Source organism: Malaclemys terrapin, chromosome 1 (genome assembly GCF_027887155.1).
Source record: "Malaclemys terrapin pileata isolate rMalTer1 chromosome 1, rMalTer1.hap1, whole genome shotgun sequence".
In the NCBI taxonomy this organism is placed as follows: Eukaryota; Metazoa; Chordata; order Testudines; family Emydidae; genus Malaclemys; species Malaclemys terrapin.
The window spans coordinates 300,805,307-300,877,395 of NC_071505.1; the positions used below are offsets into that span (position 1 = coordinate 300,805,307).

The following is a 72,089-nucleotide window of genomic DNA, read 5'->3' on the forward strand; positions in this document are numbered from 1 at the left end:
AGGGTCCCTACACTGGAACCTGGAATAGAGGATGGACCTGGGTTTCCCTACCAGACACTGAAGGAGTGCACCATTAGAGTAATGAAGGGAAATGCTATTTTGTATAGGAGGCCTTTGGTACCCTGGAAGGGGAAAACACATAGTGACTTGGCTGGAGGGCTGAGTCACAAAGAGGAAGCTGCAGTTCCTGTAGCAAGAGAGGGGCTACAGTGTGAGAGAGAGAGAGAGAGAGTGCAACCACAGGAAGGGGCATGGGTCTGGCAGAGCTAATTCCCAGAGCAACCAGGAGGAGGCACTCCAGTGTTGAGTGGACTCTGTGACACTGTTGCTTAATACACTATCATAATCATTTCAATGTTACCTTCTGCTCCGCACCCCCACCTGTTCACTGTATCCATCAGATTGAAACAAAGCCCTGATGTTTGTAAATCAAAGACTTTTCAAACATGTTATGTTCATGTAAATGCTTCAGAGTGACACCGAACTTTCAAAAATGAATAAAAACCCACTGGGTTATGTTCTTCCTCAGAGGCAAAAGTACTATATTTTCAATGCTTCCTCCCCTATCCTCAAACATGTTTCACTATGCTTAGTCCCTACTCTCTCTTTTACCTCTCCAGGGCAACATACATTCTCAGAAGTTTGGCGCTTGGAGCTACTAGCAATCTGTAATCCATTCTAGAATAATTCTAAAATGACAGCCATGATTAGATCCAAGCTTCCGTGACTTCTTTTGATCAGCCAGATTCCCAACTGCTCTGGTGAGGGATATTTGCAAGCAACTTTTCTTCCTTCCAGGTGTGCACACCCCCAGTTTGCCTAATTTGTTCTGACATGTCATCCATCATACTACAGGATGTTGCTCTTCAAGATTAAAAAAAGGTAACAATGAATGGCCTGAAAGGGAAAAGCAGTGCTGTGCTACAATACTGGCTCTCAACAGCTTTTTCCTTTCTCTCTCGTTTAGCTTTAGGGGCATATGAAACTGTAAGATGTGATTGGAAAAATTAACACCCATGAGAAAGCTGCTTTTTAAAATAACAAGCTTGTAAACATATGACTTTTTTACCTTGCAGGCAAAAATGTTTTACTGTTAATGTTAATTAATTTGTGGTGATGCCAGAGAATATCATTTCCTTTGTAGCACTCTGTTTCCTCCGTTGGATAACTCTCTGATTTTTTGGTCACATTTCCCATTTCTCTAACAAACTGGAGCTTTTATTTGTACTCTTTGCTGCCCAGGAACAGCAATTTACGCTATTAATTTGGTCCCAGCTTGGAGCCGGTTTGAAGAACTCACCTGCAGTCATACCACATGGAACTGTGATCTTACGCTGAGTAAACACAGCTAGTATTTGCAGTGTGAGTGCTCCAAGTGAAGCCCAGGGTTTTGCAGGAAGATGTGCTGTTGATTCTGTAGGTGGCACACTTTACTATGAGCACAGAACCAAAGATGCTAGAAGGCCCTGTGAGGCTGGAGGTGTACTCTGTCAGAAAAGTATGTGAATCAAAAGTATTGAACTATTGTATCTTATAAAGAACCCGTGGCACTTTAAATGTTCTTAATTCTATTAAGGGAAAAACAGAAACCATAACAATCACAAGGAAATAAAAAAACCTACAAAGGTAAATACAGGATTAAACCATATTCATCACATCAGACAGTAATATATTAAATTTCTTTATTACTTTATGTTGTATGAAAACGCAAAAGCAAAGAGGAGAAAGAAATAGCAATAGAAAACAAGAGAGAGATGACACTCCGAACATAGCAAGTCAAAGAATATTGTCATCTTACAGCTACAGCATCAGCCTATAAATGTCTCCAGCAATGCTTGCTTCACCACACCCATTAGTAGAGTTCTGTAAACATCCCCATTCCATAGTTTTCAGTCAAACTCCAAAAATAAAGACCAAATATCAGTAAACTTGTGGAGTTCTTCCTTTTTTTAATATGCTTCTCTTTGAAGTGCTGCCATGTCACTTAATCCACTGTACGTTTTTTATCCTGGGAGGTGTAGGTGATTTCTGGTGTTGTTGCTTCAGCAGGGGCGGCTCTATGTATTTTGTCGCCCCAAGCACAGCAGGCAGGCGGCTTTTGGCGGCGCGCCTGTGGGCGGTCCGCTGGTCACGCGGATTCGGCGGCATGCCTGCGGGAGGTCCGCCGGTGCTGCGCCATTGGCGTCCCCGCCGCCGAATTGCCGCCGAAGCCGCGGGACCGGCAGACCTCCCCCAGGCATGCCGCCGAAAGCCGCCTGCCTGCCACCCTCACAGGGACCAGCAGGCCGCCCCAGGTACGCACTTGCTGCGCTGGTGCCTGGAGCCGCACCTGTGCTTCAGGCATATTTGCAAAGTGTTAACCTCTGAGTTCTGGCTGAATTCCAGTTTGGGTAATTACATTCTGCTGACCTTAGAACTCCTGCTGTCATTTCAATAATACAAGTTACGTTTTCCTTCCTCTCTTAAAAAACCTCTTATGTAGTGTTACTTGCAGAGAATGACAGCTGCATTCCGCCCTAGTGGTAGGAAAGCTGTAGAGACAAGCTGAGAAGCACATTGGGATCCTTTGTGACAAAAGAGGTTATATAAAAATGCAGATTATTAGTTATTGTTCAAAATGTAATGTGAAGCTTTTATTTTTGTTGCCTGCAGGCATCCTGCCCCGCTATTCAAATATCTTATTATTTTTTGTTCTTTGATAGGGCATCCTCATTTAAAAATAATGTAAACAGAGAGTTCTTTATTCTTTTGGACTGAGTTTAAGCCAGAGGCCTGTTCTAACATATGGGGGTGTTCACTTGTATTTTGGACTCAAAATTGCTCCTGAGACAGGAAAGTAATTTTGTTATTAACATTTTAATTGGATTTTAGGTATGTGTATCTTTATGCAGTCATTTCAAAGAAGAGGGATGTAGTTCCTCAAAAGGACAGAAGTGGCCGTGGGAAAAGAGAAAGGAAGTTGGCAGCAGTACAAGAGAGTAACTGTGGTCTATTTGACTTCCAGTGAATAACTAGCACATGGGGTGGAAGCATGATGCAGAGGCTAACAGCAAGGGGTCATTGATCAGACATGTCAGGGAATAAAGACAGTGGGTGAAATTCTGGCCCTTTTGAAGTAAACGGCAAAACTCTCATTGATTTCAATTGAACTAGTATTTCACCCCCTATATTTTCAAATTGTTCAGTCCTGTTATGACTCTTGCATGCCACCCTTTTCCAAGGCAGCCACATCACAACATTCAAAAGCCTGGTCCTTTATATTCAGAGATGTTGAGTTCTTTTGTCTCTACGGCACTTATTAATCAAGCCTTTGAGGAAGCAGGGAGAAGCAAGTGTTTTGGTAGTTCACAAATTCCAGAGCCATTGGATTAGTATAAGTAGCTGAGCTCTGAGGAGGAAGAGGGAAGTCCTGGAACACTTCTTTAAAAATCCTTTAATCCTGGAGTATTCCCACAGCATATGGAGCAGTGCGCCACCTAGAACACAACAACATGAGCTGTTACCTAGGGTTTTCAAACCCCAAAGCAGCAGTTATTAACTGTTTCTCTCCAGGCCGTGTTGGGAATATATCAATGGGGACACAGCTCTTCTGTTTGATAAATGATTGGTACAAACAAGAGTGCTTTTACCTAAAACTACTTTATTAGCTCTCAACAGACACATGCATATATAATAAAATAATAATAATATTATATGGAGATATACCTATCTCATAGAACTAGAAGGGACCCTGAAAGGTCATTAAGTCCAGCCCCCTGCCTTCACTAGCAGGACCAAGTACTGATTTTGCCCCAAATCCTCAAGTAGTCCCCTCAAGGATTGAACTCACAACCGTGGCTTTAAGAGGCCAATGCTCAAACCACTGAGCTATCCCTCCCTCCCATAGTGTAGCAGTAGGTTCAGAGCATCCCAAACACTTATATTTACCCAAAGTTTGAGATGGTTTTGAGTAATCAACAACCAGACTTCCAGGGGCCCTCCTTCCATCCAGCTGCTGGAGAGTTTAGGTGTTTAGCTCCTTGCCCAAAGAAAAGCTTCCTCGGACTGCTCCAAAGTGTATCCTTTTCCCTAATCTTTTATAGTTAACTTAAACAAAGCACATAACTCATAGTGACAGGTTTCAGAGTAGCAGCCGTGTTAGTCTGTATCCGCAAAAAGAACAGGAGTACTTGTGGCACCTTAGAGACTAACAAATTTATTAGAGCATAAGCTTTCGTGGACTACAGCCCCGTGGACTACATGCATCCGAAGAAGTGGGCTGTAGTCCACAAAAGCTTATGCTCTAATAAATTTGTTAACTCATAGTGACTCCTAGTGGTTCACTATAGTAACCCGATAGGTCACCCATTCGCCTAATTTCAGCAAACTACTCATTATCTTTTATCATCAAAGCATTTTGTATCTCTAGTCATAACAACAACAAAACTTATTTATGAGGGGCCTTAAAACCAGGGTTGACTGTCCAAACATTCCATCTATTCTCATGGTACATTAACATTTTGTCCCATCCTCCCATTCTGATTAGCAGAACTGCAAACATGCAGCTGTTTGGCCTTGCATCTCAGAGTCTAAGATTATGTCTAGCTATGTGGTAATTGGTTTTCAGCTATCTGGACACAAAAAATGGCTAATTGCAGTAACATCAAATTCTGGGGTTACATGCAGTAATGTCAAGTTCTGGGGTTACACAGCAGGCACCATTGTTCTTTATCCCAATTTTGTGCATTCTAGTGAGAAGCCACTTGACACAAAATAGTGGTTTCTGTTGCATAGTCCAGAGAAAGGATCTTAGCCTACGATTGACCATAGTCTATTTAAGCTTTTAAGATGAAGCTGTCGGCTTCAAGAGTTTTACGTGCTCTAGTTTGACCCCTGTGGCATTCATAATGAAGGAATAGAGGGTAGAGGCAGATCTTCCTATCAAACCCATTCCCTCAAGGGAGGCTAACAAAAAAGGGAACGCTGGGGCTTCAAGTGCATCTGAGCCAAAGGCATTTGTAAGTAGATGTCACCATTGCAGGTATTACCAAAATTGTGACTTTTGCAGGCCACACAGTGTAACAAGGTCTGAAAAGGACAAAGGTGAGTTATTGATACACAGCTGGAAAATTGTGAGAATGCCCCTGCTCATCGTCTCCTTCCACACCATGGTCTTTCAACCCACAAGGAGTCCTGGTTGCTGTATAGAACTGCTTCTGCATGTAGCATGGAGTAAATCCAGGGTCAGAGTGGGCAGGGCTCAGAGCCTGAGCAAGTGTCAGCTCTGAGAAGATGTAGGAACCCAATCCAGCAGCAGTGCACTGATGGAATTCAGCAGATTTACCTAAACTCCATGTCTTGGGGATCCTGAGATTGCATTGCCGCGATCTGTTCTCTAGTCCAACTCTTTCTTCTGCAAGGTCATCTTGCTATATCTCAGTTTCTTGTGCTATGGAGGACTGATCCTCCAAAGCTTAAATGAAGGCAGTCGGTCCCTGCAAGGCCAACTGAACTGTGCCCGCACTGGATTCCATTCTAACTTTATCTTTGAATGTAGTTTTAAGCAACAAGTGTATGATCCTAGCTCTCCTACTTTGTCTCCTGGTCATGCGGTTGAGATTCCATTCTCAGCAGGGGAACCACTACGTGAATATCTCTGCTACATAAATAAACCACCTTTTGGGTTTAGTGTACAAATATTGTTCTGTTGTTTTATTAAATCTTAGATCCATGGCCAACTTTACATGCAGCTGCTATTTTAAAGTACATTTAAAGTAGCAAATGACAGCCCTAGACCCTGAACTGCCCTTGCAGCAGTGCACATTTCCTCACCCTGCCCCATCAATGTGCCTCATCCATGAAATAGAGAAGACATCTCTACGGGTGAATAAGCACTTCATTTTTCTCATTCAGCCCTGGCCTATGCTTAGATGGCCAGCAAGGTGAAAACTGGTGCGAGTTTCTGTAATTCTATACATCCTTGGAAATGGAGTGAGCAAATCAATTAATTTTTCATAGTGCGCCAACGTTTAGTCACTGTTGACACTGGCTAGATTCAAATTAACGTGACCTTGTGTTAACAAGACCCTAATACCAATTCTCTGAGCTATTCTATCTTCAGTAGCTATTGTTTTAAAACATTTTTAAAACCCGGGGTGGGGGGTGGGACTTGCTAGTTTCCTATTGCCATTACAGCCTCTGCTGAGTAGGTTTCATTCTAGTCTTTGGTCAGATATTGCATGTAATTTGGCTTTCCTTAATGATTTCTTGATATAGCATGTCAAAAAGGAAACAAGGAGAGTTTCCACAGCTAAAGTGAAAGGGATTATACCAAAATAATTGCTGTTGATAAATAAAGTAACTGTCAGAGAACCTAAGGGATGCAATAGCCTTAGTAAATATGGAAGCAACAGCATTTGGAATTGGTCAGACTGGTGACCACCCGGGTCCAAAATGACTACTGAAACTGCTAATGTATGCAAGCATAACCATCTCTACTGATGCCATGCCATCTACCAATACCCCATCCCACTTTGTCTGTTTATCCACTTGTTACGTCTTATCAGAACACTAGATTATGAGCTTTCTGAGGCAGAGACTTCCCTTGTTTTAGTCGTTCATCTAGGGTTTAGCACAATGGGGTCCTGATCTCCAATGTGCAAACATATAATAAAATAATAATAATAATAAATATAATATTGAGAGTCAGAAAACCTGGCAAACTCAGACATGTCATTTAAGGCTAGATTCACAAAGGGACTTAGGCAGCTAAATCCAACATTTATGTACCACTGACATTCAGAAAACCACCACTCAGTTGCCACTTAACCCTGTAAGCACCTAAATCTGCATAGACACCTATGTTTCCACTGGTCAGCATGCACAAAGCCGCCAAGTCATTATGATGCTCAGCTGCTTAGCACCTAACTCGCACCTAAGCCCTGGCAGGATTCTCAGACAAGATGTTCCTTGTCTATGTCATCTGTGGGGCCCAATCTGGTAGATATTTTCAAAGGAAAGCCTAAATCCCTTTTGTGAATTTAGTCTCTTAAGTCTCAAGCATTTGCAGTTCCCATTGACTTCAGATGAAGTGTGGATGCTCAGAACATCTAAAAATCGTGACCTTAACTTCTCTGTTGCTCAGTCTCCTCATCTCTAAAGATCTACTAATAATTTTTGAAAGGAGATTTGAAATAACTAGATAAACATGCAAAAATTATAATTAATAATACTTATAAAATACATTAGACAGTAAGATCTATATTCTGCACCTATACAAATACAGTTTCTGATGTCTTTAGGGTAAATTATGCAAAGGATACTGTGACAGGGTGTACCCTGGCCTCTGTGACTCCCTACACTAGGTCCCACAGTCGTACTACATCCTGCCCCAGGAAGCAGCTAAGTGACAGGAAAAGAGCAGCAAAGGTGGGTCCTCCAGGCCTGCCTAGAGATGACTCACAGAAGCAGCCAATCTGATCCCAACAGGCTCAGATAAAAGGAGCTGCAGGGGCTGAGTAGCTTAGTTCCAGGCTGGGACCAGAGGAGGAAGGAAGGATGCTCTGTTCTGGCCACAAGAGCTCAAGAGGGAACTGGAATTTTTCTGGCTGGGTTTGCAGAGAGGAAGAGGCCTAGGGAAAAAATGCAGTGAACTGAAATTGAGCAGTGCATAGCTGATGTTTATAGGGTTCCTGGACTAGAACATGGAATAATGGATGGGCCTGGTTTTCCCCCACTGACCACAGTGTCATAAACCCCAGGAAGGGGACAGAGCTTATTTGAGAGTCTGGACAAAGGGCTGCATTTAAAGGGCCCAGAGCTGGGTCTGAAGACCCTAGGGAGGGCAATGGGACTATTCATTTATTGGACTCTTTACTACCCCAGAAGGGGTTCATTTGGACTTTGTGACTTGGTCAGAGGACCAACCCACTAAGGTTGGCCAGCAGCTTGCAGGAAGTGTCAGGGGTGAGAAAAAGACTATGGTACCACCCCCAGCCACTAGGAGGCAGTTGAAGTGAATGCCCCCATTACAGGTCCATTTAACTTGTTAACTAATGTGCACAAGTTCTGGCACCAGGAAAATGGTTTATAAATCAAGATCAATGGGGGCTGTCTTGGGGGATGACTGATCTAAAACTTGCAGATTTTATTTTATTTTATTTTTGGAAAAGGGATTGAAGTGGTAATTCTTAGTTCAGTCCAGAAGGCAAAGAATAAAACATGTAAAATGATAACTAATACATTTTTATTTGGTAATAAAATAATTGTGACGAGGGCTTGAGTGAAAAATTGGAAGGATATGTCCTCTTCTCTCCTCCAGCAGGAAGTTTTAGAGTGGAGCTGTTGGTAGGCATATGTGGGCCCAACAAATGGATTTTTTGTATCACTGCTATGTTCTTGAAACCATAATTTACTCAGTTAGGAGACATTCCAGGTAGAGACTCAGTTATTAAATACTAGTGTGTGGAATGCTTTTGTTGTCTGTATTTTGATCAGCTGTCTCTTGCACTACAATTTCATATGTTGCTAAAACTTGTAAAAAAAAATAAATAAGAAAGAGAGAGAGAGAGAGAGAGACCAGAAATTACTGTGTGTGGGAATAATACAGGGTGTGACTGTCTTGCTAGGATATCTGAGCGCTGAGAAATTTTAGTGTTGGAATGGGAACAGGAAATGGAATGTTATGTCATTCCAATGAAATCTTATATCTGTAATCTTGTCAAAGATGCTAGCTGTCAGGGGCAGGAGTGTACACAAGGGAGAGCAAGCAGGGGCACAGGCCCCGTAATAATCTTTGGGGGCACAGAACTCCTCTGGCTCCAGGGCCATAGTGGACGGGGGGAGAGCAAGCTCCTCCTGGCCACGGGGGGGGGGGGGGGGGGGGGCGGAGGGAGAGTGAAGAGCGAGTTCATGCTGGAAGCAGAGGGAGAGCAGGCTCCTCCCAGGGTCAGGAGGGTACAGAACATGCCTCCCCCCCCCCCCCCCCGCCCCACACACAAAAGGGGTCAAAGTTAAATGTCCGTGCATGCCCCTGCTCAGGGGTCTCCTTCCTAGACTGTAAAAGTCCTTTGGGGGCAGGAACTATCTTGCTATGTTTGTACGGTCTATCACACTGGGACTCAGACCTCTTGGTGCTTGTGACAGGGCACTATTAGTAGCACCCTGGTAATTGAGGTTGCTGCAGCACTGGGAAGAATGCAGGTTTAACTGAAGCCAATTAACCAGTTTCTGCTGGGAGTTACTGACACTTGGGTGGCAATTGATGAGCTAATAAGGCAATTGGCAGGGGGGAAGCTCAGAGGGTGAAACTGGGCTGTGAGGAGGCAAAATTGCATGAAAGTTTCCTCCTGCTGTAATAGTTACACTTTGTAAGTTATGAATAAATACACGTGGTGAAAAGGGTAACAACCTAGTGTGGGTCTGTCATTAAGAGATCAAAAAACAGGCCAGGGAGTGTGGCACACTGGGTAATGTCAGAGGCACCCCATAACAGTGCTACTGCAATAAAAACCTTTTGTTACTATATCTCTGTGCAAATTCAGTCTCATTTTTTTATTCCAGTTGTAATGATGTAAATAACAGAATTTTCTCACTGACAAGTTTTAGGGACAGAACACTCTCCTCAAAATTTACTGTTACAATGAAACATGTGTATGGTCAAGAACATCCTTTATGGACAAAAAAAATTTCAGGGACAGTCAAGCTAGTTTAGGCCCAAGGTTTAGTTCAGGAATCGGCAAAACTTTGGCAGATGGCTCATCAGGGAAATCCGCTGGCGGGGCAGGACGGTTTGTTTACCTGCAGCATCCACAGGCTTGGCCGATCGCAGCTCCCACTGGCCACGGCTCACTGTTCCAGGCCAATGGGGGCTGCGGGAAGCTGCACGGGTCCAGGGATGTGCTGGCCGCCGCTTCCCACAGCCCCCATTGGCCTGGAACGGTGAACCATGGCCTGTGGGAGCTGCGATCAGCCGTACCTGCAGATGCTGCAGGTAAACAAACCGTCTCGGCCCACCAGCAGATTTCCCTGATGGGCCGCATGCCAAAGGTTGCTGATCCCTGGTTTAGTTTAAGAAAAAAAAAGTTTGTGACAGATCAACTGCAATATTTTCATGAAATTAACAAAAATGATGTTATTGTTTCAGTGTAAACATCCGAATTAGCACATGCATAACCCAACTGTAGAAACATCACATAATGAAAACCAGAAAGATGGACTATAAGGTAGATAGAAAGCTGGCTAGATCATAGGGCTCAACGGGAAGTGATCAATAGCTCCATGTCTAATTGGCAGCCGGTATCAAGCAGAGTGCCCCAAGGGTTGGTCCTGGGGCTTGTTTTGTTCAATATCTTCATTAATGATCTGGAGGATGGCATGGATTGCACCCTTAGCAAGTTTGTAGATGACACTAAACTGGGAGGAGTGGTAGATATGCTGGAAGTTAGGAATAGGATACAGAGGGACCTAGACAAATTAGAGGATTGGGCCAAAAGAAATCTGATGAGGTTCAACAAGGACAAGTGCAGAGTCCTGCACCTAGGACGGAAGAATCCCAGGCACTGCTACAGACTAGGGACTGAATGGGTAGGCAGTAGTTCTACAGAAAAGGACCTACTGGTTACAGTGGTTGAGAAGCTGGATATGAGTCAACAGTGTGTCCTTGTTGCCAGGGCCGGCTCCAGGCACCAGCTTAACAAGGAGGTGCTTGGGGCGGCCAAGGGAGAGGGGCGGCATCTGCGGCAATTTGGGGGCGGCAGGTCCCTCACTCCCTCTAGGAGCAAAGGACCTGCCGCTGAACTGCCGCCGCCGATCGCGGCTCCCCCCCCCCCCCATTGCCACCGATCGCAGGGTTTTTTTGTTTTGTTTTTTTTTGCTTGGGGTGGCAGAAATGCTGGAGCTGGCCCTGCTTGTTGCCAAGAAGGCTAACGGCATTTTGGGCTGTATAAGTAGGGGCATTGCCAGCAGATCGAGGGACGTGATCATTCCCCTCTATTCAACATTGGTGAGGCCTCATCTGGAATACTGTGTCCAGTTTTGGGCCCCACACTACAAGAAGGATGTGGAAAAATTGGAAAGAGTCCAGTGGAGGGCAACAAAAATGATTAGGGGGCTGAAGCACATGACTTCTGAGGAAAGGCTGAGGGAACTGGGCTTATTTAGTCTGCAGAAGAGAAGAATGAGGGAGGATTTGATAGCTGCTTTCAACTACCTGAAAGGGAGTTCCAAAGAGGAGGGATCTAGACTGTTCTCAGTGGTGGCAGTTGACAGAACAAGGAGTAATGGTCTCAAGTTGAGGTGGAGGAGGTTTAGGTTGGATATTAGGAAAAACTTTTTCACTAGAAGGGTGGTGAAGCACTGGAATGGGTTACCTAGGGAGGTGGTGGAATCACCTTCCTTAGAGGTTTTTATGGTCAGGCTTGACAAAGCCCTGGCTGGGATGATTTAGTTGCGAATTGGTCCTGCTTTGAGCAGGGGATTGGACTAGATGACCTCCTGAGCTCCCTTCCAACCCCCCAACCCCGGAGCACTGCTGTACTGCGTTATATTGGGTCGCGTTATATCGGGGTAGAGGTGTATATCTACAACTATATAAATAATGCAAAATAAAAAAACTGTTTCCCATCTAAGGCCTTGTTAACACTACACAGTTTTGTCAGCAAAAGGCAGCTTTTGCCAACAAATTTTGTTGGCAAAACTCTCCTGTTTTGCTGACAAAATAAAACCACTTCAACGAGAGGCCTAAAGCTTTTTAAGTTAAAGGCAAAGTTAAAGCACCAAAGCGTCCGCGTGATGCCATAACTAGCCTCCCCCAGTATCCCACAATGCCCGCCCTGGCCACTCTGCTCACTGTTTTGAACTCTGCTGTCCTGAATTCCAGCTATATAGGCATGCGCTCCTCCCCTTTCAAAGCTCTGTGAAAGTCTGACAGCTGAGCATGCTGCTCAGCTCTGGCAACAAAGAGCAAATTATTTATGTGGAATCCTGCTCTCTCCAGCACTAGGAACACAGCAGCAGGCAGGAGGGGGTGGACACTGATGTCGGGGGTGTCCCCCTGCCCCTGCCCCAGGACTGGTTGCTTCCAGCTGCTGTCTGAACTTAAAGAGACAGCATGCCGACACTCTCTTCCCCAGCATACTCCCCAAATGCGCACACTTCCCCAACAGTGTCTCTGTCTCTCCCCACACACACACTCACTGTCACACACTCTCCATCCTTCCCCCACACACAATTCAGTTGAAAAGCAGTTGGCAATCTAGTAGGATGTCCATGGAACATGGGATTGAGACACCTGCATCATGTGACGCTGTGCCTGCCTCGTGTGGCATTGCAAACTCTTCCCAAAGCACCCTGCAGCCAATTGCACAGTGGGATAGCTACCCATGGTGCACTGTTCTGTGTCGATGCAAGAACTGCTAGTGTGGAAGCGCTCTGCCGACACAAACAGCACAGTGTGGTCATTCAACAGTGGTTTAATTAAAGCGGTTGCTTTATGTTGGCATAACTTTTGTTGACAAAACTCTGTAATTTAGACAAAGCCTCAGGCCTTCCCACTCTGAACTGATGTTCTATTAATTGATTTGAGATAGCAGGTAATGAGAGATGGCACTGAATGGGAATATATTATTTGGGGGAGATTCTTTCTGAACAGTAGTAGCTCAGACAGATCTCTTGGCACACTGGCAATGAGTGAGTTTATAAAACAATTTGATCTCTTAGAAACTTGCTGGAGCAATTATATAAATTACAAAACAGGGTGGGAACTAGCTAGTGTGGTACAAAATAAATTACTCTCCTAAAATGCAAAGCCACGTTGCTCTATGATATGCTAGTTAACACATCAGTTTTCTGTAACATATTACCCTAAGTATAGCACAGCAATGGAAATACAGCATAAATGGCAGCAGCTTAAAACTAAACAGTTCTGATTATCTAGTTCCTATGAAAGTAATAAGTTAAAGCTCATTTTATGGATTTTATTTAGAAAAATATTACTTTTAATCTAGTAGTGTCCAAGGGCTCCATTGTGCTGAGCACTGTGCCATCATATAAAAGAGTTTACAGTCCCTGCCACAAAGAGTTTACAGTCTAAGCCCTACATCATATCCTTTTAGATCCACTCACATAAAAGGGCCCTACATGCATAGATCCCCTTTCTGCAAGGAAAGCGGAGACTTAGGCTATGTCTTCACTGGGGGGGGGGGGAATCGATTTAAGATACGCAAATTCAGCTACGCGTATAGCGTAGCTGAATTCAACGTATCTGAGCCGACTTACCCCGCTGTGAGGACGGCGGCAAACCGACCTCCACGGCTCCCCCATCAACAGTGCTTACTCCTACCTGCGCTGGTGGAGAACAAGCCTCTATTCGGGGATCGATTGTCACGTCCCGACAAGACGCGATAATTCGATCCCCGAGAGATCGATTTCTACCTGCCGATTCAGGCAGGTAGTGAAGACGTAGCCTTAGAATCTTCTGACACCATTCCCACTTTCCCTGGACCCATGGAAGTCTGCCTGTAAGTCTGAGGTTCCTTTAGGGCTGTGATGAAGAGGGAGAGGCAAGGTTTCTTGTACCCTGCCTTCTTTCCCCTCCCCTTCACATAACCAAACAAGGTCCAGGTACAACATGGTCTTATTATATATAGAGTGTTGTAGCTGTGTTGGTCCCAGGATATTAGAGACACAAGGTGGGTAAGAATGTCTTTTATTAGACCAAATTCTGTTCATGAGCGAGATGAGCCTTTGGGCAAAAGCTCTCGAAAGCTCATCTTGCTCACAAACAGAAGTTGGTCCAATAAAAGATATTACCTCACCCACCTCGTGTACCTAATGAACTTGCATTGATGCTTATCAGTGACTATAACTCAGTTCTAGTATAACTGGTTTGGTTCCTCCTTTTGGTAACTTATCAGAAACAATCTGTAACAGGAAATTTCCAAATTTTGTGACTGTTTGGCCCATGATGGCGGGGGGGGGGGGGCAGGGATAGGGAGGGGAGAGAAAATCTGGGCCTTTCCCCTGACAATTCACTAAAGAGATGAAATAGTTTTGCAGATAGATACGTTTGTCTGAGTTGTTTTTTTTTTTTTTTTCTCCTCAGGGCATCGCTACAGGAAAAGAATTACAATTGCTTGGATGCCTTCACTGTGTATTTCCATATTGTAGCAGTGTTCCTACCTGGTGTGGCTCATAGGTTGATCTCCAGCTTCGTTTGGTTGCTGTGATGATTTGGCTGCAGTGACTTGACCCCTCTGACTAAGTCAGAAAGGAAAGTCCATTTCATCCAGGGTACGGAAGTCCCAAAATGTCTTCCGCTCCAGGCTCAAGCTGGGCACAACCCTTCCTTCTTGGGGGTCTCTCTCTTTCAAACTTCAGACACTGTTCAGCCCACCCTCTGAGTTCAGCTCTCAGCCCTCCCAGGCTCTGCTCTATCACTCCCCTCAGCTCCTCCTGGGCTCCTTTGAGTTTCTTCCTGTTCTCTATGGAGTACTGACTCCTCAGGCTTCTTACCTATAGTCTCCCTTCTCCCTCTTTCTAGCTCACAACAGGTTTTCATCTCATCTTTCTCCCCCTCCCCCACTCCCTGCTTGACTCTTTTTAAGCCACATAATCTGTCAAATGACCATTTTCCCCACTTGGGGAGGCAAGTTCAGTATCAACTCCATCTTAATGAAGGTTTAAGTCTGGGGAATTTCTATTACACTGCAGATCTATAATCTCTTTGTATCCTATACTGTACCATCTTCAAAGATTATGGGATAATACCTTTGACATCACCAGTTAAGGTCCTTGGGTGACCAGATGTCCCTTTGTATCAGGACTGTCCAGATATTTGGGGCTTTGTCTTACATAGGACCCTATTAGCCTCCACCCCCCATCCTAATTGTTCACACTTGCTATCTGGTCACCCTATAAGATCCAGAACTAGAATCTCTGCTCTTCCCATCTCCACACATTGAGGGTGAATCATTTTTCAGTGTTGTCTCTGTTAAGATTTGTCTGCCTACTCCTACATGTATCACACTCATTTTGGTTTGTTATCCTCTCTTTCCATAGTGACTTTATACATTACTGAGAAAAAGCGTCTGTTTGTGTTTGCATATACTGTACCAGTATATTTTGTAATCCAAGTAAGAACTTTAATAAAAAAAGTGAAATACTGGAAAATGTTTAGAAAATACAAAGGTGTGGTTCTCTTTTCATGTGCAAATAGTCCCTTTTCCAAAATATTGACATTAAACCTTTAATTTTTTTTCCCCTCACACTAAATTGACAGCTTCTTTTCTTACGACCTGAATAGCAGGGTAGCGTAGCGTTTCCAACAGCACATGCTTTCACTTAGCCACAGTATCAGTGAGGGACACATCATTCTTTGTACCTCTATCAATGCCAAGTTTCACTTGCAGAGGAGGGGGAAAAAGTAAGGTGTGCTCCTTAACCATTTGTATTCAGTTTTCTGTAGATCTAGCCTGGTCACATTAGTTTAGACATAAAGAGTCCAGATAATGTCAATGGCATTATTATAGAGTCACCACTTAGGACACATCAGCAATCATTGTGTCACCGCTTCCATTATAAAACTAGGATTATATGTCTGCCAAAAGAACTTGCTCCAAACTAACACTTGGCAAAGAAAGTAGCAGCCTGAGGTTGTTTTTTTAAACCACTAAATATAAATTTATTCATACAAGTGCCAGATTCTGCCACCCAGTATTGCAGTGGGTAGTACCTTAATATGCACAGTCTCACTGAAGTCCCTGGAGTAAGGTGCTACTCCCTGTGAGAAAAGGTGACAGATTCTGGCCCTAAATTATCTGAATATAATTACAGAGAAACTGTTATTAGGCTATGTTTGTGGATCCAGCTAAAGCAATGAAGTTGGGCAAGTGCATAATACTGTATGGGCTAGTGTCTCTTCATGCCTGGGGGAAGGGGGGAGAAATGTGAAAATAGCCAAGAAGTTGAGGTTTTCAGACTGGTTGCATGATGCAAATAAACTGATTCTAAGGAAATTGGAGAATAATTGTTACCATCGCTTAGACTAGTCTGTCTCCTAAAGTTCTGAATCCATCTGTCATGTCATCTCCTACATATTTATGTTTCTTTCTTTAACACTCATATTGTGCTTTTTTGAAAGCAAAGATAGTAACATAAATCAATGTCAGTAATGTTGTGACAAGTGTTTGCTAGCAAATTCAAAATAAAGGATGACATTCTGCCTCTAGCTCATGTCATTTTACTCTTTCAGTACAGTCTAAAGGCAGGGGCTAAATTCAGCCCTGATGAAACTTAGTGGAATTGCTCCTCTTTATACTGGGGCTGAATTTGATCCTACAAGAATTTCCTTTAACTTGTCAAGTTGTGTCACATCCTCAGGGAAAACTTTAGACATAGATGGGATAGGCAGCTGCCTAAAGCATCACATGGCAGGGCTGAGGGACATGATTCTGGGAGTAGTTTCACTGCAGGAAGAAACCGCTGTCAAAAGAATGATCCCCAGGAAAAGAGCTCATTTCCTCCAGTGCAGATTGTGAAAGGAAGCTGACTAACCAAAGAACAATTTATTTCCTTAAAAGGAGTCAGATTTTCTGTGAGACTGGACTGGCTAGGGCACTAGAATCGGACTTTGGAGCCTTGGATTCCATTCCCAGTTCAGCTCTAGACTTCTGCAGTGACTTTGGGTAAGACACTTAATCTACCCTCTCCCTCAGTTCCCCCAGGGTGAAATAGGGACAATATTTCCCTTCCTCACAGGAATGTTGTTAGGATAAGTACCATAAATATCTGAACATTTCAGTCATAGTCATGCTGAGCACACAGGAGGAAATAAGACGATTGGCTAGAACCAGGGAAGGAAAGATGTAAACAGAAGGGGGCTGGCTTTTTTGTATTCAGCGGAAGCAATCGCTTAAATTTTTGTGTCACGGACATTATTATGCTGTCATAATCTTTGCTTGCTCCATAGATTCATAGAGTTTAAGGCAAGAAAAATCTCTTTAGATCATCTAGACTAACCTCATGTATGTCACAGGCCATTAGAGGAACCCGAGTAAAATTTTTCCCTCCCATTGTTAGTCTGTGAATTAAGAAGAGAGTTTGTCACCACTGGTGTTAATTTTAAGTAGGGATTTCAGGACCCCATTCTGTCACTTGTAGAAACTGCAAAAAGTTTTGTTGGCACATACTGCTTCAGTCAGGTATTCCTCACAAAGCAATAGATCAGAAAGGACACTTACCCTTGTATCCTGAAACACATACTTTGAGTGAGTGAGGGTGGAGGAGAGCAAGCTACAGAGGGAGGGGAGATGGAGTGAGTGGGGACAGGGCCTCAGAGAAGGATCCAGGAAGGGTGTTCAGTTTTCTGCAGTTAAAGTTGGCAATGCTACATGTATACAAAACCTGTCATTAGAGCAGGTCAGAAAAATTGGAGGGGGTTGGAGTGTTCCATGGAAAACTTCCAGATTTGGGGTGAAGGGGGGGAAATCAAAATCTGAAACCTCAGCCAAACACAGAGTATTTGATTCTGAAATGGTGTGTGCCTCATGGGAATTGTAGTTTGGGTGCCTCATAATCCTGTTCTTCTCTATAGGCTGGACCTCCCTATTCAGACTGTCTCTCATAATGCATCATGGTTGGAAAGGGGAGGCAGTGCATCATGGTAATTGCATAGCCATGGTGCATTATGGGAGCTTAAGTCAAGCACCATAAGAATCAAAATATTTGTTTTTTCAAATGAAATACTTCATTATCAACATTTTCCATAGAAAGCAGATACCTTATATGAAAAATTAATGACAGGTTTCAGAGTAGCAGCCGTGTTAGTCTGTATCCGCAAAAAGAACAGCAGTACTTGTGGCACCTTAGAGACTAACAAATTTATTAGAGCATGTAGTAGGGTCGCGCCAGGGCTCTACCCTCCAAGACTGAGGGGTGCCACACCGGCTCACTATAGCGCAGACTGTCAAAGCTCAGGTCCCTTTATGCAGGGGCTGAGCGGCCAGCAGTTCAGGGAGCTCAGGCCCTTAGGCAGGGGCTGAGCGCTAATCAGCAGTTTAAGCAGGCCCAGGCCCTGGATCAGGGCAGGGCACAAACAGTCACAGCTCAGGCCCTCTGGTGCAGGGGCTGAGCAGACAACCAGCTGGGGTAAGCCCAGGGTCCTACACCTGAACGTCGGGTGAGGGGGAAGCCTGCCACCCGTGAGCAGGAGTGGCAGGGGGGAACGCAGGCCCACCCACTCCACTGCATTCCAGCCCAGGGCCCTAGCAGCGGTTACTGCCGCTGCCGGTCAGTGAGGTATCCTGACCGAAACACACTGACATCAGCTCACAGGCCTCTGCAGCCTGACCGGGGTCGGCTACCCCCGGGCTACTTCCGTTTTCCCCCTCAGGGCCTACCTCGTTGGCGATGCCGGGTTTGGGCCAGTCCAGCAGCATCGGTTCCTCTGGTGCGGGGCTTGGGGGCCGGTCTGGCAGTTCTCCCCCAGGGTAGCTGGCATGGGGCAGGCTTGGCTCCTCCTCAGGGTAGCTGGTCTGGGGCAGCCTTGGCCAGTCCTTCTCGGGGTAGCTGGCACGGGGCAGGCTTGGCCAGTCCTCCTCGGGGTAGCTGGCGAGAGGTAGGCTCGACTGGCACGGGGGGGTAGCAGGCGGCTCGCAGCCTGCGGCTGTCTCCCAAGCAGGAGCTCGGCCCGGGACGTCTGCTATCTCTGGCGGTCTGGGCCTTGCTGAGCTCTGCCGGCAGGCTTTTATACTTCTGGGTCGGGGCCGTGACCTCGGAGGGACGGGCCCTGGACCCGGTGGCTCCGCCCATGCTGGGGTTGGAGGAAGCTCGGTCCTATCGGAGACGGAGGGGTGCCACACCGGCTCACTACAGAGCATAAGCTTTCATGGGCTACAGCCCACTTCTTCGGATGCATAGAATGGAACATATACATATACATATATATATATATATATATATATATATACACGCACACACTCGCACACAGAGCATGAACAGGTGGGAGTTGTCTTACCAACTCTGAGAGGCCAATTAAGTAAGAGAAAAAAACCTTTTGAAGTGATAATCAAGATAGCCCAGTACAGGCAGTTTGATAAGAAGTGTGAGATTACTTACAAGGGGAGATAGATTCAATGTTTGTAATGGCTCAGCCATTCCCAGCCCTTATTCAAGCCTAAGTTGATTGTATCTAGTTTGCATATCAATTCCAGCTCTGCAGTCTCTCATTGAAGTCTGTTTTGAAGCTTTTCTGTTGTAAAATAGCCACCCGCAAGTCTGTCATTGAATGACCAGAGAGGTTGAAGTGTTCTCCCACTGGTTTTTGAGTATTATGATTCCTGATGTCAGATTTGTGTCCATTAATTCTTTTGCGTAGAGACTGTCCGGTTTGGCCAATATACATGGCAGAAGGGCATTGCTGGCACATGATGGCATATATCACATTGGTAGATGTGGAGGTGAACGAGCCCCTGATGGTATGGCTGATGTGATTAGGTCCTATGATGATGTCACTTGAATAGATATGTGGACAGAGTTGGCATCAGGCTTTGTTGCAAGGATAGGTTCCTGGGTCAGTGTTTTTGTTCAGTGATGTGTGGTTGCTGGTGAGTATTTGCTTCAGGTTGGGGGGTTGTCTGTAAGCGAGGACAGGTCTGTCTCCCAAGATCTGTGAGAGTGAGGGATCATCTTTCAGGATAGGTTGTAGATCTTTGATGATGCGCTGGAGAGGTTTTAGTTGAGGGCTGAAGGTGACAGCTAGTGGTGTTCTGTTATTTTCTTTGTTGGGCCTGTCTTGTAGGAGGTGACTTCTGGGTACTCGTCTGGCTCTGTCAATCTGTTTTTTCACTTCAGCAGGTGGGTATTGTAGTTTTAAGAACGCTTGATAGAGATCTTGTAGGTGCTTGTCTGTCTGAAGATTGGAGCAAATGCGGTTATATCTTAGAGCTTGGCTGTAGACAATGGATCGTGTGGTGTGTCCTGGATGGAAGCTGGAGGCATGTAGGTAAGTATAGCTGTCAGTAAGTTTCCGGTATAGGGTGGTATTTATGTGACCATTGCTTATTAGCACAGTAGTGTCCAGGAAATGGACCGCTTGTGTAGATTGATCTAGGCTGAGGTTGATGGTGGGATGGAAATTGTTGAAATCATGGTGGAATTCCTCAAAGGCTTCTTTTCCATGGGTCCAGATGATGAAGATGTCATCAATGTAGTGCAAGTAGAGTAGGGGCGTTAGGGGACGAGGACTAAGGAAGCGTTGTTATATTGTCCCCAAATGTGAAATAGTTGTGGGTGAGGACAAAGTCACAAAGTTCAGCCACCAGGTTAGCTGTGACATGATAGCTTGTAGTCCATCTTTGTGTGGAATATTGGTGTAGAGGGCTTCTACATCCATAGTGGCCAGGATGGTGTTTTCTGGAAGATCACCAATGGATTGTAGTTTCTTCAGGAAGTCAGTGGTGTCTCGAAGATAGCTGGGAGTGCTGGTAGCGTAGGGCCTGAGGAGAGAGTCCACATAACCAGACAATCCTGATGTTAGGGTGCCAATGCCTGAGATGATGGGGCATCCAGGATTTCCAGGTTTATGGATCTTGGGTAGCAAATAGAATACCCCTGGTCAGGGTTCTAGGCATGTCTGTACAGATTTGTTCCTGTGCTTTGTCAGGGAGTTTTTTTTAGCAGATGGTATAGTTTCTTTAGGTAATCCTCAGTAGGATCAGAGGATAATGGCCTGTAGAATGTGGTGTTAGAGAAAATTAAGTTTAACTGAAAACAGAATTTTCCATAGAAAAACAGTTAAGATGGAGAATTTTTACTAGCCTGACCTGTCACCCCAAAGTGCTTCAAAACTATATACAGACATGAAAACTACCTCTAGAGGGACAGGCAGGCAGATCACTAGCACCCAGCATAGTGGAAGAGGGAGAAGATGTCTCTTGACCAAGGACACTAGGGCAAAATTTTACCCTTCCATGCTCACAGCAGTGAGGACCTATGGGTTTTTAAGATGTCTTCTAAAAGCCTTGCACTTGTAAACATGGTTCTCAGTATATCTACGTTGGATGGTTGAAAGGTTCCTGCCAGCATTTGAACTTCCAGTTTCAGGGAGCTTAGGTATTTTCAAATCTGATGACTAGCTAACAGCAACCTCTTCATTTGATAAGGAGGACTCTAATTCACATGCTTCCTCTATGATGTTCACACAGCAAATATCTAGCTGTTTCAGTTTTCTCTAAACCATCAGGCACAGACCAGTCATTTTTAAAGTAGAGAGTGCATGCTTCAGGATGAAAAACTAAAGAGACATTCCTGAACACTATTAAGTAGAACTTTCTTGAAAAATGTATTTTATTTCCTACTGAAAATGTTGACGATAATGAAAAATCTTCATTTTTTGTGTATGCTTCTTGTAGAATTTTGGGGATTTTTGTCCAACCCCTCTCCCTCAACACTGAAACTAAACTTATGTTTAGCCAAAATGCAATTCTTTATTACAGTTTTGTCAGTTTTCTAACAGCTGTACTCTTAAGCATGCCTTTTACCATTGCTATGATTTTGGGGTTTTTTTGTAAATCTCCAAATCCCAACTGTCTTGCATCTATAACCTCATAGCTCACTGTATACCACAGTCCAATACTGCCAGGCTCTTGTTTGCTTTTTAGCTGCTTTCTGTTCTCTTCATACGATATATATATATATATATATATGTCTGGAATAGGTTTGAATTTGGCAGCAGCAAAAATACAGACACTGGGGGAATTTTTACTGAAAAGGTTAGGTGTCAAGTAAGCTAAGGCACCTACAGGGTTCAGTGGGAGTTTGCGCATCATGGTGGATCCTGAAACTGAGACGCAGGTGCTTAACTCCTTTTGTGCATCCAGCCCACAGCGACCCAAACATCAACAGAAAAAGTGAACCTAACTTTCTCACAAAAAAAGTTGCGACTTTGGCTTGGTTTGAATTAGAGGGAAAATTCAGGCTGGCTTTTATTTTACTTGAACTGATTCAACCATATCTGTTTCCAACTACACTGGTTTCCAGTGGAGTATTATATTTTACATTCTGGTGCCCTTAATCAGAGGAAGTTTGGTATTGTATCACTTTTTCCTCTCTCTTAAAGGTTCTTGTAAACAAATTAAGTCATCATTTGGCCCGGGACCCAGCAGCCAAAGGGAATTCAGCTGCGGCAGTGACCGAGTGAGAAGCAAGCAGCATAGCACAAGCCTTTTTGCTGCTAGCTGCCCACCTTCTACCAGTGCAGCTCATAGGAGGAGACTCAGATGAATCTGCTTCCATCAAGTCGCAGCATAAGGGAAGTGAGCGGCTGTGATTTAGCCCTGGTATCCACTGGGGGGGGGGGGGAGAATTGATCTAAGTTATGCAACTTCAGTTACGTGAATAACGTAGCTGAAGTTGATGTACTTAGATTGACTTACTGTGGCATCTTCACCACGGTGAGTCGACTGCTGCCACTCCCCCGTCAACTCTGCCTGCGCTTCTCGTGGCACTGGAGTACAGGAGTCAACGGAAGAGTGCTCAGGGGTCGATTTATCGTGTCTAGACTAGACGCGATAAATCAATCCCTGCTGGATCGATCGCTGCCTGCCGATCTGGCGGGTAGTGTAGATATACCCTTAAGTAATGTTAAGCCAGCATGGCCAGAAGACACAGCACGCACCATCTGAGTGGGAGGTGCAGGAAAAGTTGTGTCAGATCCAGGTCCAGTATAGTCTTAATCCATGCCTGTGCTGGTTATTAACCCATTAATTCCCTGGGGATTTTGTCATAGTATGTCTTTTTGTACACTATTTTCACAAGGGTTTCCTAACAGTTAGTTCCCAGTGGATTAGCAGCTCTGGAACAGCATTTCCATGCACCCCCAACAGATTGAGCAAGTAGTTCAGTCACCAAAATCTGAGACCTGCTGGAAGCCAGGCTATCCTCACAGAGGCCCTATGCCTTCCCAGTCTCCTCTCATTTTCTAGTCTGTTATCACCCCTGCAGCCTATTGTGGTGATCGGGCCTACAAATTTACCCTAATAGTGAGTTCAACTGTGAAAAGTGAGAGAAAGTTCATAAAGTGTCACAATAACCTATAATAACAAATGTTGATAGGAAAAAATGCAAAAAAATGAAAAAATAAAAAGACTGAATTTGTCCAAACAAAAAGGCCTACTGATGTAATTCAAGGACTGTTGAGATCATGTCTGGTAAAGAAGAACAGTATGAGACCAGAAATCAATGAACCGAAGTTGGTATGTCAGAAATTAGGCCTATTGGTGGACATCAGAACATAAGAAAGGCCATACTGGGTCAGACCAAAGGTCCATCTAGCCCAGTATCTTGTCTTCTGACAGTGGCCAATGCCAGGTGCCCCAGAGGGAATTAACAGTACTGGTAATCATCAAGTGATCCATCCCTCTGTCAGACAAAATAATGAGGATGGACTATTCCACCCATAATTCCATTTTGGGGTCCTTAAAAGAAGACTGAAAGGAAAATTGGCAGAGCAGAAGCGAAGGGGGACAATTGACTGAGAAAAGGTAAAGAAGCAAGCTTCACCATCATGACTGAAACCTCTGCTGTTTCTTGGGACCTGGGATCCACTGTAATACCATTAGGCCTTCATCGTCCTCATACCAAGAGATGTCCTGACCAGACCAGGTTAAGAGAGGTAGCCAGATGACATCACCACTTCCACTGGATTTGGCTGACTCCCAAATACCACTTGGGATATGTAACTGTCTCACACACAGCACTGTGTCCTTTTCCTTCTCCACCTTATTTCTTCTCTTTCCTATCCTTTCTCTCTAATAAGAGTCTGGCTAAGCTGACCAAGACTGTATATTTTGCTACACCATTGTAAGCCTTTGACCACAAAGAGGCAGCTAAAAGCAATGCCTTAAACAGCCCAATGCTGGTACAAGTTAGCCAGATAGTGAAGTAGCTGATAACACTGTGTGCTATGCCTATTTTTCCAATAGTGAGGCTGAAAATGAAAGTAAACACCAGAGGCAGAAGCTGCATTTTCTATCTTTTGCTAATCGCACCTCTCCCCTCTTGTGTGTTTGTCTTGTTTTGCCTTCTATGAAATGGGGTTGCATTTTAACAAAAGCAACAGCCATGTCTCCCATCCATTTCAACTAATTTCTTCTTTTCTCCAGAAAGGACAGTTATTATCAGTGCCGCCCAGAGGATTCAGAGGGCCTGGGGAAAGCGAGGGAGCTGCAGCACTTGTACTCACTTGGCGGCGGCCCGGGTCTTCGGTGGCATTTCGGTGGTGGGGGTCCTTCAGTTTCGCTGAAGACACGGAGCAACTGAAGGGCCCCCCCTGCCGCCGAAATCCCGCTGAAGATCCGGACCGCCGCCGGGCCAGGGCTCATGGGGCCCCTGCGGGGCCCGGGGCAAATTGCCCCACTTGACCCCCCCCCCAGCAGCCCTGGTTATTATACCTTTGATACCACCTGAGACTGTCAAAGAAGTCCTTTAAAGACTCTCCAGCTAAAGGGAAAAAGGAATGTTAAAATAAAAGTCTTTAAGACTTCATATTTCAAAAGCTTTATTTTTTTTCCATTTTCTGTATCTTACATAAAAGGCTATTTAACGGTGTGGTTGCCATGTTATTAAGCAAGCTGAGATCTCTGTATACCAAACCTTGTTTAAAATGGTTTAATGTTAATATGACCTGGAAACTGTCCAACACCTTAGATCTTTAATCTTCTATATTCCATCAAATTAACACAATAAGTCCTTCTCAAGGGTGGTTCCTCAATATAGTGGGACTTCAAAAATCACTCTCAGTATTTAACCTTCTGCCTCCTTCCTGCATGAAGGTCCCTAACCCCATGTAGAGGATTCCTGGGGGAAAATGTGAGAGTGATGACACAGAGATAGCACTTCCACAGGGGTGCTGGAACAACTTTTATAGTGGGGATGCGGAGAGCCACTGAACCAGTCTGTAAAGCCTGTATATAACGGAAACCACTTCAAGCCAGGGGGTGCTGCAGCACCTCTAGTTGCAGCATCTATGCACTTCCAGCTTCTAACCCCTGGGTTGGGATCTACCTGGCTTCATCCCGGGAGATGGGGCAATTAGCCCTTTGATAATCAGTTTGATACATGTTCTCACAGAACGTGTTGACAAATATATTTGTGACATGGCTTTGTCTGCTTTAAATGATATTAAATTGACATAAAAATAAAACTACAGTCAACTCGCTAGCCTTCCTTTCAGTCTTTCTGAAAGAGCCAGTCTGACCACCATAATTTCCATAAGTGATTTCTTTATTGATTCTGCTCAGCATGTACTGGATGCTATTGTTCTCTGAGGCCTCTATTAACTTGTGATGCACTGAAGTACTGCTGGCTTGACCTCTTCTGCAGAATTTGATTTTTACCACAAAATATGTTAGCAAAGTGGTGGAAAAATAAAGTCATAAACAGTTATGATTCTAGCAAATATATATGTCCTAGGAGAACAGAAGGAGCTGACAAATTTCACAGGTAAATTGTTTCCACTCTCCTGGCCAGAGGCATTCCATAGCTGCCAACAGCAAGCAATTTGCTTCCCCAACTTCATCCTCCAGTGTACTAGCGTCTCTTCCTAGATTTTCTCCTCATCCCTCACTTTGATGAAAATCTGAGTGCCATGCTGTATTTTTGTTTGTGTGGATTTTTTTCCCAAAGTTCCATGAAGTATTAAGACACCTATCATTGAGGGACAGTATAAATTCTATATTAGACCTAGGGAGAATCCTATATTAAACCTCATCTTGACAAAGAGGAACTGATCACAGAACTAAAAAACTTTAGGTCAGGGCCGGCTCCAGCTTTTTTGCCTCCCCAAGCGGTGAAGAGAAAAAAAAAAAAAACCATTGAGCTGCCGCCGAAGTGCCGCCGAAGAAGAAGGGGAGTGAAGGGCCCGTCGCCGAAGACCCGGATGTGCAGCCCCAATCACGGACGGAGTGCCGCCCCTTTCTATTGGCCGCCCCAGGCACCAGCTTCCTTCGCTGGGGCCGGCCCTGCTTTAGGTACAAGTGATCATGACTTTAAAAGGGCCAATTTCAAAAAGTTGTAAGCAATTATGAGACAAATCAGCTGGGTGGAAAAGTTTAATCAGAAAAATGTGAAAGACAACTGGGAATTGTTTAAGAACACTTCATTAGAAACCCAAAAAGTCGTAATTGGGGAAGGAGGACATATTGGGTAAACTGCCTTGATTTACAGGGTAAGAGAAGGTAGCTATAACACTTTTAAAATAATTATTTATATATCTATATCTATATAAAAACTAAGGGGGAAAAGGGGAAGATGCAAGGCTGGCCCTAGGGGTGGTCGACATGAGTGACTATCTAGGGTGTTGTGGTTGGGTGGGGTTGGGATACTGTCAAGAGGGTGTTACAATAACTCCCTCCACTGCCCCTTACAGGCTCCATTGCCCAGGCCTGTTCAGCACACAGCCGCAGTGCACCCCCATTCCCTGCTCCACCTGCACCTCTGCTCTGCCCCCAGACAAGCTCCAGCCCCCAACCCCGCTCCACCTCCAGCCTCACCCAGGGACCATTTTCCATAAGGGTGGCCCTGGGAAGTTGATAATAATCAATATAAATCAGAATGTAGGAACTGCAGTAAAGCCATAAGGGAAGCAAAAGGACATAAGGAGAAATCTATGGCCAGCAGAACTACAAAGCTCCTCATTGTCCTTAAGTATATTAGGAACAAAAAGAATCCTAACAATGGTATAGATCCATTATTAGACAAAAATGGTAGAATTATCAGTAATAATGCACAAAAGGCAGTGTTCAATAAATATTTCTGTTCTGTATTTGTGGAAAAAAACAGATGTAGTCATATCATATGTAACACTTTCCATTCTACTAGCATTTCAGGAGGATATTAAACAGCAGCTATTGAAGTTAGATATTTTGAATAATCAGGTCCAGATAACTTGCATCCAAGAGTTTTAAAAGAGCTGATTGAGGACCTTGCTAGACCCTTACTGGTGATTTCAGAATAATTCTTAGAAAACCAGGGAAGTTCCAGAAGAAGCAACTGCTGATATATTTTAAAAGGCTAAATGGGATGATCTGGGTAATTATAGGCCTGTCGGTGTGACTTCATCTCAGGCAGAGTAATGGAGCAGCTGATACAGAACTCAAATAAAGAAATTAAAAGAGGGTAATGTAATTTATGCCAATTAATATGGGTTTGTGGAAAATAGATCATGTCAAACTAACTTTATATTTTTATAAGATTACAAGTTTGGTTGATAAAGGTAATAGTGTTGATAGAATATATTTAGACTTCAGTAAGGCATTTTATGTCATATCACATGCCATTTTTAATTAAGAAAACAAGATAATATAAGATTAATATAGTGCACATTAAATGAACTAAAAGCTGGATAACTTTATAGATCTCAAAAGGGAACCATTAGCACGCAGGTGTGTTTCTCGTTGAGTCCCACAGAGAGCAGTTCCTTGCCCCATGTGATTTAATTTTTTTTTTACCAATGATCTGGAAGAAAACAAAATCACTGGAAAAGTTTGCAGATGACACAAAAATTGGAGGGGTGATAAACAATGAAAACGACAGGTCACTACTACAGAGTGATCTGGATTGCTCGGTAATCTGAGCTCAGGCAAACAATATATATTTTAATATGGCTAAATGTTAATATATTCATCTAGGAATAAAGACTAAACAATCTTTACAAGATGGGTGACTCGATCCTGGAAAGCAGTGACTCTGAAAAAGATTTGGGAGTCATGGTGGATAATCAGCTGAACATGAGCTCCCTGTGTTTGTTGCTGTGACCAAAAGGGCTAATCTGAGCCTTGGATGCATAAACAGGGGAATCTCTGTATTTTAGACTAGTACAACTGCTACTAGAATACTGGGTCCAGTTCTGGTGTCCACAATAGATGAAGGATCTTGGAAACATTGCGGGGGGGGGGGGGGGGGTATAGAGAACAGCCATGAAAATGATTAAATGATTAGAAAACATGCCTTATAAGAGCTCAATCTACTTAGCATAACAAGTAGAATATAAGGGTGACTTGATTAGTGTCTATAAGTACCTTTATGGGGAACAACTATTTGATAATGGGCTCTTCAGTCTTTCAGACAAAAGTACAACATACTCCAATGGCTAGAAGTTGAAGCTACAACAATTCAGACTGGAAATTTTTAACAGTGAGGGTAATTAACCACTAAACAATTTACTATGGGTTGTGGTGGATTCTCCATCCCTGACAATTTGTAAATCAAAACTGGCTGTTTTTATAAGAGACGTGTTCTAGGAATTATTTTGGGAAAGTTCTATAGCCTGTGTTATATGGGATGTCAGACTGGATAATCACAATGTTTTCTTCTGGCCATGAAATTTAGGAATCTATGAAAACTGAAAGTGAAAGAGTACAGGAAAAGCAGGTGCTATTTGAAGAGAAAATCATTTCTTTCTCTCCACATTGTTCATTCTAAGAGCTGCACAGAAATACTGCTCTCTCTGTCAATAGGTAGTGTATCCTAACTGATCACAAAACCTGTAGAGACTTTGACTTAATGCTTCAGAAAACTGTTTGATAAGGAGATGTATTGTGGCTCTTAGCATTTCCCAGGGACAGAATTTAGTTGCAAAAATGTTTTCAAAGTCCTCTCGTTCATGTTTACTGAATTTAACATACAGCTCAGGGGGTTGGTGTTGGATTCATTTTGAACTTCCCAGCATGAGTTCTGAAATCCCCTAGTTAGCTATGAAAGGAGTTGGGGAGGTGGATTAATGCCTTCATGTGAAATGTTGGCAACAAGATACTGTGACAGGAACCCCAGGGTACAACCTGGATTAGGGTACCCTCTTAACTCTCAAGCCTAAACTGTCTCTCACAATGTTTTGCTAGTGACAAGCAGCAAACCCCTCCAGGCCCTGCTATCACTCAGCACAACAGCATGTGGAGCCCCACACCCAGCTGGATTGCATGAATGCTCCCAGACCCACTCATAAGTCTCGCAGAGAAAGGCACCAGCCAATTCCCCCCAGTTCCCTTGCCTTGCATCCCAGAGCTGTATCAACTTGCCCTGGTCCGAAGCCTGATCAGTGTAAATTTATTAACCAGTCTGTCCCTCCCTCAATGTGGAGAGGACATACACAAGCCTTTGTAAACTGAGTTGAGATTTCCCAAGCACTTCAACCAAAACACACTGTTTTGGTAAAATATATGGGCTGTCAAACAATTAAAAAAATGAATCACACTGTTAAACAATAATAGAATATCATTTATCTAAATATTTTGGGTGTTTTCTACATTTTCAAATATATTAATTTCAATTACAACACAGAATACAAAGTGTACAGTGCTCACTTTATATTTATTTTCAATTATTGTGGCAGAGCTCCAACCTTGTCCCCATGGGTCCCATGCTTCCAGGCTGTTTATGCTAGCCTCATAGGCTCACTGTGACCCTCCACATAGCCCTTCTCTCTCTAGGGCCAGGGTTACAGTCTACAGAGCCCTTTTCATCATAAGCCAGCAAGCAGGTTGGTGAGAGAACTCCCACAGTCTCAGTTGTCCCTACGAGCTTGTTCCCAAACAGTTTAGCCTCCTGTCCTGACAGGGGCCTGTCTTCCCCTCCCCAGAGGTGCTTCTGTAGTGGCAGGTTGGGGGGAACCCAGGCCCACCCTCTACTCCAGGTTCCAGCCCAGGGACCCTAATGGCAGCAGCTGTTGGCAGCCGACCTTTCACTGCCAGAGTTGCTACATTTCCCTGAACTACTTCCCCACAGCTCTCCCGCTTTCCCTCTCTCAACACCTTCTTCACCCTTACCTTAAGGCTCCCTTTCCAGTGGCTTGAGGGTGTCTTCACTACCCAGCTCCTCGGCCACACGGTTTTCTGCGTGGCCCACTGGGGGCAGTGAGCGTCTCTGCCGACGAGGATCCCCCCACCCGAGCCTGCCTCATGGCACCAGTCATCTTCGCAACATTGAACACCTGGGGCTGTAGGATGGGTCTCCGCAGGTGCCAGGTGCTCTCCTTCCTTCAAGACGGGGGGTACTCTGTGCTTTTCCTGCAGGAGACCCACATGGATCCGGCTGCTGAAGACAGCTGGCGGCTGGATTGGGGGGACAGGGTCTACTTTAGCCACTTCACAGTTTGTATGGCTGGAGTGGCGACTCTGTTCTCCCCCGACCTATGGCCCGAGGTGCTGGGGGTCGCCGAAGCTGTGCCGGGCTGCCTGCTGCACCTCTGGGTCCGCATGGAGGGGCTAGTGTTCAATCTCATCAACGATTATGCCCCGACATCGGGCCTGGAGCAGCTACACTTTTATCAGCAGACGTCCACCTTCCTCGGCTCCTTGGATCCTCGTGAATGCCTGGTCCTGGGCAGGGACTTTAACACCACCCTCGAGGAGCGGGACTGCTCTGGGACTGAGCAGTGCCCAGCCGCCGCAGACGATCTCCCGGAGGACGTCCAACAGTCACTCCCTGGTGGATGTCTAGTGCGACCACCACCAGGACGACATCTTGAAGTTTACCTTTGTCCAGGTGGAGGCCCATCAGTCGCACCACTCCCGGTTGGATCATATATATCTGTCACGCTTCCACCTTTCACGGGCCCACTCCTCCAGGATGCGGCCAGCCCCGTTTTCTGATCACCATCTAGCCACTGTGACGGCCTCTCTTTGTGTGGAGAGGGCAGGGCTGGCATATTGGCATTTCAACAACAGCTCGTTGGAGGATCTGGGCTTCGTGGTGTCCTTCCGGGAGTTCTGGCTGGCCTGGAGAGGGCAGAGGCACACCTTTCCCTCGGCGCGGCGGTGGTGGGACATGGCGAAGGTGCACGCCCGGCTCTTCTGCCGTGACTACACCCAGGGCGTCAGCCGGCAGAGGGATGTGGCGATAGAGCAGTTGGAACAGGAGGTCTTAGAGCTGGAGAAGCATCTGGCCACCAGCCCCCAGGATCCATCCCTCTGCAGAGCGTGCCGGGAGAAGCAGAAGGAGCTCCCGGCCCTTGAGGACCATCGGGCCCAGGGCGCCTTTGTTCGATCCCGCATTTGCCTCCTTCAAGAGATGGATCATGGCTCCTGCTTCTTCTATGCCCTGGAGAAAAGGAGGGGGGACAAGAAGCATGTCACCTGCCTCCTGGCGGAGGATGGCACCCCCCTCACAGATCCAGTGGAAATGTGCGGGAGGGCCAGGACCTTCTATGCAGGACTTTTCTCCCCAGATCTGTCCGATCCTAATGCTTGCAGAGTGCTCTGGGATGGACTCCTGATGGTCAGCGCGGGAGACCAAGACTGGCTAGAGCTGCTTCTCACTTGGCCGAGTTCTCGGAAGCCCTCCACTGCATGCCCACCAATAAATCTCCAGGCATGGACGGGCTGACTGTGGAGTTCTACCACGTGTTCTGGGATGTCCTCAGCCCAGACCTAGTCACCGTCTGGGCTGGGTCCTTGCAGAGCAGAGTCCACCCTCTTTCATGCAGGCAAGGCATGCTCGCCTTATTGCCGAAGAAGGGGGACCTCTGTGACTTATGGAATTGGCGTTCCCATCTCACTCCTCAGCACGGACTACAAAATCGTAGCAAAGGCCATCTCGCTGTGGCTTGGATATATGCTGGCAGATGTGGTCCACCCAGACCAGACCTACATCGTCCCGGGCCGCAACATATTTGATAACTTGTATCTGGTCCGGGACCTTCTGGATCTCGGATGTAGGGATGGTCTGTTGTTCGCCCTCCTGTCCCTGGATCAGGAGAAGGCATTTGACAGGGTGGACCACGGGTATCTCCTGAGCACTCTGCGAGCATTTGGCTTCAGACCCCAGTTTGTGGGCTTTCTCCAGGTGCTGTACGCCTCTGCAGAGTGTCTGGTCAGGTTCAACTGGAGGGCTTCGGGCGAGGAGTACAGCAGGGGTGCCCCCTCTCGGGCCAGCTGTACACTCTGGTGATCGAGCTCTTCTTCTGCCTCCTCCTCAGGAGGTCGACAGGGTTAGTGCTGTGAGGGCCGGAGCTGCGGCTGGTCCTGTCAACATACGCCAATGATGTGCTCCTCGTGGTCCAGGACCCGGGCAACTTGGGGGGGATGGAGGCTTGCCAGGCCATCTACTCGGCAGCCTCCTCTTCCTGGGTCAACTGGGTCAAGAGCTCTGGCCTGGTGGTCGGGGACAGTGGCAGGAGAGCTCCCTCCCACCCGCCCTTCAGGCCATCCGGTGGAGCGCGGGTCTGCTACCCTGTCAGCATTTACCTTTCTGCCATGCATCCCTCTCCACCGGAGAACTGGTACGGTTTAGCAGGCAGGGTGACGGAGCAGCTCCGGAAATGGACAGGACTACTCCGGTGCCTCTCCCTCTGAGGGAGGGCCCTGGTGCTCAGTCAACTAGTCCTGCCCATGCTGTGGTACTGGCTCAACACCCTGGTCCTGCCCCAGGCTTCTTGGTCCACCTCCGGATGGTGATTCTGGAGTTCTTCTGGCCAAGACTGCACTAGGTCTCTGCAGAGGTCCTCCACGTGCCCCTGGAGGAGGGAGGGCAGGGCTTGAAGTGCCTACACACTCAGGTCCATGTCTTCCACCTCCAGGCCCTGCAGAGGCTCCTTTATGGTGCAGGTAGTCCAGCATGGAAAGTACTGGCGCATGCCTTCCCGTGCTCCTTCCGAGGGCTCCGATACGACCGGTAGCCAGTCTTCTCTCTGGACTGTGAGTCTTCTACCAGGACCTCCTCCGGACCTGGAAGCTGTTCTCAGCGACCAGGTCCGTGGCAGCCACGGAGGGGGCAGATCTCCTCGTGGAGCCCCTGCTATACAACCCTCAGCTCCATGTGCAGGTGGCGGAGTCCCCCTCGGTGCGCCAGAGGTTGGTCCTGGCAGAAGTTATCAGGGTTGGAGACCTCCTGGACTACGACTGGGGAGACTGGCTGGATCCCCTGGTGCTCATTCAACGCATGGGGCTCTCCAGGCCTCGTACTCCCCAGCACGTACTTCAGGAGGTGAGGGCCGCTTTACCGCCCGCTGCTCGGGCGTACCTCAACCGGGTCCTGCAAGAAGGCACACCCCGTCCACCCTCCACCCCAGGCCCTCTGGACCTTTTCATCAGGCCCCTGCCCCATGGACCCAACTGGCCCCCCCGCCCCTCCACCATGAGCTGGCTGCACGACTTGCAGCCAGTTCGTTTCCAGACCACGCCAAGGAAACATCTATACATGCTCGTGCTCCACACCCTTCACTTCCTCACCCTCATGTCCCGCCCCGACACAAAGTAGCAGGACCTCCTGCCACCTCCAGAGGCTGAGGAGCCCCGGTGGGCCAGCCTATACTCTGCCCTGGTCCCGAGGCCCACCAGGGATATCAGTTGGCGGCTCCTTCACGGGGCACGAGCACGGGCATGTACTTGGCGTGGTTTACCCCTGTCCCAGACACCTGCCCCTTTTGCGGCGTGAGGGAGACCCTGGCACACATTTACTTGGAGTGCGCCAGGTTGCAGCCCCTATTCCAGCTCCTCACAAATATTTTGTTACGCTTCTGGCCGCACTTTTCCCCTCACCTCTTTATCTATGCACTCCCCATCCATGGCCCCAAAAAGCCCTGGTCAACCTCCTCCTGGCCCTGGCTAAAATAGCCATCTATAAAACCAGGGAGAGAAGGTTGGCTGATGGGGTCTCCTGTGACTGTGGGTCCTATTTCCAATCCTCCGTCTGCTCACGCATCCGGGCAAAGTTCCTCTGGGCAGCATCTGCTGGCTCCCTTGATGTCTTCGAGGAGCAGTGGGTGCTGTCCGGAGTTCTCTGCTCAGTGTCCCTGTCAGGTTCCCTTCATTTGACCCTTTGACCTCACTCCTGTCCCTGTTATCTCATTAGTTGTCCCCCAGAATTATTTGGTTTCCAGGCCCTGTGGATCCTCCCCTTGGGCTGGGGGGAGTCCTTCAGCAGTGGGCGGGCAGATCCTGTGTACTTCCTGGTTCCCAATAGGATGAGGAGATAACTGGGTCTCTGGATGAGGGGAAAGTAGTGTATGTGTTATTCCTTGACTTTAGCAAAGCTTTTGATACGGTCTCCCACATGTTAAAGAAGTATGGGCTGGATGAATGGACTATAAGGTGGATAGAAAGCTGGCTAGGTCATCGGGCTCAATGGGTAGTGATCAATGGCTCCATGTCTAGTTGGCAGCCAGTATCAAGCGGAGTGCCCCAAGGGTTGGTCCTGAGGCCGGTTTTGTTCAATATCTTCATTAATGATCTGGAGGATGGCATGGATTGCACCCTTAGCAAGTTTGCAGATGACACTAAACTGGGAGGAGTGGTAGATATGCTGGAAGGTAGGGATAGGCAACAGAGGGACCTAGACAAATTAGAGGATTGGTCCAAAAGAAATCTGATGAGGTTCAACAAGAAGAAGTGCAGAGTCCTGCATTTAGGATGGAAGAATCCCATGCACTGCTACAGACTAGGGACCGAATGGCTAGGAAGCAGTTCTGCAGAAAAGAACCTAGGGATTACAGTGGATGAGAAGCTGGATATGAGTCGACAGTCTGCCCTTGTTGCCAAGAAGGCTAACAGTATTTTGGGCTGTATAAGTAGGGGCATTGCCAGCAGATCGAGAGACGTAATCATTCCCCTCTATTCAGATTGGTGAGGCCTCATCTGGAGTACTGGGTCCAGTTTTGGACCCCACACTACAAGAAGGATGTGGAAAAATTGGAAAGAGTCCAGCGGAGGGCAACAGAAATGATTAGGGGGCTGGAGCACATGACTTCTGAGGAGAGGCTGAGGGAACTGGGATTGTTTAGTCTGCAGAAGAGAAGAATGAGGGGGGATTTGATGGTTGCTTTCAACTACCTGAAAGCGGGTTCCAAAGAGGAGGAATCTAAACTGTTCTCAGTGGTAGCAGATGACAGAATAAGGAGTAATGGTCTCAAGTTGCAGTTGGGGAGGTTTAGATTGGATACTAGGAGGGTGGTGAAGCACTAGAATGGGTTACCTAAGGAGGTGGTGGAATCTCCTTCCTTAGAGGTTTTTAAGGTCAGACTTAACAAAGCCCTGGCTGGGATGATTTAGTTGGGGATTGGTCCTGCTTTGAGCAGGGGCTTGGACTAGATGACCTCCTGAGGTCCCTTCCAACCCTGATATTCTATGATTCTACTCGGCGACCTCCCCTGCCCAGGTCAAATGGGTCAAGAGCTCTGGCCTGGTGGTCAGGGACAGGTGGCAGGCAAGCTCCCTCCCCTCAGCGCTTCAGGCCATCCGCTGGAGTGCTGGTCCGCTTCTTTATCTTGGCGTTTACCTTTCTGCCACGCATCCGTCTCTGCCGGAGAATTGGCAAGGTTTAGAGGACAGGGCGGTAGAGCGGCTCCGGAGATGGAAAAGGACTACTCCAGTGCCTCTCCCTCCAAGGGAGGGCACTGGTGCTCAATCAGCTAGTCCTGTCCATGCTCTGGCCCCAGCTCAACACCCTGGTTCCGGCCCCGGATTTCCTGGCCAACCTCCAGAAGTCGGTTCTGGAGTTTTCAGCCAGGACTGCACTGGGTCTCTGCAGGATTCCTCTACTCACCCCTGGAGGAGGGAGGACAGAGTCTGAAGTGCCTGCAGAGGCTCCTTTATGGTGCAGGTAGTCCGGCATGGAGCATACTGACAGACGCCTTTCTGCCCTGCCTCTGAGGGCTCCAATATGACCAGCAGCTCCTTTATATCCATCAGAGCAGTCTTCTGCGAGACCTCTCTGGGCTGCCAGTCTTCTACCAGGACCTCCTCTGGACCTGGAAACTGGTTTCGACCACAAGGTCCGTGGTGGCCGCTGAAGGGCGGATCTCCTCACGGAGCCCCTGCTGCAGCTCCGTGTGCAGGTGGAGGAGTCCCGCTCGGTGCGCCAGAGGTTGGTCCTGGAAGAAGTCACCAGAGTCGGAGACCTCCTGGACTACGACCGGGGAGACTGGCTGGATCCCCTGATGCTTGCTCGGCGCATGAGGCTCTCCAAACCTTGTATTCTACAGCGCATACTTCAAGAGGTGAGGGTCACTTTACTGCCCACTGCTCAGATCTTCCTCGACCGGGTCCTGTGAGAGGGCACGCCCCACCCACCCTCCACCCCAGGCCTCCAGACCTTTTCATCAGGCCCCTACTCCATGGACCTATCAGGCCACCCCCACCCCTTTACCGTGAGCCGGCTGCACGAGTTGCAGCTGGTCCGGTTCCAGACTGCACCACGAAAACATTTGTACCCACTCGTGCTCCACACCCTTCTTGTCTTCACCCTCGCGTCCCACCCCGTCATGACCCTCTGGAGGGTGAGGAGCCCCAATGGGCCAGCCTATATTCCACCATGGTCCTGAGGCCCACCAGGGATGTCAACTGGCGTATCCTTCATGGAGCCATAATAACAGGTGTGTACTTGGCACAGTTCACTCTCCTCCCGGACACCTGCCCCTTTTGTGGCATGAGGGAGACCCTGGCGCACATATATCTGGAATGCACCAGGTTGCAGCCCCTATTCCGGCTCCTCTTGGATATATTATTACGTTTTTGGTTGCCCTTTTCCCCTCACCTGTTCATCTACATACTCCCCATCCATGGCCCCACAAAATCGGGGGACCTCCTTGTCAACCTCCTCCTAGCCCTGGCCAAAATGGCCATCTACAAAGCCAGGGAGAGTAGATTAGCAGACTGGGTTTCCTGCAACTGTGGGGCCTATTTCTGATCCTCCATCCATTCACGCATCCGGGCAGAGTTCCTCTGGGCGGTGTCCGCTGGCTCCTTTGATGCCTTCGAGGAGCAGTGGGCGCTGTCTGGGGTTCTCTGCTCGGTGTCCCCGTCAGGTTCCCTTCATTTAGCCCTGTGACCTCACTCCCGTTCCTGTTATTTCATTAGTTGTCCCCCTCAATTATTTGGTAACAAGGACCTGTGGATCCTCCTCTTAGGCTGGTGTGGAGATCCTTTAGAAGTTCCTGGATACTTCCTGGATCCACTTCCTGGATACCAGCAGGACTACTCTTCTGTACCCAACTGGCCTGGGTCTATCACATTATACATATTTGCACTGTAAAAAACAAAATAAATAATATTTTTCAATTCACCTAATATAAGTACTGTAGTGCAATCTCTTTATCATGAAAGTTGAACTTACAAATGTAGAATTATGCACAAAAAATAACTGCATCCAATAATAAAACAATGTAAAACTCTAGAGCCTACTAGTCCAATCATTTTTTCCAATCTCTTTCAGGTACGGGATACCGCCCTACTTGCACTCCTGCTTGTGACCACAGAAAAATCCCTTGGTGGGGTTTGAAGGACTGGTCACCTGCCTGGGCCTTTGTTGGAGTTGAGATGATCTCAGGTAAGCTTATTAGCATCCATGTAGGTTCTTTTGTTGTTTTTAATATGTTTTCCTCTAACATTTCTATCTTAAGAATAGATATGCTTGCTTAGAAAGAACTGTGTGGTAGATTAACTGTGGCAATTACACTCTTTTTTATTTTCTTCTCAGAGACTATAGAGGTCTGTTTTGGCAATCTGGCTTGCTGGAGCATTCACAGTGTAGGCAGGGAACTGTGCAGCTGGATATACTCCTGTCATATATAGAGGTGATGGCTGGGGAGCTGGAAGCCTGAGAGTGGGTGCCCTTGCTGGACCATGAGAGGGGAAATACAGGAGTAGTTGCCCTGAACTGTGACATTTACTACTGCTGCTAACTGAGTAGCTCTTTTAGTTTACATGGTAGAGACTTCTACTTTGGAGTTAGAGGTCCCATATTCAATCTCCTCTCCTGACCATAACTATTGGGGATATTACTTATCTTTATGCAGAGCTCTAGGACCCAAATTTAGGGTGGACATAAAATGTGCCACCCTCTGCAGTCACCTAACAGCTTTCCCATGGGCCATGGGCCGGTGCAAGGAAGTTTTGCGCCCTAGGCGAAACTTCCACCTTGCGCCCCCTCCCTCACCCAGCTAACCCCCCCCCCCGCGGCAGCTAACCCAGCCCCCCACCCAGGGAGCCTGCCACCCCCCATGCCTAGGAAGCCCCCCCCCCAGCAGCTACCCCCTCCATAGCAGCTAACCGCGCCTGGGGAGACCCGCCCCTGCGGCAGCTAACCCCGCCTGGGGAGCCCGCCTCCACTGGAGCTAATCCCACCTGGGGAGACTCCCCCGCCCCGCGGCAGCTAACCCCACCTGGGGAGACTCCCCCACCTGGGGAGCCCGCCCCAGCTCACCTCGGCTCCGCCTCCTCCGCTGAGCCCGCCAGCGCCGCTCTAATTCTCCTCCCCTCGCAGGCTTGCGGTGCTGATTGGAGGAGACTTAGAGCGGGGGCTGTGTGCTCAGCGGAGGAGGCAGAGTGGAGGTGATCTGGGGCAGGGAGTGGTTCCCCTGTGCGCTCCCCCCATTACTGCAGGCGACCCTCCCTACGCCCCCCCCCCATGCCCCAGCTCACCTCCACTCCACCTCCTCACCTGAGCGGGCTTTTATGCGCCCCCAACCACTAGGCGCCCTAGGCGGCCGCCTAGTTTGCCTAAATGGTTGCACCGGCCCTGCATGGGCCTCTGGTTGGTAATCATGGCTCCAACATACAGTGATCATCCACAGAAACTTGAAAAGTCAATTTTCGAATATCCTTCCCTTGAACAGAAATGTGGTTAGCAGTAGAATCAGTCATTTGTTCTTCCTGGAGGAAAATGATTTGTTGTTGAAGAACAAAACCTCTCTGGCGAGACCTCACACATTTAGCCCTTTTTCCCCAAGTGTGGAAATAAAAGAATTGTTAAAAATCCAAGCCAAGCAGCAATCTTTTGAATATTATCTCACAGAAGTAAAACTTGGCCCAAGTTTTAAGTGCACAAACTGCTGAACTTTATGGTTCAGATTCTCTCACCCACAACTTCATCAAAAAGTAATCTGGAAAAACTCACCATGGCTTAGGATATGAACAACAAGTTTTAACTGATCTTCCACTGATGTAGGTAATAAGGAGGAACAAGCAGACAAATCATTATAAGCTGCCAGTTGTTGCAAAAGGAAAATATTGAATACTATACCCTTGCTTCCAAAAGAGGCTACAAAGTTTAATTCCCCTTATCAAGTAAATGGAGGACAAGATGGCAAAGGGGCGGGGGGGACAAGAGAATAGCGAAAAAACATCCCCTAACCCAATTTATCTCATATTGTTTGCAGTCAACATGTGCAACAGATGTGACATGTGACACACAGCATAGAATTAGTCTTTGTTTTATTCTGCCATAACTGTGAAGCCGAGGAGGACAACTTCAAAGTGCTAGCTAAACAGTTATTTTTAGAGTACTAGTGCAAGCCCCCCTGGTCCAAGTATTGACCCAGGCTGGGAGGCTTGCTCCCAGAGGCTTGAAAATGTTATGTAGATGTCCCCTATGTCAATCTAATAACCTGACAAAAGAAAGCCCAAGAAGAATTCCCCAGCAGTTAGTAATTGAAAACAATGCTCTTGTGTTTTTTAAGATCTCTTGGTATTTTAAGGAAAGCCTTTTCAATGAAAAAGACTTATTCACTGCCAAATGTTTGATGAAACAGTACCTGAGGAAAGCGATGGACAAGGCTTTGGACTTGCAGAGCCAAAGGAGGTTTGTACTCCCTTTGAAATGTCACACATTCAGAAACAGTTGGGAACAATGAAAAGAGCTTTTCGTTTGTTTTAATTAATTTCAGTGTACGTAATGATGATTTCATTAACAATATAAAGGACATTAAATAAGCTGTAAGAAAGAAACAACTTTCAAGAGTTACATCATTTCTAAGCAGTTGAACAGAGTAACAGAAAGCCGAACTCTCCCCTGTGTAGGGACGCATAGCTCCCGAATCGCCAGCCCACGGGCGCGGCAAACTGCTCCCATGGCTACGAGGCAGGAGTGACCTTCAATCCAGCGTTTGTGTTTGGGAAACTTATTTGGCTGATTTGATTGTTTCCTCGCAGCTGGTGTTCACGCGCTCAAGAGATGGTTCGTTATCTTATGTGCATGTACACTGCCTGGCGTTTCTATGCGCAAGATTTGTACCAATGAGAAGCGTTGTAAGCAGGGAAGTGTAAAGAATAAAAGCCCCAGGAAAAGTTCCTGGAGGTAGAGGGGCTTTTCGGCTACCACAGACCTGGCGTTCTGTTTCCTTTCCTGCGTCGTCACCACACCCCTGCTTTCTTCACATATTTATATTAACTCCTTTATCCATGTAAAAAACTGAACAAAGACTCCTTCACTTTTTCCTTATGAATCCCCATGAAACATCCGCAGTGAGCTAGCATTGATTCTGAATTACAGGTGCATCCATATCCTAAATTCAAATACCCCTGAACATTGGGTCTGATTCTACTTGCATTAAAGTCAATGGAAAGACTCCAATTGGCTTTGGTGGGAGTTTGTTCAGGGACTTTATGACTGACTCCTGTTCTTCTATGGGGCTAACCCAAACCCCACCAATTCAGATTCATCTCTTCACTGAGTAGTAAACACTAGCAGGAATGCAGGAAAGGGAACAAGCAATAAACATTCTTGGGCCACATTTTCCATCACTGGCTCATACTAAGTGTGTCAATGGGGTCAGGATTTCACCCGTAAAATTAAAGCATTACCTGTCCGCATATCTATTCAAGGAACACCATCATAGGACCTAACCACATCAGCCACACCATCAGGGGCTTGTTCACCTGCACATCTACCAATGTGATATATGCCATCATGTGCCATGTACATTGGCCAAACCGGACAGTCTCTAAGCAAAAGAATAAATGGACACAAATCTGACATCAGGAATTATAACATTCAAAAACCAGTAGGAGAACATTTCAATCTTTCTGGTCACTCAATAATAGACCTAAAAGTGGCAATTCTTCAACAAAAAAATTCAAAAACAGACTCCAACATGAAAATGCAGAACTGGAATTAATTTGCAAACTGGACACCATCAAATTAGGCCTGAATAAAGACTGGAAGTGGTTGGGTCATTAAAAAACCTAATTTCCCCCATACTAATTTCCCCCTACTATTACTCACTCCTTCTTGTCAACAGTTTGAAATGGGCCAATCTCATTACCATTACAAAAGTGTTTTTTCCTCCCTGGTTTCAGAGTAGCAGCCGTGTTAGTCTGTATCCGCAAAAAGAACAGGCGTACTTGTGGCACCTTAGAGACTAACAAATTTATTAGAGCATAAGCTTTCGTGGGCTACTGTTATGCATCCGAAGAAGTGGGCAGTAGCCCACGAAAGCTTATGCTCTAATGAATTTGTTAGTCTCTAAGGTGCTACAAGTACTCCTGTTCTTTTTCCTCCCTGGGTATCCTACTGTTAATTGAATTGTCTCGTTACACTGACCGCCCACTTGATATGGCAACTCCCATCTTTTCATGTGCTGTGTATTCATACCTGTTACTGTATTTTCCACTCCATGCATCTGATGAAGTGGGTTCTAGCCCACGAAAGTTTATGCCCAAATAAATTTATTAGTCTCTAAGGTGCCACAAGGACTCCTTGTTGTTTTTACTTGCTTTTGGTTTGCCTCTTGTCCTAACAGTTTTTCCAAAGGTTAGTCAACTGAATCTGACACTTTCCTGACACCTTTGTAATTCCTATAATTAATTATAAGTGATTCCACTGGATCGTGTCCTTTAATAAAGGTCCTTTTGTACACGGAGAAATGCACACAGGCAAGCTGTAAAGAATGGCTCATGGAACATTCAGGCATGTTTTATGGAAATAGCCTAAGTGAATAAGCCTTTTCTTAGCATTATGCTGTCACAAAATAACCATCCATCTTCAAATAATGAAGCTAATGTGACTCCAAAATATTACCTCCCTTATTATCTCATCCAATTTATTGTACGCCAACTTCACTTGGGGTTTTCTCTTTTATGAGAAGTTCAACAATAGTTTTCATTTGCCTCTGGTTTTCTATATGTATTTATAATTTAGGCTTGAATTCCATCTTCTTGATTCCAACAGAATAGATGGAATAATTCTAGTGCAGTCAGTGTTGCAGAAGGGACCCAAAGAATGTTGAAGCTACAATGGTTAATTAATTTCTAATTAGAAAATAAGACATTCAGAAACACGGGGAAAAAATCTAGCCCAGTGTCCGTACCCTTTAGGGCCAGATTCACTGGTACGTTCCAACTCCATGGTACCACTCTGGCAATGCTGAGCAACTGAAATGTATCAATGAATCTAGCCCTTAACATTTATCCAAATTACATTTTGTCTTCCACCCTATCCTTTAATTCCTGCCTTCTCCAGAAACAAATCTACGCATCTCTGGAATTTAATTAAATACCATTCAAAATTGCAGATGTTTATTTGCCTTTTACAAGAAGCAATAGTAGTTCAGCCTCCTTTTTCTACCTATTTCTAGTTTCATCATTTTTAGAGTATGTTGCATAGTTCCTGAATCCCTTCCAAGTGTAAAAAATGTATTTCTCTTGACTTTATTAGTCCAATTCTTAAGATCATATTATGCCATTGATGTTTTTAACTTTATTTGTATTGTTTTTATGTAAAATGTAAACACATAATGAAACAAAACATATATAAATACATGCACAAGATGGAAATAGCATATAAATATCAAAATTCAATGTTCATTATTTGCAAAACCGGAGGGGGGGGGAAGAGACAAAAAAAAGCCCTGGACTCATAGCGGTCATGTGGGACATCAATTATTAAAGTCACTAACTAGATAAAAAATGAGAACATAACCTATAGGTATCAGGAACTAAATATATACAAAACCACAAAAGTCTGCAATAGTTTCATGTGTGATCAGACATCCTGATATTTTTTCCAAGCATTTTTATTAGACAAAGTCATTTTTCCATTAATCATAGAATCATACAATATCAGGGTTGGAAGGGACCTCAAGAGGTCATCTAGTCCAACCCCCTGTTCAAAGCAGGACCAATTCCCAACTAAATCATCCCAGCCAGGGCTTTGTCAAGCCGGGCCTTAAAAACCTCCAAGGAAGGAGACTCCACCACCTCCCTAGGTAACGCATTCCAGTGCTTCACCACCCTCCTAGTGAAATAGTGTTTCCTAATATCCAACCTGGACCTCTCCCATTGCTCCTTATTCTGTCATCTGCCACCACTGAGAACAGCCGAGCTCCATCCTCTTTGGAACCCCCCCTTCAGGTAGTTGAAGGCTGCTATCAAATCCCCCCTCATTCTTCTCTTTTGGAGACTAAACAATCCCAGTTCCCTCAGCCTCTCCTCATAAGTCATGTGCTCCAGACCCCTAATCATTTTTGTTCCCCTCCGCTGGACTCTTTCCAATTTTTAATGCTAAACATCTCTAATTGCAAATATGTTTTAAGTCAAATATTACTCTATAAATCCATTAGGTATACTAATAACTATATATTCCTACGTACAGAAATTTGTGTGTGTGTGTGCACATGTACATGCATATACATATATACAGACTCCAATTGTTTTGGTAAATCAAACATAAATTGTACAAAATATGAAAAATATAACAATATAAAAAAGTTTCATATTCATAGAATGTCAAATGCCCTGCACAAGTTGAATAAGTAGTGCTATTGAAGGTTTAGGTTATAGTCTATTTTACATATCAGAAGCATTGGCTGTTCCAAGTGACTTGTGGTTACCAGAACACAATCCATCAGAGGCAGAGATAGTGAAGAGATTCTGCCTAGCAGTGCAAGTTGTGGTGATTAGAGCAGATAATACCTTAGTAAGTACATGGTGCTATATCCCCCAGCTTAGAGTTAAACTGTTACTCTGTGTATTGCAGGGCTATGCAGTTGTTGTTATTGCACACTTCCAAAGGAGACTAATAGAAGAAGTAAGCCTACCTGGTTATCTGCTAGGAATTGGAAGATTATATAAGTGAATATTACTATATCTACATATGAAAACAAACTGATTTTTAAACTTGTTGAGGTTCATTTTTGGTCAAATCTGATCTCAGTCTTTGAAGTGTCTGCCAAGCTTCAGAGTGGGTTTTGCAAAATCTTATGGAGCCTGCTAAATCCACAATGAATATGGATAGGTACTTGGTGCTGTTAGTAGTTGAACAGGGTCTTATTTTCTACAGCATTCTTTGTTATATCTTGGCTGAATTATTTACCATGGTATGCTCTGATATGGCTCTGGATGTAGATAGGTCTTTGGGGTGTATGAAAAAATTTCCTATGGTACTCACAAGTCTTACAGGGATCTATCTACAAGGCTACCCGTGTTTATCTCACTAGGCTGGGTCTCAAGAGTTTTTTCTTCCTAAAGTTGATTGACTGACTTTAGAAGACGCAGTTATAGATCCTTTGAACTTAACATTCTTTTATTTATTTGATTATATTATATATAAAACTCAGCTGGATCTAAGCCACATAATTTTATACATTATTAAAGACACTCAACAAGAGATCATTTATATTCTAAACAAACTAGAATTTTTGCTTGATAGGAGTCAGTCAATCAGCAATAATATGTACAAACATTTTTTAAGCACAGCAGGCAGGCAAAGATCTGACTGAATTAATTTTATCAGATCTTGGATTAAGTTGGTTCTAGATAAAATATAAATCAGATTGACATGTCACTGTTTGAATTACAATTTGATTACTAAGAACCTTTAGCCATGGCTTAGCACAGTGTATCAATATTGGATTTTGAGTGCATAGATGGTCCAGCTGTGAGACTTTAAATTAATTTAAAGGTCTGTAGAGAAAAAAATGTGAGGAGGGAAACAGTTGGAAGGAGTCAATGTTAGCAGGAAGGCCTTTTATATGTTAGCAGACAAGATGCACTAAAAAGAGAAAGTATGGTAGGCTCATCAGAAAATGAGGAGGAGGAGAAATCTAATGATGACTCAAAAATTACTAAGATACTGAACTCATTTTTTAAAGATCTGTTTTTATCAAGAAAAAAAGGAAAGAAGTCTGGAAAATGAGTAAATAATAAATTGATTGTCCAAACAGTTATTTATAGCGAGCAAGTAGGGGAACACTTGGAAAATGTGAAGACGTACAGATCAGCCAATGTGAATGACCTGCATCCTAGAGTGTTAAGGGGAACTGGCTTGTGAATTTACCAGAAATCTGCCAACTTGGAAAATAATTGAAACCTGGGAAGTATTGGGAGATTGAAGAGAAAAGCAAAACTTAGTACTGATTTTTTAAAAAGAGATGAAGAATGTTCCTGGCAAACAGGTTGAATTAATTTAAATCCGTAGAGTAATAATGAAACAAATAATACAGTGGATGGGGGAGGGAACCACTAAATATCTAGATTAGGCATTGCAAATATTTTCACTCTGTGGACTATACCTCAACAGAGAGATTGTGTCTTGGAGCACCTCCACTTCCTTTTGTGATTTCATAACTTCCCTGGACTAGCTACTACTTACTTAGCAACAAATTATGTTAATGTTCATATGCCTTCCTGCTTTAATATGTGTTTTGTCCTTTTTGTAAAAAGTGAATCACATCTGTTCATTTTATATTCCTCCTTCTATCCATTCTATCTCTTCCTCTACCTCCCTGCAAAAACTTCTTTACTGTCTGGTTCCCTCTTACTCTTTCCCTCAGCACATGCTCCCCTATTCCCTGCGCAGGGGCGGCTCCAGGCACCAGCTTACCAAGCAGGTGCTTGGGGCGGCCACTTCGAAGAGGGGCGGCATGTCCACCTGTTCGGCGGCAATTCGGCGGACGGTCCCTCACTCCTGCTCGGAGCAAAGGACCTCCCGCCGAATTGCCGCCACAGATCGCGATCGCGGCTTTTTTTGTTTGTTTGTTTGGCTGCTTGGGGCGGCCAAAACCCTGGAGCCGGCCCTGTCCCTGCATCTCCTCTCTGTAGTATGATTCCATTCTCTCCTGCACATACTGGCCAGCCACTTGTTCCTCTTGGTCTTCTTCACATTCCCCTCATGCTGGTGACTCTTATTTTCTCTCCTCCTCCTCTTACAGCAACGCCTAATAGACGCAGTTACACTAGACCTCTTTCTCTGTGCCTTTTTTTTAAAGATCCTAGACACTTGTAGCAGCTGGAAACAATGAAACAATGAAGAAAGCCAAGACCATGTGGCCTGTCAGATCTCAGTAGACCACCGGTGATCTCTGGTCACAATTTGAGAACCACCAGATCTACAGGATCATGAGACAATGTGAGTTTGTAAATATCACCAAACAGACTCAATTCCCTTTTTTTTGTTTGTTTTTTGATAGAATTACAAAATTAGTGGATGAAAGGAGTTTAGATTAATTAGACTGTAAGCTCTTTGGGTCAGGGGCTGTCAATTTGTGCTGTGTTTGTACAGTGCCCAGCCAAATGGGATTGTACTCCATGACTGGGGCCCCTAAGCACTACCACAATATAAATAAATAAATAATAATCAAAGTGCAGTAGGTGGTTTTATATTTGGAATTTTAATAAAGAATCTGAGACAGTAACTCACAAACTTATCTGCAAAACTAGTTCAAATTGGCTTGGATATGAGCATAGCCTGAAGAACTGTCAAAAAGGGTAATCGAAAACATATAGGCTGTTTCTGTTCAACAACTCTAAACTATATTTCATAGTGATAGTTTCTGCTATTCTGTTTTAATTATAAACCTACAACTGTTTTTTGCACTCTTTTGTATCCATTTAGTGGGTTTGTGTCTATCTTGTAACAGCCACCTGTGACATGATGCCATAAATCAGCTCGCTTCAAAATACTGGTAGGGAAAGCATTAATCTCTGGACTCTTCAGTGTCAGGGAAAAAAAAATTCTTTTTCTCTCTTTTTGTTTCATAGATTTGAGTGTCAGTTTTAAAATCTGACTGTTAGCCCATTTGCAATGTGTTTCGTTCTCTCTCTCTCATATCTGTAGCGATAATTGCCAGTGTGTGTTGGCGTTGGTTGGTACTAACCAATGGAGCCTATATATAAACCGCAGAGTTGCCCATTTATTCTCTCTTGGCCATCAGTGTAGCTTGCATCCCTAAGTGGATTCTTCCAAACATTGCTCATTTTCTGCTAGCCACACTTCGGAAAAGATTGTGGAATAAGGTGACCAATTGACTTGTACTGTACACATTTCCAGAAACAGAGTTTTAATAAATAATCTGGATGTTCTTTCTGTCTTTACTTTCCTGCATCCTCTGGTGCCTAGGGCATCCACCAGTTTCTGCTGCTCTGTTCAAGCTTCTGAATGCCAAGTGTTAAAAATTCCAAACCTTTATTACTGAAAAAACTTGGTTCTGAACATATTAAACTGAATATTGTATTGAATAAATAAGAACTAAGATAGCTCAAATAAAATAGAGGAAGGTATCTGTGTAAAGAGATAATGGTCCTTTTAAATAGCTTGTGGACTTGATCATATGGAAAACTCTGGGCTTTTGGTGTAATATGCCAAAATGTTTTAAGCCAAGATTTTCAGGTCACTAATGATTTTGCCATCTCAAGTTTTGACACACTCTAATGGGGCCTATTTCCAAGTAATGGGAAGAGGGGTGAGTTTCAAAATCACATTAATGACTTAAGACTGGAATGCAAGTCCCGTTGAAAGTCAATGGGACTTGTGAGACTTCTGCTCCTTGGGCACTTAAGCACTTTTGAAAATCCCACTACTGGGGCACTGCTCTTTCTGAAAAAGCCAAAGAGAGCAGAGAGTGTGGCCTGAAATTTCAATATAAGCGCCTGGGGTGAAATTTTGGCCTTATTGAAGTCAATAGGAGTTTTGCCTTGGACTACAATGAGATCAGGATAACTCCCATGGTGGTGATAAGCTACTTATTAAAACAACCACATCAACCTGTTCACACATTTTAATGAACTAATATGTAGGTTCTACATGGCATCATTTTTCCAATAACAAATATATTTTGGTTGTGTATGAATAGTTCCAATTAATTGAGAATATATTGTCTTCTCATTTCCCCCCATAAAGGGCCAAATTCATCTCTAGTGCAACTCCTCACAAATGCCACTGAATTAATTTGCCTCAAACTCTTTGGCATGCGAAGGTACACTCATGTAAATAAATCTTCAGAGGTTTCTTTTATGACTCTCTTTTTAATGTACACCTTTCATTTAATGTAATGAAATCCTGGTTTCCTTATTTATTTTAATGATGTGAAACCATGAGTACAGTACCACGTGTATGTTTGGATGAAGGATGTATTCAAAGTCTAGGATGGAATAATTAAATTGAAGAGTTTTAACACTTTATAATCTCAGCAGCACAACTTCAGCCCTAATATTCTATATTCATATTAAACTCTATTTCTGTGCTTCTACCTACCTATAGTTTCACAGTAAGTGATGGTCAGTGCAGTATCCATGGCATCTTCCTCCACAAAAAAACTCTGAATTCCCATGCCACAGAATCATCTGCAGATGGTATTGGTATTGTAAAAGGCTAGGTGTAGTTTTTATGAAAATAACATGGCCATTAGCTGCTTTGAAACTGCATATGAACTGTCTTTATACATCTTTATATTGCCTAAGATGAGCAATGATGTGATGCAATCATCAGGGAAATACCCATTAACATCTCGTAGATCAAGCAGCATGGATAGCTATGTAGTTACATCATCCACTGCAGGTCTAAACTGGCAGAGTTCCACAGAAGACAACAGAGCTCCACCATGTTACGCCAGCAGAGAATTTGGCCAATATCTGTATCATAGTAGCAGCCAAAATGGCCTAGGCACTATTGAGATACAGTCCCTCCCCAAATGGATAGTATTTTCCGTGAGGGACAAAAGGGGTTGGTGGAGAAGTGGGCAGAAAAACAAAGGAACATTCTTTTCCTCTCTCACCTCCTCTCCTTCAGAATGAAAACCCTTTACCACATGAATTGTCACAAACTCCTTGGAGGGGCATGAACAGGTTTCAGGGGCTGTAACCACCCTTCTTTTCTTTATGTAATTTGTCTTTTGTGCTATTCTCACTTGGAGCTGGTCCTGCAAAGCACGAGCAGAGGCAGCAGGGAGCAGGATCGAATTAGCCCAACAGCAGCCTGTATCCCTTGCTCTGTGCCTCCTGCTGTTGCCTGTAGTAATCCATGTGCAGAAGTCCCCCAGAGGCAACAGCCGGAATTGTACCTACACAACTATGATATTATTGGTGGGGTTCAGTGATCACTCAGTACTTAAGTTTATTCTATGTCTGATTCAAACTGGCTGTGAATAATAGGAGCTTTGCAGCACCCCAGCCAGATTTTCGATCCGGGAAGCGCAGACCTTAAAGACATAGTACACAGTACCACGGGTACCAGTACCTATTAGCGCTAATGACCAGCTGCCCTAATTTAGACAAAAGACAGAAAATATTAGAGGTGGGGTATGGGAGGGCAAGGGTTAAACATCAGGAGAGGGAGGTTATTTTGAGTGTTGTGCAGGCTTCCTAAGGGATTAGGGTTTTTTTAATTGTTAGGTGCTAAAGTTGAGCTTATTTGCTCTTTCACAAGTGAGAGCTGGAAAGATGAGTGATGACAGGGAAAACAAGAAGAGTGTGAGGGAAGAACATGGAGAGAGAGGGAAGATGGAGCCAGAGTGAAGGGGAAGTGGAGACAGAGGGAGGGGATGAGGACGATGATGGCAGCAGTGGCTCTGAGAGCAGTGAGTTGTGTGGTGGGAGTGAAGCTGGGCAGTGGAAGATTCCAAAATGCAGATGTAAAAGTTCCATTTTGAGCCATGAGCTGATCTCAGGAATGCTGAGTTAAAGGCTTTTGCTTCTGCCACTGAAATTGGTGGCAGCTGTTGCTGGCTTCAGCCCCCTTTCCCTTGCAATCCAACTCCATCTCAGAGCCGTGATGAGCCTAATGGTAGGAGGTCACACAAAGGAGGGGAAGAGGGGCTAGGCTGGTGCTCATAAGCAGCTCCTTTGTGGACTCAAGGGAGCTAATCAAGAGGGAGGAAGTGCCCGGCCCACTCTCTGGCTTCTGCTACAGCTGAAGGCTGGTGCCAGAATAAATGTCTCTGATTAACAGCCAAAGGAAAACTTGTTCAGAGGTTTTGACCGCAGAGCTCTTTAATCATTACATCAAGCGCCTGTCCTCTGCATTATTACAGGTAAATCAATCCCTACTTCCACACCTGTGGAGGGCCTTTGTGTGAACCAATGCAGTATGATGGAAGGTGGAGCTATCACCTGCACAGAGGATGAGAGTGGAGTGCGTAGGCTGGACCATATCTGAGAGATATACCACTGCATGGAAGCTCCTATCTTCCAACCACAAGGGAAGGGAGTGTGTGAAAAGGCCCCACAACCAGTGGGCTGAAGTAGTCACCATGACGCAGCTTGGCAGCTGCTCCAGGGCCCATCTTCCCACCTCTACAATGCAAATGTACGGCTACTTGGGCTTCCAGCTGAGGGCTCTAAATACAAATTTACAACACATCTGAATAGAGTTGCAAACCTCTATACAAAATAGCTCCATGTTGTCTCCACAACACTTATTTCAATTACTTGTCATAAAAAAAAATTGATGTGGATTGAAATAACCATTTTGTCCAGGGAAGTGACCAGCATCACTTAATATAGGATATTTTGGGTGAACACTAACGCAGTAACACAACACATGAATGCCAACACTTCACTTGTCCCAGAGGAAAACGAATGTGGTTCTTTCTCTTTGGAATTCAGGTGCCTGCCACTGAGATGAGAAAGGACACAACAAACAATATGCTTTAATTTGTCTCAAGGCTTAAAGGGATTCCAGTATTTAAAAGTTCCCTGTTCCTATTCATGAATGCAGATTACACTGGTCTACAATTTTTGAGAAGTCGTCTGCTTCAGAGATAAAATGTGCTATTTATTGTGTATTTTGATGTGCTGAATTCAAATATGATAATTAAAACAACTGATTGGCTACTGTTTCTAAGATATTTAAGTTTTTATATTTTATGTCAATGTATATTGTGTAGATAGTAGAGTTTTAATCATAAATTGTAAACCTAGGTCTTTTCATGTGTTTATGGTTGCTTTACATGATAATATTTCACTTGTCCTGTTTATGTAACACTTTAAAAATCAGCAAAATGGTTATATAAATAAAATTTATTATGAAACAAAAGGCAAAAAACTATTATGTACATAGTTTAGTCCTATTCAGTGTCTACTCGGTGCTTCTTGGCTTGTCTCTTGTATTCATTAAATGGAGCATCTCCTGTCACTGTCCAGCAATAGTCTGCAAGCATTGATGGGCTCCATTTGCCCTGATAGCGTTTCTCCATTGTTGCAATGTCCTAGTGAAATCGCTCGCCGTGCTCGTCGCTCACTGCTCCGCAGTTCGGTGGAAAAAAATCTAGATGAGAGTGCAAAAAAAGTCTCTTTAGTGACATGTTGCAACCAAGGCTTTTGTATGCCTTGAGGTTTTCCACCAAAAACCTGTCGTTGTCTGCCTTGTTGTTTCCGAGAAAATGTATTGCCACTAACTGGAAGGCTTTCCATGCCGTCTTTTCCTTGTCACGCAGTGCATGGTCAAGTGCATCATCTCGAAGAAGTTCACGAATCTGAGGACCAGCAAAGACACCTTCCTTTATCTTAGCTTCACTTAACCTTGGAAATTTTCCGCGGAGGTACTTGAAAGCTGCTTGTGTTTTGTCAATGGCCTTGACAAAGTTCTTCATCAGACCCAGCTTGATGTGTAAGGGTGATAACAAAATCTTCCTTGATTCAACAAGTGGTGGATGCTGAACACTTTTCCTCCCAGGCTCCAATGACTGTCGGAGTGGCCAATCTTTCTTGATGTAGTGGGAATCTCTTGCACGATTATCCCATTCGCAGAGAAAACAGCAGTACTTTGTGTATCCAGTCTGCAGACCAAGCAAGAGAGCAACAACCTTCAAATCGCCACAAAGCTGCCACTGATGTTGGTCATAGTTTATGCACCTCAAAAGTTGTTTCATGTTGTCATAGGTTTCCTTCATATGGACTGCATGACCAACTGGAATTGATGGCAAAACATTGCCATTATGCAGTAAAACAGCTTTAAGACTCATCTTCGATGAATCAATGAACAGTCTCCACTCATTTGGATTGTGAACGATGTTGAGGGCTGCCATCACACCATCGATGTTGTTGCAGGCTACAAGATCACCTTCCATGAAGAAGAATGGGACAAGATCCTTTTGATGGTCACGGAACATGGAAACCCTAACATCACCTGCCAAGAGATTCCACTGCTGTAGTCTGGAGTCCAACAGCTCTGCCTTACTCTTGGGTAGTTCCAAATCCCTGACAAGGTCATTCAGTTCACCTTGTGTTATGAGGTGTGGTTCAGAGGAGGAGGATGGGAGAAAATGTGGGTCCTGTGACATTGATGGTTCAGGACCAGAAGTTTCATCCTCTTCCTCTTCCTCGTCTGACTCAAGTGAGAATGATTCTGGTGCATCAGGAACCGGCAGTCCTTCTCCGTGGGGTACTGGGCGTATAGCTGATGGAATGTTTGGATAATGCACAGTCCACTTTTTCTTCTTTGACACACCTTTCCCAACTGGAGGCACCATGCAGAAGTAACAATTGCTGGTATGATCTGTTAGCTCTCTCCAAATCATTGGCACTGCAAAAGGCATAGATTTCCTTTTCCTGTTCAACCACTGGCGAAGATTTGTTGCACAAGTGTGGCAGCATATGTGTGGGGCCCACCGCTTGTCCTGATCTCCAATTTTGCAGCCAAAATAAAGGTGATAGGCTTTCTTAACCATAGTGGTTATACTGCGCTTTTGTGATGCAAAAGTCACTTCACCACAAACATAGCAGAAGTTATCTGCACTGTTCACACAAGTAGGAGGCATCTCTGCTCACTTTGGCTAAACAGAAATGTGTCCCTTTGCAAAATCAAACACTGACAAATAAGAGAGCACGACACTGTATGATTTCTAGAGCTGATATAGGGCAATTTGTTCAGCAGAGTGATGTAAGCTTCGTTATGATTGCATCATCCATGACTTCTAGGAATAACATGATGCAATTCATATCATGTATGACGCAATACCAGCTTCAGATTGCATCATTCATTGTTTTGCCTAAAAAGCAAGTACTGTCCAAACCCAGTCATAGATTTATTCATAGATCCAGTCAAAGATGTATTTTAGTCATTTCTGGTTTAAAGTGAGATCCCTTCCTTTTATAACTCACTTATCCTCTGCCATTCCCAAGTCAAGGGTCGTATATACTGACCCAATAGCATATCTTGAAAACTAGAGCCAATCAACAATTTTAAGCATCATTTTCGTTCTCAGTGACCCAGAATTAGTAAAGTTTGACTACATTTATTTCAGAAGCATTTTGGCTGTAGAGCAGTTATTAGAGTTATACATATGCATACATGGAAGGGGAAATAGACCACAAAGGGTTAAAAAGAAGAGTGTGGTATTCTCTATTTCTTCAGCCTGGAGGACAAACAGCCTTTCTGCTGTCATTCAGAACAGCAGATGTTCTGAAGAAGAAGAAGAAGAAAAAGGAAAAGTTATGAAATTGACAAAGATCAGGACACTCTCCAATGTACTGACCTGCTGCCAAACTACTTCTGAGTTTGTTAATGTGCTGTTAGAATAGATCCATAAAATCCACAATAAACAGATAGTGAAAAACTCAGGGTTAGAACAGTTTTGTTTATGTTATTTTAGAAAGAAAGAAGACCTGCATCTTAAAAAGAAATATCAGTTCAAGGGAAGAAATTTGTACTTAGGTTTAAAAGGAAATTGAATGAAATAAGCAACTTTCAAAAACATCTGGCTGCTGTTTTTGAACTAGGCTACCACTCAACTTACAGGTATCATAAAATTTTAAAGAACATATGACCCTGTTCTTCCAATGAGCCCCAGGGAGGTGGACCCCTGGACCCACATGGCACACAAAGAGGTATTGGAACCTGTAGCCTGACTTAGCAAGGTATTTAAGCGTGCGTCTAACTTTGAAGTGGAATGAGAAAATTCACGTGCTTAAGCACATTGTTGTATTGAGATCTATATTTGTCATAATATATGTAAAGGTAACAAATATGGAAAGTCAAATAATTTAATAACACACACTTCATTTTCTCCCATCTAGAAAATGTTGCTAGCGCAGTTTTGGTTTGACATGCTCTATCCTTTGCAAAAATCTTTTACTTTTCCCATTTAAAGTTTTCAATTTTAAAAGAAGATTTTAAATAATTTACAACATTAAATGTGGCCTGTAAAGGTTAAAAATGGGCTTGTGCTTTTTGTTGCTTATTTAAGATGTATGTAGAAGGCCTGAAGGATTTTTGTCCAAAATATATTTTTCCTACATTTTGCTCTCGCCCAGCCCCCCAATTAGAAATTCAGGTTTTAGCTAAACCCAAACCCAATTTTAAAAAATAATCCCTTTGTGGATCACCTTTCAGAGGTAAAGTCTGGCCTGTCCTCAGGTTACACGAGGGGACTAGGAAACTGAATGGGAGTTTCTACCACCAACACAGCACTAATACAAGACCCTGTTGAAACTGTCACACTAGTGGTTCATCAGTGTTAGGGGAAGCTGGCTGATTTATCCAGCAACACTCTGGGTAGGTCTTCACTGCAGAGTTAGCCTGGGCATGTACTTAGGTGTTGCCCCATCCTCTATCCTGTGCACACACAAAAACTTCTCACCCAAGTTAAGTGATGCTTTCAATCCATACAAGAGTTGAGGATGTGGGTTAGAACTGGCTTCCACTTTACTCAGGCTAGTAAGCCACCCACTTTGCAGTGAGGGCACAGGCTAAATCACTTTTCCCACAATTCCCCCCATGTGCCCAGAAATACAAACAAGTTCTCCTACAATTCACTAGGAAAGTATCATAGAATGGCTCAGCTGACTACAGCACAAAGAACTGTGCGATATGCCCCCCAAAGTTCTAGCCACAGACACAGAAGAATTACTGCATCCTTACTGGTGCTGCACTCGGGCGTGGCTTTGTAGTGTCGCTTCTCACACTCAGATTAAGGCAACTCGGGTGCTGAAACCACACTGCCAATCACCTGGGCTAACTGCAGTGAAGACATACTCTGCCCATGGCCTAAGGGGGCATAATCAATGTCCTGCACTCACCTCCTCTATTTTTTCTAACATTGGGCAGCAGGCCTGGGGTGGAGGATAATGCATACTGCACCTTCCCCAGAGACAATAAAGAATGCTACATATTGTACTCCTATTCCTATCCTCCCCCCATTCTTTCCTCCACCCTATCTTGCTAAGGCAGTCTTCCTCCATCTTCCTCCATAAGCAGAATGTCTCAGACTATCTACACCTCTGCAAACCATCCCCCCTTAGGTGCTTTGATAGCACAGTAATGGATGCGGTAAAAGAATTTAAGTAGGATAAAATTAACATTCCAGAGAGGACTTTATTTAGCTTACAGTGTGCTATGAAGATCAAAGAAGCCATGGGGAAAATTCTGAATTCAGTGGGACTAAGGGCCTCAGGATCTGGGCACCACATTTCAGGAAGGATGTGGACAAATTGGAGAGAGTCCAGAGAAGAGCAACAAAAATGATTAAAGGTCTAGAAAACATGACCTATGGGGGAAGATTGAAAAAATTGGGTTTGTTTAGTCTAGAACAGAGAAGACTGAGAGGGGACATGATAATAGTTTTCAATATGTAAAAGATTGTTACAAGGAGGGGAGAGAAAAATTGTTTTTCTTAACCTCTAGGACAAGAAGCAATGGGCTTAAATTGCAGCAAATTAGGTTTAGGTTGGACATTAGGAAAAACTTCCTAACTGTGCGGGTGCTAAGGTAATAATAGGATAAATGCTGTTTCATTAACAGTCTGTTTTGTTTTCTAACAGCTCCTGCATTAGCAGAACCACCTAACGTGTTTGTGTTCTCAGATTACACTACATTGGCCTAATATAATTATATCCCTCTCCCAATGCTTTGCAAATCTAAATATACGCCACTATAATTTTTTTCTTATGTTCCTATAAACAACACTATCATTATTGCAATCCTGCAGTCTTTCATTTCTGGCCACTTTCTCTTTACTATTATCACATACAAAAGATGCCGTTTCTATTTGTATTTGCAATAGTATATTTGCAAAAGGCTTGGGTGGATGATTTGGAGCCATTTCGTCACTGTCTTTCCAGATTCTTTTTGGCTTTGTGAAACTATTTCCTCTTTAAAGAACTTCCTTCTCTACTTCTTTGGTGTCTTTGTATGACCTGGAATGGAAGACAGGGTGTATAGGTTCAGGGCTGTTCTAAAAAGGGCAGTGATCAATTGTTCTCCATGTCCACTGAAAGTAATGGGCTTAGTCTGCAGCAAGGGAGATTTAGGTTAGATATTAGGAAAAACATTCTAACTATAAGGGTAGTTATTTGGCCTTGCCACAGCGCAGAGGGATGAATTCGATGACTTCTCGAAGTCCCCTGCAGCCCTACATTTTTATAATTCTATGATATATGTCTTTCAGTTCTGCCCTTTCTCTGTCATGCTTTCAATGCCCAGGGCGGGTTCTCCATTTTTCCTTTGTCTATATTCTCCAACTCAGATTTACTGTATTTACCACCTTCTTGAGACTTGATCTGTGAGGACTACTGACTGATGTCCCATTAGCAGACACACAGGATGTACAGTGTTTTCCATTCTCAGGATCTGTGACCCTGCCACTTCCATAGCTCATCCAATGGCCAAAACTAGTCCAACTTAAACTCTAGATTATTAACAACGTTCTCTGAAACTTGACTGATAATGTTGCACAATTTGCATTTTGATCTCACAAACCAAGTCAACAAATTCACGAGTGCTGATTGGCATAATCTGGCATAAAAATTATCATTACCTTGTCTTGTTTGGCTGAAGATAAATGCTTTATATACACCTCTACCCCAATATAACGCTGTCCTCGGGAACCAGAAAATCTTGCCGCGGTATAGGTGAAACTGCATTATATCGAACTTGCTTTGATCTGCCAGAGTGCGCAGCCCCGCCCTTCCCCCCCCCCCCGGAGCGCTGCTTTACCGTGTTATATCTGAATTCATGTTATATCGGGCCACATTATATCGGGGTAGAGGTGTATTACATTCTTTTGGGGGGATCAGTGGTCAGTCAGAACTAAGAGCTTCTTCCAGGCATTTTTTCTCTGCCGGGTGTTTTGTTGTGTTTTTACTTCCTTAACCACAAAGGGACAGATTTTATAAGACGCTCAGCTCACTGCTGGGTGATGAATACTTTAGAAAATCTGTCCCTTATTTATGTGCCTACATGGGAGCTGAGCTCTTTTCATCTGGCCCCAATTATGGATACTGAGTAGAGCTAGTCAGAAAAATGCCAACAGAACTTTTTTCTGTCGGAATTTGCTGATTTATCAAAATTGACCATTCCACAGAGACTTTGCAATTTCAACACAGGTCCAATAGAACCCAGGCAGTTTTTGAAACCTGCCAGATTTCCTGCCAACTCACCTGACCTGCTGCTTGGCAGCCCACCTGCTGAACTGCCTCAGAATCAGGGACCCCAGGGCTTCCAGGTTCCACAGCCTCAGGCCGGCCTGCCAGACAGACTCTCTCAGAGTCAGGTACCTAGAGCTTCCACAGTCTATATTTCTGGGGCAGGTCCCCGCGACAGACTGCCCCAGAGCCAGGGCTCTACCTTTCAGGGAGAAATTAGACATTTTTGTTTTCATTCTGAATCAGAATTAAACCAATTTTGAAATGTCAAAATCCTTATGAAACAGAATTACATCATGTTGCATTGCTCTAGAGTCACGCACTTGAAAATCAGATCTTGAGGTCTTTGGAAAAGCTAGTCTGTACTGCAGTGGAAATGAAATGTGTTTGGACTTCCAGTTTCAAATGCAGCCAGCACATTTCTGAATCTGCTTGTTCATTTCTGCCATTCCTGAGCTGATGGGTATCAAACGCTGGAAATACAGGTGATACAAATGCCATGTAGTCTTTTTAAACCCCTTTTTATCATTCTTTTCCTAGTTGTGTCTTTCTATTGTTTTCTTTCAACTTTACATCTCAGTTACAGGTATTTTTTCTCTGTATGTCTCTGTACCTTTGTTACTGCAGATTTTATTCCAATGCCATTGTTTCTAATAGCATTAAACTGTGATTTTCAAAGCCTCCTAGATTGGAAGTTGGCATCCAATTCCCTTAGTCTGAGGTACTTCCATGGCCCCCATCACTGTTGTGTCTGAGCTCCACACAGCCTTTAGTGTATTTATCTTCACAACACCCCTGTGAGGTAGGGCAGTGCTATTATCCCCTGCTGACAGGTGGGGAACTGAGGTACAGGGAAGCTACATATATCTTACCTAAGGTCACACAGGAAGTGTGTAGCATACCAGAAAATTGAACCCAGGTCTCCAGCTAGACCTTAACCACATCACCATCTTCCTCTCTTTTCTACAAACGGTTGCTCCCAAGCTTCTTTTGCTCTCAACACAGATGACCGCTGCCACTTCATTTCTCCAAACCAACAGTGAGTATGGGAATGGTGCTATAGGAATGCAGAACTGAGGTGCCGCTAAGTACTGGATTTCTTCTGGATCTTTTTTTCTTTCCTTCATGTTAGCCTCTTTTCTCTTTCCTTCTGTTTTGTCTTTCCTTTCCTCAGAATGAGTTCAGCTCACTCACCGTCAGTCGTGGTGCTGTATGTGCGTAGGCCTGGTTTTGCACCCAGAAGAAACCTAGCTAATGCTTTTTTAACAGCAGAGCTTTAGCATTCTGCTTCTTGCTCTAACAGCTGGTATATGGACAAATCTCCAGCAGACAGTGCTAGGTCATCCTATCCAGAGTTCCCATTTTAACTTGTTTGCTGTATTTAGCCACAGTTAGAAAATCTTTCTGAGGGATACACATTAGAGATGCCATGCACCATATAGTAAAGATTCTAAATGTGTTTCTTCTGTTTTCCCTCAGTCTCCTCTGTTCTTTTTCAGGACTTTTACTTTACTCAACTTGATGATATCCATTCTTGGCTTGGCAAACACCCTGTCCTGCCTCCATTCTGTTTTCCATTCAATAATACTTTACTGGCCCAACTTGTTATGCAAATGTTGCCAAAGTATTTTAAAAAAACAGGCCCCTCAGCTATCTGTCTGAGGTACCTCCTTGCACTCTGACTAGTGTAAGCCACTTTCTTATATCTCACCAGCCTTTGCAGATGTCTGTTCAATTATACATATTCCCTCCTGGCTGGCTGTTTGCAGAATTTCTTCACCTTGAGCTCTTTCCACTTTTCCATCTGCTGCGTTTCTTCATCTGAGCTCCATGATTTCATAATAAGCTTTCTTTTTTAGTGATGATGGCATCTTTTGCCACATTAGTGAACATACTTTTCATCTCAAGCCACATCTGTTTTGGCAACTTTCTCCCCCTTACTTTGCAGCAATATATCAAGATGTGTTAGCATCTACTTTTTGCCTCTCTGGCAATGTCTGGTATATAGATCAATGTCTGCCGTGATCACATTAGGAATTTGAGACAAAACTTCAATTTTTTAAAAGGAACTGGTCATTTGAATCAATAGCAATATCAGCACCTGACAAAGTATTTTGCTGTGAAGAAGTCTGGTTTCTTTCTTTACTATATAACAAGACACATGTTTTCAATAATGGTGAAAGGGTGTTTAAATTCATTTATGTAGCATTATCAGCAAGCCGCCAGGGCTTTATATAATTACATGGGCATTGGTCAAGGCACTTCAGCCACAAACTTATCTATGGGGCTACATTCTACACATAGCAATACAGCCACTTCTGGGGTGGGATACAGCAGCCATTTATAATAAAACCAGCAAAACTCCACAACAGTTTAGGGACAGGTGATGAAGAAGAATTTTTATCTGGATGAAGCAATGGTGGAATTTAGCTTCAGTAGGCAGAATTGATCCATATTGGAATTTGACTAAAACCTAAGTGCAAATCAGTGCTCACAATCATGTGAAAAGTGCCATGAGATGTTTAATGAGCACTTGCAATCAGGATCTGTTTTGCATATTTTTGCATATTTGCCTCTTTTCTTCTGGTGGGGATTGATTAATTTCCTACTTAGAAGGAAGCATGACACATCACTTCCTGGAGCATATTCCTTGAAGTTTTCTCATCCAAGTATTAGTCAGTCCCAACCCTAAAATAAGGAGATCACAGCCCAAGATAGTCTGAAAGGGATGGATACATGGAAGCTTCATATGTGTATACCTGAAAAAAGTCGAATTGGCAAGAGAGAGTTACCTCAAATAAAACAAATGTCCTCAGGCCTGTGGAAGCTCCTCCCTACACAGGAGCAAGGGGCTGTGTATTCCTTAGCATATACCACCATACCAGTTATGATTCTTCTTTTTTTAATACATGTCTAAGAAAATTTTATTTGGCATCACTAAAATGCATCAGAAAGTAAATAAAGAAAGGCTTAACTTAATACTTGTTCATTTACTTACAGGACATCTAGAATATAAGAGCTATATTTGCATAAAGTGTCGAGTATGATGATGTAAGCAGAGTTGGAATGAATGCTTCCCTGACAGCTAGCTGGGCGGGAGAGAGACTTTGGGTGTGTTTAATGTAAATACAGTTTTGTCCTGTTCTACTTAGTTATCCAGCAGATAGAGCAGTGCTTTGCTCAAAGTAATCAACTTTGGTTGGTGTTGGGTTACAAATCACTTTAGTACTGAATGCAGGAAAGTGAAATTCTATTACCAATGTTGTAATTATTGTAAGAATACAGGGAAGCAGGACTGTGCTTAACCTGTCTCAAATGAAGGGGGTCACCCTCAGCTGAAAGGACTTTGTTAAGCCAGGGGCTCGAATGTCAGAGCCCTGTGAAAGTAAGAGTGGGAACAGGTTCTTAGTGAGGAGGTGGAGCTTTCCAAGAGCTTGTTAGTCTGGTTTAATTTGTTCCTCCCCAATGTTCAAAGAAAGAGCTAAATAGGCTTTATTAGGAGCCTCTTTGTTATTTTAAATGCTCAAACAGAGCTAAAAATCAGATGTGGTGGGACTGTGTTTCTGCTCAGAACTAAAAATCAGTGAGAGCTGAAATCACTTGTGGTAGAACCATGTGCCTACCCAAAGCTAAAAATCACTAAGAGACTGACTGGAAGACGTCACGACAGAGAGGCAGGTGAGCAGGCGGCCGGCACACGTAGCTGACAGGAGGGGGCGGCTGGCGAGAGGGAACCCAGACAGTGGAGCAAGCATGGTGGCTTTTACCCCTCCCCCCACACTCATGGGAGGAGAATTCATGCAGATGCACCTCTGAACTCTGGGTCTGCACTCACCAGGGACAAAACAACTGTGAGTGGGGTGTTAAGCAGGGGGGGGGGAGACACACTACAGGAACTTTGGTGTTGGATTCAAGAACCTGAAGCAAAATACACTGCCCAGCATACTCTGTGGAGGGTGTCTTGATTATGCTTTTATGAATTTTTTTTTCATTATTTTATGAATACTTCTTGTGCTGTTTTCTCAGATTAATGCTAGGTTTGTTTTATTGAAGAAACTCTTTCTACCTCAGACTCTGTGCTTGCGAGAGGGGAAGAATTGCCTCTCAGAGGCACCCAGAGGATAGAATGACATTTTCGCAGGTGGGGCTTGAGCCGGTTCTGGTTATATTATTGAAAAGGAACCTCCTATATATTGAACCCTTCTTGCTGCCCACTACAACTGGCAGAAGGGTTAAAATTAAATGACTGATACATTACTGCCTCTAGGCACAGGGGAAATTGCCTCTGGAAAACCTTAGGCTTTTTCTTTTTTATGTTGTTACTGGATAGAAAGCAGAATAATTTAAATAGGAGGCTAATAAGTCCTGAGATGCACTTGAATAATCTGTTGAGAATGGAGTTCTGGGGAACTTGGATTAATCATTCTGAAGCTCTTTTGAAATTATGTCTGTGTTCTGTAAGCTCAGTTTTCCTTTTCATCCCCTGTTCCTCATCAGTCAGCTTGGCTTCAATGCACTGTTACTCACAGTGAAACTTGATGACGAGATGGAAATATCATTCCCTGCAGTCAAGCCCTGCCAATTTCATTCCTGACTTCAGCTGGGTGTTTTTAAAGAATATTATGTTGGCCAGTCCAATCTTTCTCTTACTCATATGGATCAACCGTGCCTTGTGCTTAGGGCACAGGCAACCTTTTATATAGTAGATAAATGTCATAGAAAAATGCAGCCTCTGAGTGCAGTTACTAAAAACAGATTCAGAACCTGTATTGTGTTTGAATGGACAAAGGGTGACTGTTCGCTTACACTGAGCTGCTTTCCCTTTCGCTGCTACATGGAATGTTTTCCAACACTCTTTCCTTTATTTATCCATGTTTCCGAATCCAGGGAATTTCTAGGGCACTCAGTCCAGATCCAGTGGATTTCAAGAAATTAGTCAAAACAGGCTGGAGGAATTCTTTTTTTCAGTACTGCAGATGACCACACAGTTGGCACACATCTCCCGGTAAAGTTAATGGCCACTTAAACAGTGATTGAACTGTGAATGTATTTCAAAATTATATCTTTCCCTTTCCTTGGTTCTTTCCTTGTTTACTTTAGGAAAATAGGGCCTGCCACTCCAAAATAGAACAATGGGTCATCTTGTCCAGTAACCTTTCTCCAACAGTGACCAATACTGGCTGAAGCAGAGGGGGGTATAAAATATGCCTCTGACCATATAATACTTTACCAAAGGAGAAATTCCTAACCGCAACTGCTTTTTCTAGAAATAAGGCTCACAGGAAATACTCCCTTATATCAAAGGTAATGAACACGCTAAGGAACAGTAATCAGATCATCAACTCCTAAGAAGTATGGTCGGACACATTAGATAACATACCTATACGTTAAAGGACTAGAGGGATGAAAGAAGAAGCTTGTTAAAGGTCCCCAGGGCAGAAGAGATATGAGAATGTTATTCTCTGATGAAAAATAAAAGGAATGCCTGGGTAACAAATCTATCACCAGGAGGATTTTAACTTCCTTGTTCTGATGTGGGACACATTTGAGATTTCTAGTAGGCTGGAAATAAAAGGAGAGTGTTAGAGGAAATCATTATTCAGTTACCATAGCGTATCACAATTACATATATGTTCATGATGTAGCAGGGCTAACAGAATTAAGAGAAATACTGAAGCCACAACCTGGGATTCAAAAACAACTAACAGGACCGAAAACCAAGTTAACGTGAGATGTTATAATAATACTTTGCACTAAAATATACAGTAACATCTTTCATTCTAGGACCTAAAAGTGCCTTAAGGGCCTTGTTAATAGGAGACGGGGAAGCCTTGGAATAATCAGAGGTCTAGATTCAGCAGTGCTAGTCTTATTCCCTGGGCCTTATGGAAGGATTCACCCCAAGAGAAGGCAGACAGTGTCATCCATTGCTCTCAAACACATTATAGTCATAGTGGGGCTTGGATTGAGACAATATGCTGATGTCAGGGTAAAGCAATATTTCTGGTGGCCCTATTCATTTCTTCTGAACTGAAGATTTCATTGCAAGATATTAAGTTACCCCTAGGGTTGCAGAGACAAACTTTCGAACAGGAACCCATATAGTGCTGCTTTACTGAGTCTTCACACAGACAGAAACAACAAACTGCCTCTGATCTCACACCACACTGACACTTGCGTAATTCCATTGACTTCACAGGAGTAATTCTTGATTTATACCAGTGTAAAAGCAGAATCAGGCCCAATAGCTCTAAAACTTCCCCCATTTATCTTAGTGAGGTATTGATTCTGAAATGTAATGATGATTATTGAAATGTCAACATTGTTAGCTGATTCATTGCTGATCATTTTAGCAGAAGCACCCAGCTGCTCTTAGATTGGGGTGTAAAGTTGGGTAGTTTGCCAATATCCTGGTTCTTGTGGATTGTTTTCCTTAGGAGGAAAAACTGATGATGGAGTCTGGTATTTCTTTGATGTAATCCTTTTTATTTACAAAGACTGTACAAAGTCCTGTTTCCTTGAACACAGTCAGAATCAAACAGCAAAAAAACAGTTTTTGTTCACAGGTCAAAGTCTCTTCCAGCCAGCACTTAGCCCAAATCACTGTCTCTCTCTCAAGATCATGGTACAAATATTTGACTGGTTGTCTTTGCGGCTTCCTTACTGCCTTCTCCATGTGCTTCTGTGGTGTTTCTGCTGCTTCTCTCTCACACACAGCTCCATCAAACAATACCAAGTTTACACCAGACAATAATCTGGGACAGAAACTGCTAAATCACTGAAAGTATAAATCTGTAGTAACCACTGAAATCAATAGAATTACTCCAGATTTACATCAGTGGAACTGAGATCAGAATCTTGCCCAAATGTTCATAAGTTAGTTGATTTGTGGAGCTTTTGTGTCTGGCCATCAAGAAATCCTGACTGGATTTCTAACCCTGCAGTCTTCATTGAAATGGAGCAAAACAAAGACAAATAATAAGGAAAAGCTTGTGAACAATATTTTCTAATGTGGAATAGTCAAGCAGTGATTAATAAAAGTGCTGTGCATGCTAAGAACAGAGGAATGGAGCATGACAGAACTAAATCACCCATTAAACAGGAGGATAACTCAAACCCACCAACAAAAAAATGTTCATAGAATCATAGAGATGTAGGACTAAAAGGGACCTCAATAAGTCATATAATCCTGTCCCCTGCACTCAAGGCAGGAATAAATAATGACTAGACCATTCCTAAAAGGTGTTGTCTAACCTGCTCTTAAAAAATTCCAATGACGGAGATTCCACAACCTCCCTCGGCAATTTGTTTCAGTGTCTAACCACCTTGACAGTTAGAAAGTTATTCCTAATGTCCAGCCTAAACCACCCTTGCTGCAATTTAAGCCCATTGCTTCTTCTCCTATCCTCAGAAGTTAAGGAGAACAATTTTCTCCCGCCTCCTTGTAACAACCTTTTATGTATGTGAAAACTGTTATCATGTCCCCTCTCAGTCTTCTCTTCTCCACACTAAGCAAACCCAATTTTTTCAATCTTCCCTAGTAGGTCATGTTTTCTAGACCTTTAATTGCTTTTTTTTGCTCTTCTCTGGACTTTCTCCAATTTGTCCACATATTTCCTTTTTTTTTTTTTTTTTTTTTTAAATGGAGATATCCCATCTCCTAGAACTGGAAGGGACCTTGAAAGGTCATTGAGTCCAGCCCCCTGCCTTCACTAGCAGGACCAAGTATCCATTTTGCCCCAGATTCCTAAGTGGCCCCCTCAAAGATTGAACTCACAACCCTGGGTTTAGCAGGCCAATGCTCAAACCACTGAGCTATCCCTCCCTCAAGATTGAACTCACAACCCTGGGTTTAGCAGGCCAATGCTCAAACCACTGAGCTATCCCCACCCTGCATGCTTGTGTTGTCTTCTTTATATTCATCCTTCATAATTTGGCCTACTTTCTACATTTTGTTGGACTCTTTTTTGAGTTTCGGATCACTGAAGATCTCCCGGTCAAGCCAGGGTGGTCTTTTGCTACACTTCCTATCTTCCCTATGCAGTAGGATAGTTTGCTCTTGTGCCCTTAATAATGTCTCTTTGAAAAACTGCCAACTCTCTTGAACTGTTTTTTTCTTTTAGACTTGCTTCTCAGAGGAACAAGCTTGCATTTGTGTTAAGAATAAGAAATCCTTGTTCTTTCAGGATCTGAGGCTAAAATAGGGAAAGAACAAGTTAAAAATTATTTAGACAAGTTAGATGTCTTCAAGTTAGCAGGGCCTGATGAAATAATCCTAGAATACTCAAGGAGCTGACTGAGGAAATGTCTGAGCCATTAGCAATTATCTTCAAAAATTCATGCAAGACTAGAGACATTCCAGAGGAGTGGAAGAGGGCAAATATAGTGCCAAGACTGCCAGCACTAGAGGGTATGGGAGTAAAGGGTCACCTCCATCCCCTCTCCACCAGTCACTTCCACAGGCCTGGGTGGAGAAGAAGTGAGGCCTTGGCCCTCTCCACCCCATGTCTCCCCACCCCTTAGGTTGATTTGTGCCCCTCAGGGCACAAGGAGGTAGCTCTCTCTGGAGCTAGAGACTGTGATGGTATCTGGTGTCAGGTAGGTTTTCAGGTGGGAAAGGCTTCTTGTGCCCTCCCCCTGCCTGCACATCCACATTAGGGTCAGACACAATCTACCCTTTAAGTGTTCAGTGGCATATTTCAGTTAAACATGAATATGATCAGCAGTGACAATTTTCTGAGGGCCAGATTGTGTCTAGCAGAACATGACCGTGCAGGGGACTAGGAGCTGTGCAGATTCCCTGTCTCTTGTGTGACCCACATGGCAGCCCGGGGTGCTTGGGAGAGGATAGGAACATGCACATGAAGCCCCCAGTGGGAGCAACAGGGCGAAAACAATGAAGGCAGACAGAGTCATGACTCTGCCCACTTTACATGCCAGCAGGCAGAGTTGTCTAGATACATGGAGGAAATATACTGCACCCCATAAAGGGGTCTCATAAATCCTTCCCTCCACTCCCCACAATCCAATAGGGAAGCCCTGGGAGAGACTGGCATTGGTGAGTCACCCTAGGCAATGCACCTGCACACTGCTCCTTACTATTGGCAGTATGCATGTGACGGAGTGGTCTGTCCCCCTAAGGGTAGTGGAGCCTAGGGATCAGCCTACCCTGGGCATGTGGCATGCCTTTTAAGATTTTGGAGGTTCGATGTATGCAAGGCCCTAGGAAGCACTGATAAAGAAGAAATGGTCCCAGACATAGGTAGTGTTTGGGAGGCCTTCCTGTTACTGTTTCTTTAAGGGCCTATGTCCAAGAGCCTTGCAGAGTGGGTAGCGAAATAGTCCCATCTCTCACAGCCAATTGGGATGAGCTTTGGGAATGGAATCAGCATATATGCTGTCTCCTCCCTCATAGCTGGAGCCACCAATGGGAGAAAGTCTGCTTGCTGAGTTCTCCGAGACTGAGGACTAATGGGGGAAGAGGCCAGCTGGAAAAGAAGCTGGCTAAGGCCTCACAGCTGGCCTGATTTACAATCCCAGCTACAGAAGGAAGGCTGGGGGAGCCTTGTCTTAAGGAGGGAGACTGCCTGCCTGAAGAGGCTGAGAGTAGCATTGTGGCAGTGCCTCGTTAACTGGTTGGGGAGAAACTGCATGAGGAGACAAGTCCAGAGTGGGAACAGTGGAAGCTGTAGCTCTCTGAGACATGCTGACAAAAGGCAAGCACAGCCCAGGGAAGCAGAAGGGGGTTGTCAGGAGTAGTCCTTAGCTGCCAAATGCAGGGTCCCTGGTTGAAATCCAGCAATGAGGCTGAGGGCTTGTCTACACTACCTGCCGGATCTCCGGGCAGTGATCAATCCAGCGGGGGTCGATTTCTCGTGTCTAGTATAGACGCAATAAATCAACAGCCAATCGCTCTAACTTCGACTCTGGTACTCCACCTCAATGAGAAGCACCAGGGGAATTGACAGGAGAGCATCTCCCATCAACACACCAAAGTGAAGACACCGCAATAAGTAGATCTAAGTATGTCGACTTCAGCTACGTTATTCACATAGCTGAAGATGCATAATTTAAATCGATTCCCCCTACCCCATAGGGTAGACCAGTCCTGTGACTGGGTTCTCCTATTCCTCCCTCAGCAAGAGGAGAAGTACAGGCCCTGGGACTTTAAAAAGCAAAAATAAATGAGTTCCATGTGGGGGCTGAGGGCCAAACATAAAGACCACAAGACTCTGGGGGTCCTGATTTGGATTTTCCTGTTACCCCTGTTAACTAAGAGATGACCTGGCCAGAAGGCCAGGCCATGGAAGCTGCAGATTGTTGAGAAAGCAGGAGGATGGACGAGGAGGTGCTAGAATGGAGGAACCCCGGCAATACTGCATGCTAGGAAAAGGCCTTGCTCTGGTGGTGAGTGTGTCCTGTGACAATGCACTTAGTGCAATCTAGCTCAGTACTTATGGATCGCTTCCTCCTACACATGATGGCTAAAAATTCAACTCATCCACAGCTGAAATCTGTTATAGACAAACACTTAAGGAAGGAGAGAGACACTAGTCAGTACTACTAAGGAATGAACTATTTCTATGAATGTATGAACAGAAGTTGATGAATAATTCCAGAAATACAGAATGTGGTGTCCTTCACAAAGTGCACTCATTAGCATCTTTATACACAATGACTATTGGCATAGCCTCTGTCAGTTGCTTCAGTGAGTAATACTAGCACTACAAGGATGAGGCACATTTGCAGTCATTTGTATTATGGCCAAGTACACACTACAGGGCTGAGACCTCCCTGGTCCTTGAGTTTCTGAACTGTTTTATTTTGGGTTTTAGAACCTCATTCCCAATACAACCACTTATTTCCCTTAACATATGGACCCCATTAAGAATGGAAATGTTTAATTAACTTGAGACGTTTCATGAGAGAGAACTCCTGGCCAGAATAGCTGTAGCCACAAAGCTGGTTGAAGGGGGATAGAAGGAAGGTAGGATTGAGCCCCTAGGGAGATCTCAGGTCCAACTCAGCTGAGTTGAACAAAGGCTTCAGCAGGGGCAGCAAGGGTGGCCGGATACCACATAACATCCCTCTCAGCCTATAGGTTGGCAGGGAGCCAGTTTGGCCTACAGTACGATTTAAAGCAGCCCTAGGGCCATGTGCAAGCCAAGAATCACCAAAGTGCAGTAGTGCTCTGGGCATGGCTCCTTTCCCTGATCACACCTATTCTGTGGCAGCTGGGAAGGGGTACCCAGTGATACCCCAACAGAAGGGGAACTGTTGGGTACCTAGCCAAGCCAGCTTCATTATGGACTTATGCCTACGGAGCCACAACAATGGCCAGGATTTGGCCTATTGTGCCTAAATGTAACTAGGATCATAATGGGTCTGAGATTCAAAACATAAAAACATTATAAAAGGACAGGGGGAGCCAGCTAAAATGAGGAAAAGGAAAACTAGGATATGTTATAACAAAGCAGTCTCGTACAAAAAAAATCCACACCAGCTGCAAAAAAGGATGAATTGTCAGTCTTTGCAGGTGTAGCTGCTGTTTAGGTAGACAGAAGCCCCTGATCATGTCCAAGAGCAGAATTTGGGCCCTAGAATCTAAAGATATCCAGGCTGTGTATACACAGAGAGTTTTATGAAAATCCCTCCCTGTTGCAGGGTTTATAACAGTGGAAGTAATAGTGTGTATTAGCCAGATGAGCATTTTTACCATCAAGTTTTTTAATCCCATTCTGAGCAGGTGCAGACAACATGGTGACAAAAATATCAGTGGCGGGTCTATGCTAGCACTTCCACCATTGCTAACCCCACTGGAGTAGCACTAGTTCCAAGAAATTATCTCTGTAGACAAGACACGGTGTGATGGGGCTTAACCCCCATCACCTGCAAGATTAGAGAATGTACTCAAGTAGTCATGCTCTGCACCCAGGAAGGTGAGTAGCTAACTGGCTCCTGGCCAGAGGGGCCACAGCCAAGCCATAATAAGTAGACTGAAGGAGTAGGTCTGGCAGAAAGGAACCCAGAGCTAGGGTTTAATAGGAGGAGAAGGGTGGGCATGCTACAGGGGGAGGGTAGGCTCCTACAGGGGAAGCCCTGAGTTAGGGTTTTCAAGCAGAAGAGAAGCACTGGAGTTGAAGATACCAGTAACGTTATACCCAGACACAAGGGAGTGCCCCAAAGGTTAGTGTGCCCAACCACACACTGGAAGTTAATTCCATTTGCCTAACCCAATAGGATATGAAGCAGTGATACCCATTAATAAAAAACAGAAGTAAGGGGTAGGGTTTAGAACAACGTTCTCAGTGGAACAACATCCCTAGAGTGTGTGCCCACTATGCAGAATTAGCAGTGTTGGTCACTTTATTCCACTAGTTTGCTCAACCCAAATATTAAAACAACTATCCTGCTTATTTGAGCAGACCAAAGAGGAGGTTGAGAGATGCTGTTACATCTCTTCTAAGGCCTAGTCTACACTGGGGGGGGGGGGGGTCGATGGATACGCAACTTCAGCTACGAGAATAGCGTAGCTGAAGTCGATGTATCTTAGATTGACTTAGAATCACTTACTTCGCATCCTCGCGGTGCGGGATCGACGGCCGCCGCTCCCCCGTCGACTTTGCTTCCGCCTCTTGCCGAGCTGGAGTTCAGCAGTCGACGGGAGAGCGATCGGGGATCAATTTATCATGTCTACACTACATGCGATAAATCGATCCCCGATAGATCGATCATTACCCGCCAATCCGGCGGGTAGTGTAGACGTAACCTAACGACTAGTCCACCATTATTCATGTCACAGCACAGGGCCAGTGGGAGGATTTGGGGAAAGGTTAATGAGATGCTTCTTTGGGATACACCCCAAATTTAACAGACTAATTAATTACATATAAAAAGTATGTGGGGAAGTCATCTGTAGGTCACTTCCCCCACAGGCTCCAGCTGCAGAAATGGAGCCCAGCTGATTGTATCTTAGCAACCAGTTTACACTTTCAAAGCTAAAATTAACCTGTACCCTCACCCTCGGCTAGGGTTGCTAGGTGCCTGGAAATTCTGATAGAAAAGGGGACCTGGCAGTGTCTGGTCAGATGTACTTAACCAGACACCAAAAGTCCAGTTACCATAGGCGGGGGAGGAGGTGCTGGGTCATCAACCCATGCCAGTCCTTGCTCAGCAGAGGCTGCCTCCTGCCTGCATCTCATGAGCAGGCAAGATGCAGCTCTGGAGCAGAGGGAGCCCAGAGAGGCTGGGGAGGGAGGTGGAGAGGATCCAGCTATGAGGAAGGAGGAGAGCAGTGAGTGATGGAGAGAGGGGGAGAGCAGCGAGTGGGGTAGGGGTGGGACCTGGAGGAAGGGCCTTGGGGAGAAGAGGTGGGGCAGGGGCAGGGTCTCGAGGGAAGAGACCGGGCAGGGGCAGGGTCTTGGAGGAACAGGCAGAGCAGGCCAGGTCTAGTTGTCAGCAATTAGAAATTTGGCAGCCCTACCCTTTTCCCTGAGTAAGGGTCAGTTGGTAGCTGCACTGTCCCAAGAGTCACATTTCATTCCCTACTTCTGTCCTTGCTCCAGGAGGGAAGTAACCTGCCACTGCCCTTACCAGCAACAGAATACCTCCCTCTGCACACCAGCTCCATTCTGCTTGGCAACAAGTTGTAGGAACAGGGTAAAGGCTCTGCCTATCCCCCACCAAGCCCACCTATGGCATGCTGACTTGCATGTATCAGTCCTAGAGTGAGTTGGGACTCCCAATGTGAGTAGTCCACATAGGAGAGTCAAGGGGGTTGTGATGGGGTGTATAGCTCCCACACTGCAACAGGCACCAGTGGGTTAATGGACAGAGCAGCCACTTCCCCATCTGCAGCTAATTATTTGACCAGCAATAGTTGGGATAAAAATCTCCGTCTTAGGCAGAGCTGACAGAGACTCTGGCCACACATGGGGAGGAAGCAGTGCCAGCAGCTGGGCCCTCCCAGGGCAAAGCACTGATATGAGCTGCTTTTTGAAAGTAGCCTGGAGGCAAACGAGGCCCAGGGAAACAACAATGAATCTGAGGAAGCAGACCAGAGCTGGTGAATACAGGGTCCCTGTGCTGGAGCCCAAAGGAGAGGGAGGGCCTGGGTTCCCCTACCTGCCTCCACGGAAGGGGATGTAAAGTTTTCATGTTGCAAAAAGGGTGCGGTTGAAGACCTGGCATAAGGTTATAAGACTATTTGTTTGTTGACCACTTTAACCCCTGGAAGAGGTGGAACTAAGAAACCTGGCTGGAGGGATGAGTTGTAAGATGGGGCAAACCACTGGAGGCTTGTACTGGCTGTTGATAGGGGATGTCAGAGTTGGACAGGCTGCTACACCACACCTGGCCATGAGGGAGTGCACTGGTCAGTGCGTGACCCCTCTCTGGGGTCCTTAAGCTCCTTTTCTCCCTTATGCTGATGCATTGCACAAGTAATACTCTTCCCTTTTCTTATAAGGGAAAGGACTAGCAATCTCCTTTGAATGTCTATTTCCTGCAGTTACAGCAGCGGCCTGCTACCACAGGTTTCCAGGTCCCAAAGGCCAGCTCTGCTGGGACTGCCCAAACATAGTACAGCACTGGAGGGGAAAACAACAGATCAAACCTCCTGAAATGTGCATTTTACTTCAGATACTGAGGTGTCAGAATAGAGCCCGGTGGATTACTATAAGTACTAGGATTGCAAAAAAAAAAAAAAAAAAAAAAATTATATAGTGGAAAGCAGACACACAAACTTTTCAGAAAGAATGCATTGTAATATTGACT

General features: G+C 44.7%; 1 long non-coding RNA gene across 1 annotated transcript; it reads left to right on the forward strand.

Annotated features, from left to right (window-relative positions):
- Window positions 1-16,529: 16,529 nt before the first annotated feature.
- Window positions 16,530-50,860, forward strand: LOC128829858 (uncharacterized). Its single transcript, XR_008443495.1, has 4 exons — window positions 16,530-16,661; window positions 37,177-37,290; window positions 45,947-46,086; window positions 49,985-50,860. It is a non-coding gene; the product is annotated as an uncharacterized LOC128829858 (long non-coding RNA).
- The last annotated feature ends 21,229 nt before the right edge of the window (window positions 50,861-72,089 follow it).